Consider the following 67,746-nt stretch of genomic DNA (forward strand, 5'->3'; position numbering starts at 1 on the left):
CTGAATATTCACTGGAAGGACTGATGCTGAAGCTGCAGCTCCAATACTTTGGCCACCTGATGAAGCAAATAGCCGGCTCATTGGAAAAGACCCTGATGCTGGGAAAGATGGAAGGCAGGAGAAGAGGGAGACAGAGGATGAGATGGTTGGGTGGCATCACTGACTCAACGGACATGAGTTTGAGCAAACCCTGGGAGATAGTGAAGGACAGAGGAGCCTGGCGTGCTGCAGTCCGTGCGGTCACAAATAGCTGGACACGACTTGGCGACTGAACAACAATCACCTGGAGGAACTAGAGGAACTGGTGACCTGTCTGTGAGGATCTGCAGAGAGCAGGGGCAGAAGAGATAAGGTGGGGCCCAGTTAGGCCAGAAAGCAGTGGAATTTGAGGTTCTCCATCCAGGGGTCACCTGTTGGTCTCCCTCCTTTGGAGGCCCATTTTCTCTACCCATTTCCCTGGCATGTTAGATTCAGCCCCAATTCCTCCAGCTGGCCCTCAGACACTGTATAGCTGCCTCAGTCCTGAGCAGGGGAATACTCAATGCCTGAGAAGGGGATGGAGGTTTCATCCCTCCCTTGCCGCATCTGAGAAAAGGCCAGATCCCAAGAGAGGGCTCAGGATGGGAGAGGCCGAGAACGAGGCAAGCGTTAGGTGCCTCCACCGGCTGTTTGCTGCACGCCAGGTTCTCTGTGAAACACACAAACACTTCCTGTGTACTATTGGGTTTAATCCTCCAGCCACTAGAAGAGGAGGTATGTGGTCTGCTATCATCATCATCATCAACAAAAACATCCCCATTTGATAAAGGCATTGAACCTCGGAGAGGTTAGGGAACCTGCCAAGATCGCATAGCCAGAATTCAGCAGAGCCAAAATTTCAACCAACTCCACCTGATAAAAGACTGCAGCCTCCCCAGGAGGAGTTAATGTGTGTCTTTCTTGGCCCACGGCGCTGGCATCAAGAGGGCACCCCTCCTGGCATTTGAGTCAAGGAAATAGGAGGCCCACAGGGAGATGGATCATTTACAGAGCTCATCCATGACTCGGCCTGGGCCTCCAGGCCTGTTCCATCTTTGGGGATCTCTGCCGGGTGTTGGAGACAAGGGCAGGCCTGACAATGGTGTGCACTGGGAGGTTGCTGCTGATGCTTGTGTGTGTGTGTGTGTGTGTGTGTGTGTGCGCGCGCACACGCTGCCCACATACACACAGACACACGCAGACATAGCAGCCTGCCCCCAACCTTGGCCCAGGAGCAGACAGGGAAGGGATGTGCGTCTGGCAGGTGAGTGGGAAGGTCTAGGTGGCTCCACTCTCATCTCCCTCCCAGTTCTGGGGAGATGCTCTGATATTTTCCTGAAGAACTGGCTCTGGGCCTAGAGGCTTTTGCTTTCCGTAAAGTCAAAAAGAAAGGACCCTGGGAAATTCCTTCTCCAAAATCAGTTCAGACTTGACCAGCCTCTCTGAGCCTCCAAGCCAGACGGTGGCTGATGCCCTTGTCGACTCACACTGAGTGAGAACAGGCTGCCTCAGAAACCTAATCTTCCCATCCCATTGCCTCCTGGAAATCAACCTCCAAATGACCCCAAGCCTTGCTCTAGGCCCTGAGTCATACTGAATGGCTGCCTCCTAACTGCACCATGACATGGCCTGATGTGACTGCAGGAGCATGAGCATTGGGGTCGTCGGAGTCTCAGGCTGGACTGATAGGAGCTGGGAGACCTGGGGCAAGTGACCCAACCCTTCTGAGCCTCAGTTTCCTCTTCTGTAAAATGGACATAATAACTACCCATAGAAGGTCGGGTAAATGTGAATGCTCCTGCCTCTTCCCTTTTCTCCCCCCTCCTCCCCTTCCCCTCCCTCCTTCTGATCCTCCTTAACCTCCACTGACCATTTGACCACCTAGCTGCTGGCCTCTGCTTCCTGCATCCTCCCAGCTGGGGGCCAGCCTCCGAGCCTCTCAGGAGCCAGTGGTTTTGCCGCCCTTTGCTTGTGGGCTGCCGTGGGCCAGCTCCCCTGAGAGCAAAGGCCTCAGAGCTGGGCGACCGGGGCCCCACCCTCCTCATAAACACTGGTTGGGCACCAACTGACCTCAGGAGGGAAGTACTCGGCCGGGACCCTCTTCTTCAGCCCTGCCGGCCACTGTATGCTCCAGGGGAAGCTCCAGGCGGATCTGGCACCCTGGTACCCAGGCCACCTCCATCCTGGAAATAGGCACTTGGAACCAAACCCTTGGCCAAAGGTGGAAGGAAGTGAACAGGCCTGAATGCCTCCGTCCTATCCTCCCACGGCCCCACCCTGGCTGTCCCAGACAGGGCAAGTTCTCTCTAATTTAAATGTTTTTAGTGATCGTGATAGACATACATAAAGAGGACGTTACTGTTCCTCTTTGTTTCTTAAAAATAAAGACAGGAACTACGTATAACAAAATATTAATCATTTGAGCTCTGGGCAGTGGAGGGGTGTGTGTTTTACTGTTTTTTGGAACACCCCTTTCTGTATTGTTAAAATTTCTCTAAATAAAAACATTTTTAAATACATAAGCTTCTTACGGGTTTATGGGGGAAAAAATTTGAAAATGCCAAAAAGTAGAAAGAGAAAAATAAGAATCACCAAAATCTCTCCTTGGGAATCAGGCAATTTATATATTGGCTAATCTCCTCCTGGTTCTTTTTTCTAGTGTGTATTTATATAGTTTTAATCTTTTTCTAATGGAGATATAATTGGCATATAACATTGTGTTCCTTTTATATTCACTTTATTCTTTTTACCAAAAAACAAAACCCTAGAATTATACTAATAATCTTTTTCCCTCCCAACAATATATTTTAAACAGTTTCCCATGCCCTTGGAGATTAATATTTACTTTAGCACACTTCTTTTCAGCCTTTTTCCATGTAATCATGAATAAGGTATATATTTTATGATTAGAACCCATATGGATCATATATAGGGGTCATTTATACCTTTTATTATTTTTTCTTATTTAAAAAGAACTGCTTTTTAAATAAGTTTACAGGAAAGAACTTCTTTTTAAATAACTTCTGTTGTAAATCAATGGAAAATACGGATAAACAAAACTACATGTGAAAACCTTGTAGCCTCATCACTCTGAAATAACCTCTGCTGACATTTTAGTTTTTAACCTTCCCATCCACTTTTCTGCATACATATGTCAGTCAGCCAGTTCAGTCGCTCAGTTGTGTCTGACTCTGCGACCCCATGGACTGCAGCACACCAGGCTTCCCTGTCCATCACCAACTCCCGGAGTTTACTCAAACTCATGTCCATTGAGTCGGTGATGCCATCCAACCATCTCATCCTCTGTCGTCCCCTTCTCCTCCCACCTTCAATATTTCCCAGCATCAGGGTCTTTTCAAATGAGTCAGTTCTTCCCATCAGGTGGCCAGTTCTTCCCATCAGGTGGCCAAAGTATTGGAGTTTCAGCTTCAGCGTCAGTCCTTCCAATGAATATTCAGGACTGATTTCCTTTAGGATGGACTGGTTTGATCTCCTTGCAGTCCAAGCGACTCTCAAGAGTCTTCTCCAACACCTCAGTTCAAAAGCATCAATAGCATACATATGTAATATATGTAAACACACATTTGAAAATAAAATTGGAATCATACAATTCATATTATTTTGAACCTGCCTTATCTGTTTACTTAACCAAATATCTTACATTGATTATAATTGTTTCATGAGAAAACCCAAAGTTACAAGTTCATTACTCTCCCTAGGAAATGTCTGGAGGGAAGCAGCCCAGATTGGTACAAAGACTCTGTGACCATCAGAGACCCAGGCTCCTTCTAACTGGGGCTCCCCATCCTTAGCACGTGCTTCCCACTCACGACCTAAGACAGCTGCTCCAGGGGGAAGAAGCAAAGAAGGAGCCCCTTCTCCTCAAAGGACACTTCCTGGAATTCACACACATCACTTCCACTTACACCCTACAAGCCAGCACTCAGTCCCAAGGCCCCTGGGAAATAGGATCTTTTCCAAGGAGGGCTTCTATTACTATGGCAAAAGGGGAGAACAGATACTGGGAGACCACTGGCCTCTCTGCCACATTTCACAAACATCTTTCCAGTGCAGGTAACTTTGTATTCTGTCTTTTTTCTTATTTTTTGGGTGAAGATTTTACTACGTCATTAAATATTCTTCAATATTCTTACTTTTCAACCACTGCTTAATAGTCCCTAGTAGGCATATAGCATTGCTTATAGATCCAGGCCCTTGTTACTTGATGTTGGGTGGGTTGCTCTGATGAATAAGCCTCTCCTATGGTTAAAACTTGTCAGAGGAAGAGATCCCAAGCTTTCCTCTCTAACCTGTGGGTATCCACCCAAGACATTTGGCTGAGGAGTCAGGGTAGTATTTGCCTTGAAAGCTGGCTTATGTTTCTACACCCCCTGCCAGGGGAGCTTTATGGCAACAGATGTACCCTGCTGCTTCCACTGCAGGGGAAGTCACAGGAGTGAGCAGAGCCTAGGGGCAGTTCTGCTAGGGCAAGGGGTTGGGGTGAGGACATGGGGTGTGGGGGTGGTAGGGATTGGCTTAGGGGTCTCGACAGGCCCCATTTCATTTTCATTCAAATCCAACATATGCTTTCTGAGCCCTTGATCAAGGCCATGCCCTGAACATGCTCTGGGGATGTCTCAGTGAACACATGGTCCCTGCTCTCCAGGAGCTTAGTCAACTTTAAATTCCCCAGTGTTAGAGCTCAACATGGAGAGTTGCCCAAAACACAGAATCGTAGGCCCCACACCCAAAAATCTGATGCAATAGATGTTGTTGGGCCTAGAATCTGCATTTCCTTCAGTCTCTCCAGTTGACCCCGATGAGGGTGACTAGGAAACTTCCGGGGGATAAAATACTAGTCAAGGCTCTTGGAGAAAGTCTCTTATACCAGGCAAACCTGGAGCCTCTATCTGCTCAGTCTGTGAAAGTGAAAGTTGTGTCTGACTCTTTGCGACCCCATAGACTGTATAGTCCATGGAATTCTCTAGGCCAGAATACTGGAGTGGGTAGCCTTTCCCATCTCCAGGGGATCTTCCCAAACCAGGGATCAAACCCAGGTCTCCTGCATTGCAGGCAGATTCTTTACCAGCTGAGCCACCAGGGAAGCCCAGGGATACTGGAGTGGGTAGCCTATCCCTTCTCCAGGGGATCTTCCCATTGAATCAAACCAGGATCTCCTGCATTGCAGGCATATTCTTTACCAACCAAGCTATCAGGGAAGCCCACGCTCAGTATGTACTTTGTGCCTTTACCGAGTTTTAGGCAATACTAAAATAATGAGGACGCCTGCCAGATACGCCTAGCCCAAACCCTACTTCCATCCTTTGGTAGCTGAGTGATCTCAGACAAATTCTTTAACCTCGCTAAGCTTCAGTTTTCCCATCTGTAAAATGGGGATAATCACAGTGCTTCCCATGGGAAAATATACATTAGTGCTTAGCAGAGAGTCCAACACTCAATACATGCTAGATATTATTATTAAACTAATTAAAATAAATTTATTAAATAAAATTGCCTGTAGAAAATTAATTACAGCAAGGGAGACAAGGTATATAAAGCTTCCTATACAATGCCTGACTCATGGTGGTAGGCACTCGATAAATGGTTATTATTATTATTAACATCCTCACATTCGTTTTAATTCTAACTTTTATCATCTTTGAAGCTGTACCCACCACACAATTTTATCCTCCTGGTAGCAATGAGAAAACTGTTTTAAAATAGATAAACAGCTTTAAAATATGGGCTTCATGTCTGCCCCTAGGACCCCAGCATGAAAGAGACTTTCTCAGGTCCTTCTGGAAGTATGTCCAGGAGGCAGATAGGTAAGCATGAGTGGGAACCACAAGCCCCTACTTTCAGCTTTGAGGGGAGCCCAGGCCTGGGGCCATTCACGCAGCCCCAAGAGTCAGGGAGCGGTAGAAGCCCAGGGCTGCTGTGAGGTAGGAAGGAAGCCGCAGGTTGCTGTTGATAACTTCCTTTTCAAGTGCTCACGATGACATGGTTACCATGGTGATGCTGGTGACTCTGAGCAAGCTGTGGCCCTCTATTGAGTTGTGAGTCAGGTTCAGTTTTGTTTATTAAAAAAAGAAAACCAACACCCTGACCTGCAAAGGACAAAGCAGAGCTCCACATGGAGGCCGCAGCATTCACTACTGGGGGTGATTCAGCAGTGCTGCTCAGCGGCCACCGGTCTCCTGACATCAGCTGGCCTTACCGGCTACAGGGCCTGGAAGAGTTCACAGAGGTGAGTAGGGAGGCTTCTCACTCCGTGACCCAGGAGAGGCAGCACACGCAGAACCCACACTGCCACTGGAAAGCTCTTCCTGAGGAGCAGATTCCATTTTCTCAGCTCTGACCCAAGCGCCAGACTCCTTCAGGTGACTCTGCCTCACGCTGGTATGGGAAGCCACGGGCCCCAAGTGAAGGCCAGGGCCCGGTCCAGAGACGACCAGCGCTGGCTGAACCCCTGACCAGTGTGCACACACTGGCAGTGCCCTCCGTGAGGAGCAGGGTCTTAGGAGGACAGGTGAGCCTGCAGAAATGTCCTCCCGAGGCCTGAACTGGGAGTGGGGCCCCTTTCTCAGCACTCCTGCAGGAAAAGAGGGGAAGGCCGTGAGGAGTCGAGCCACAGCAGAGACGTCTGGTGGAGCCTGCCTCGAGTCGGCACGCCATGGGGAGGCCATGGGGAGAGCACCAGGGACACACTGGATTCTTCCTGAGCTTGGACACTGTCCCAGAATCCCAGCCCTATGACTTCAGGGTTCTTCAAACCTGCTCATGTGTTTGGGCTCACTGTTGATCCAATTGACGACCGTCCTGGAGGGCCCCCCCTCCTGTTCAGCTCTGGACTCCAAAACCTTGTCTCCACCCACTGTCCTCAGCACTGAGCAGAGTACTGAGTGCTGATGTCAGGGTCCATGGACTTACGCCTTCCTTCTGCCACTTAGCACAGAACCAAGCCTCTGTGCCTCCGTCTGTAATACGGGGATGATAACCATAGTAGCACTTACTCCCAGGGCAGCTATGAGGATGAAATGTGGTAATATTTGCAAGTATTTATCACAGAGCGTGGCTGGCACACAGTAAGCGCTGGAGAATGGTTGGCTGTTGTTAACTTTGCTCCGGATTTTATCACATCCCGCCCAGATAACAGCAGCAGCCTCATAACTCTACTTGCTGATCCTGCTCTCACTCACCTGCAATCTATTGTCCACACCACAGCAGGGTGCTGTATGGAAAAATGACAACCCCCATCATGCCGTTTTCCTCTGTAAAATCCGCCAGGAGTTCCCGTTTGCCTTCAGGATGGCTCGTAGAGTCCCTTAGGGGACCGAGATGTCCTGTAGGACTGAGCACTTGGCTACCCTCTCCAGCCCTGCCCCTCACCACGCTCTCACTGCTTCCGAAAACTTCAGCCGTACCCAACTGTTAGCAGTGCCCCAGAGGTGCCGGGCTCTGCTGTACCTCCAGTTTTTTGCCATGCTGTTCCTTGAGCCCAGAATGCTTTTTTCCCTTTTTTTCACCTGGCAAACACCTGCTCATGCTTCAAGACTCACATCAAGAACCCCTTGTACTGTGAGATGTTCCTGTCCTCCCTTCAAATGTAGGGCAGACCACTCCCTCTTCTGAGCCCCTTTGGTTCTCCTCGTAAAGACATTTTACCACTTTACACTGTAACTGCTGCAACTCCTGTCGGTGACACCTTTAAACTTCTTGAGGGCAGCACTGATTTTTTTTTTTAGCCTTTTCTTTTTTTCTATTTGCTGTGCTGGTTCTTTGTTGCAGCAGGCGGGCTCTTTGTGGTGGCAAACAGGTTTCTCTAATTGTGGTGCATGGGCTTAGTTGACCCGCTGCATGTGGGATCTTAGTTCCCCAACCAGAGATCAAACCCACGTACCCTGCACTGGAAGGCAGATTCTTAACCACTGGACCACCAGGGAAGCTCCAGCATCACTGATTCTGATGAATGTCTGTATCCCTAGAATATACCACGGTACCATAGCAGTCACAAGAGTTGATTGAATGAATGAATGCAGACAAAAACCCTGTTTATAGAAGAGAAAACTGAGGCCCACATAGGACCAGTGACTTGGCTAAAGGAGAGTCCAGAAGCCGTGTAACTCCAGGCCCTTCTGATGGCAGAGACTACGGACAATTCATTCATCCATCCATTACTACGAAGCATCCATCTCACACCAGACATTGTATCGCTTCCTGGGGTACAAAGAACAAGGTGTAGTCTCAGCTGACCCCCAGGAGCCCACAGGCAGGTGGGACAGAATGACAGGTGTACAGACAGTCCCCACACCTCTCACTGTGAGCTGGGACTGAGGCTACAGAAGGAGCTATGGGAACCCCAGGGGCCCCAGTATGGATGGGAGGAGGGAAGCCCCTGTTTCCAGGTCTTCCACACCCTCGCCCCAAAGTCTGGAGGTGAAGTTCTCATAGACCACCCGGCCAAGGCAGCAGCCCTCTAGTTTCTGTGACCACAAGTAACAGACTTGCACGCAGGCTCACACATCCCTAAGACAGGCGGCACAGGCGGGCCTTGCCCCGTGGGGCAGGACAGCGAGGAGGACACATTTGTGCCCTGAAGCAGTGACGTCAAGAGCTGTCCTGGGAGTGAGGACAGATGAAATCAGACGGCAGAACATTTCCTGATACTTGCCAGGGCACAAAGCCCGTCTGCATGCCAGGTCTCATTGGACGCCCACCAGGAGGGGTCCTACAGACAAGACAGGAGTTATCTTCTCCCCTGTTTCCAGATGGACAAGCTGACATTCAGAGAAATCTCAGTGACTTCCCCAACCTCATTGCCTGGCCAGGAGAAGTGCCACAACCGATTCCCAAGCTTTGCTGGGCCATCAGCTGTGCCAGGCCCTCTGCTGGGCACGGGGACACTGAGGCAAGTGGCACACAGTCCCTGCCCCTTGCAGGAGACAGCAGCATCCTGGGCCTCCTCAAGTCAGACAGAATCTGTGTTTAAATCTCCATGTCTAGTCATGCGAGTGGAGCCAGCTGCCAGCCCCTGCCACTTACGTTCTGAGTCCGGCTCATGCTCAACCCCAGTCGCTCCCATCACACTCAGAATAAGCTTCAAACTCCTCAGCAGACCCCATAAGACCAAGTTCCTGCTCCCTTACCCAGCGCACTTCCTATCACTGTCCACCTCTCATCCTATGGGCCTCCTGACTGTGCCAGAACAAAACAAGTACCTCCAACCTCTGACCTTTGCCCTTCGCTTCCTTAGTCACATGGCTAATTCCTTCCCTCCGCTCTGGTCTCTGTCTCTTCACAGAGGAGGACACTCTGAGTCCAAAATGGTTGCCCTATCACTCCAGCCAGTTCTCTTCTTCAAGGCTGTATCTTGAAGCTATATAACACGATACAATACGTATTTGACCATCTGTTAATGACCGGTCTCCCCGACTAGCGCAGTCGGGTAGCAAGGCGCCCGCTTTGCTCACTGGCACTTTCCCAGCACCTGGAACAGGGCACATGGTAGGAACCCAATACATTTTTATGAACGTGAATAACCCCCAGTTTCCACCCCTTTGAAATGATACCCACAGCACATAGTTGTAAGGATTAAATGGTGTTTGAAGATGCTTAGCCTTGTGCCTGGCACTTAGTTGGCATGCAAGAATACTGTTCTTCTCCTTCTTATTTTAATGTGCGCAGTCTCATGGGGGAGACTAGTGTAAAAATAAACTTACACAATGTGTTAACCAAGCTCTTACTTCCGAGCCCTCTCCTCCACTTTGGGGCCCAGGCAGCAGCCCCTCCATCTGCCTCAAGGTCAAGGCCCAAAGCCCTTGCCCTGTGTGCTCAGGTCAGCCTGGGGTCTGGCCCTGATGGTTGGGGGACCTCTGGGCCCCGCCTGGGCTGGGGGCAGTGGGCAGAATCCAGACCAGGCCTCAGAAACCCTTGATTCCTCCCCTGGGAGCAGGCCCCACATCAAAGCTAATCTCAGAGGGGCGAGTCCTCAAGATAAATGGAAGATTAAAGAAGGCGAGGTCTCCACAGGCCACAGGGAGAGGCGGCCGGCAGGCGACCACAGCAAGGAGGTCCCGACGCGGCCCTGGCAGCCGCCATCTTGGGGGGCAAGAGGCAGGAAGGGCTCTCAGGCCTGGGCAAGTGGACCCAGAGAGGGGGTACCTTAGCCCTGGCTGGCCCCCACCCCCACCCCCACCATTGCACCTGGGCAACCCCTGCCAGCGACTTCTTAACCCTTTCCCAGCCGGACAGCTGCAGTGATGTACTTTAGAGGAAACCCTGGGCCTCTCTTCGAGAGAGTTTGTTTGGCCATTGGGCTTGGTCATTGGGGTTTGTTCCCTCCAGCAAGTGAGCCTGTAATGAGGACCTCCTGGCCTTGGTCTTCCTCCCCAGGGAAGGTCTGTAATTAGTGCAGGAGGCGAGGCTGGGGAAGCTCAGACAATGTCATTTGAACCAGGATGAGACAGGGCTCAATTGCTAGTCTGTACTTTTTTTTTTCTGGTGCCATTTCATATACAAAACTCTGGCGAGCTTAACCCTTTCTTGGCTGGGCCCCGATGCTGGGGCCTGGCATACCATCCTTTCCTGTGTCTAATGGGCCATTCTCAACCCCCTGACATGCAGGTCTCAATTCAGGTGAGCCCTGGTTTCCAGCTGCGCTAACATCCAACAAGCCTTCACGAGTGTCACCAGATACGAAGCACCAAGCGGAGGGGGGCCCAGAGGAAAGTCTCCCATCTTGCCATCAAGAGATTACAATCCTCTGAGCAGCGGAGGCATGCGCACTAGAAACAGGCTGCAAGAAATGCACGGCAGGGTGCAGTGGATAAGAATCCGTCTGCAATTTGGGGGACACGGGTTCGATCCCTGGACCAGGAAGGGCCCACATGCTATGGAGCAGCTAAGCCCTTGCATCACCACGACTGAGCCTGTGCGCTGCAGCTACTTAAACCCGTGTGCCCTAGAGTCTGTGCACCGCAAGGAAGAGGAGCCCCCACTTTCTGCAACTAGAGAAAGCCTGCTCACCACAAAGATCCAACACAACCAAAAATAAAATAAATATACATAAATAGAAATGCACAGCAGGGTAGTGAGGACCACCACAGGGCAGGGAAGGAGGCTATGTGGGGGCGGGTCAGACAAAATAAGCTCAGAGAAGACTGAGCATTCTGTAAACAGGGACTGAGGGGGCCATCTTCCCGGAGCAGGGCATTTCCGCAGTCTGAGGGCTGGACCCACAGGGAGAAGGGAGGCAGGCAGAGCCTTGGCAACTCTGATCTAGCCCCGGGCGAATGCAGATGTCAGAGTCTATTGGGATATAGACAGTGCCTGTTGCTTCCTGCCACAGGCTCCTGAAGCACTCATTCTGAATCCCTGAACTATAGTTCATCTCCCACTGGACCACCATCTGTCTGATCACAGATGTGGTACCCTACCGCACTTCCAGCAACCTGAGAACTTTGTCTATTCACCCCTAGTTTCAGGCACCTAAGCACTGAGCCTAGCACTCAAAAGATACCCAGTGAAGGTTCCTTAAATCAATGGCTGGGCTTGGATGAGAGAGTGGAGGCATGTGGAAGAACGCACCTCCACAGCCTTTCCCAAAGGGGATGCCAACTGTGGCCCCACTGTCCCTGCAGATCATATCAAAATCTCCCTGACGTATAAAGAACTCCTAGGAATCAGTAAGACAAGACCAGCCACCAATTTTTTAAAAGCCAACGAATACAACCAGGATCTACAGAAAAGGCAGCATTAATTGTTTGAGGACATCTCAAGAGACTCTCAACCTCATTAATGATAAGAGAAATGCAAACTGGAAACCATGCAAAAGCTTGATAATGTCCATCATTTGCAAGGCTGCGGAGAGACCGACAATGTCATATACTGCTGGTGGCAGTGTAAATCGATATGAAATGTTTACCAATATCTGTGAACATTACCGGCTTCCCAGTGGCTCAGCGGTAGAGAATCCGCCTGCAATTCAGAAGTCACAGGAGATGAGGGTTCGATCCCTGGGTCAAGAAGATCCCCTGGAGGAGGGCATGGCAACCCACTCCAGTATTGTTTCCTGGAGAATCTCATGGACAGAGGAGCCTGGTGGGCTAGGGTCCATAGGGTCACACAGAGTCAGACACGACTGGAGCACGCACGCACATAGACATCACAAATGCACATTCTCTTTGACCCAGCAATCCCACTACCGAGATTTTATCCCACAAATATACAGTGCCTGAACAAGACTGTGATTATAGCATTATTTGTTACAGGAAAAAACTGGAAACAATCCAAGTGTTCATCAGTTGGGGACAGGTAAATAAATTATGGTACAGTCACACTGCTGCTGCTGAGTCACTTCAGTCGTGTCCAACTGTGCGACCCCAGAGATGGCAGCCCACCAGGCTCCCCCGTCCCTGGGATTCTCCAGGCAAGAGCACTGGAGTGGGTTGCCATTGCCTCCTCCGACAGTCACACAATGGATAGCTATGTAACTATTGAAAAAAAATGAGGAAGTTCTCTATGTACTAATGTGGAAGATTTCCAACACAGAGAAAGTGGTGGCGGGGTGTGGGGAGATATAGAACGGTGTATGCTCCTTTTCAGTTAAAAAAAAAGAGAGAGAGAGAGAAGATGTATATAAATACACACACGCGCCACCCACAGAAGATGTCCAAGAAAGTAATAAAATTAATCATATGTTGGTTGAAGGGTGGGAACTTAGTGGTTAGGACATCGGATACAGGGAAGAGAGGATTACTTTTCATTTTTTTTTTTTTTTTTTTACTTGTGATGTATTAGCTATTCAGCAAATTTAAAAAGACAAAACGAAAACCAAAAAACTCTTCTTCCTAGATATTGGGGGTTCTGGGTTCTCCCCAAGCTGATGGGTGGAGAGGATTTCACCTCAGCTGTCTGCTCCTCACTGTCCCTCCTGTCTCTGCCAGGGTTTCCTGAGGCCTTGGGTCCCCATAAACGGTGACTTTCCTCTGTACCTCAGCAACACAGACTGTGAAGTCAGACCAAGACCCCGCGTGACACTGGGCCAGTGTCTTCCCCTCTCTGAGCCTCAAGAAAACAGGGTAATCATGGTATCTGACTCCAAGGCTTGTGGGGAGGCTTAAATGAGAAGACACAGAGGCTGTGCTTAGCAGAGACCCTGGGACATGAGAAATGGTCATGTATAAATGCACCAGACTCACTGTTCACATGCTTTGTCAATATTTTTATTGGATTGTTGGTCTTTGTCTTATTGATTTATAGGAGCTCTTTATAGATTCAGAAGATTGAGATACGTGCTGCAAACTGGCAGAGCGTGGAGGGGCAATGCGCCCACAAGAAATGGCAGTTTGTGAAAATCATTATTTCTATGATTATTTCTCCTCCAGGCCATGCATGCTGGAGTCTGAAGGTGTCCCACATGGAGACTTCCAGGCTTATCTGGAAAGCCCTGAGCAAAGGCGTCTTTACTCACGGTCTCCATGTCGCTATCGGTGTGACAGTGTCCCCTGGGTTGTCCGACACGCATTCTCCACTGCGGCTTTCAGAATAACAGCATCCCTCCCCCCTAGATTTGGCTCAACCTTTGGGCCCTCCCCAGGGGTCCCCAGGTTTGTGGAGCACATGTGTGGTGCCGCCTCTGTAAGGAATGGATTCACTGGGATAGGTAAGTATAAGGTCTCCCCGGGGAATCCCAAAGTCTTCATCCAGGGGCTGCCCACAGGAGACACATCGCGGGTGGGCAGGTCCGAAGGGCTCTAGAGAGGGATCAGGATCCAGATGCAGAATATGCAGGCTTGGAGCTCCTTCCCCTGATCCTTGGGATGCTTGTTGCTTGCTTGTCATAAAGCTAAGAAAAAATGTGGCTCCCCTGGGCCCCCATCCTTTCCTTTTCTCCAGGGAATTGGTCCGTTCTTCAGCTCTGGAGGCTCCAGAAACATTCCTTGGAGCAACCGGAACGTACCTTTGCTTTCACTGGTGACTGCGACAGCCAGCTCTGCCGGTTTTCTGTTTGTTGTGTTTACTTATGAGGTCAGGGGCTGGTCCTTGCAGACAGGGGAATGCCCAGGATCCCCAGAGCCCCTTCTTTGACCTGGGACGGGAACCCCTACCTGAACCTGCTCCTGAAGGAGTGGAGACTGGACGAGGGCTGGTGAGAGTTAAAGGCTGAATCTGCAAAGACCTCAGGCTCCTCCCAACTCCCTGAAAGCCCCCTGATTGCTGTACAACTTCTCCAGTCCTAGAGTCTGGCTCAGTTAAAAGATTAAGTCTAACAGATCCAAGAGCAAATTCCCAACTCTCTAGCTTCATAGCTGTGTGACCTTGGACAAATAACATAACCTCTCTGAACCTCATCTTCTTCAGCTATACAAGTAAAAATATCTTTGTATTTACACCTTATCTCTCTTCAAGGTGTATTAAAGTTACCTGAGAAACCTGACAATGTAATTAAATGGCTTTTAATAGAGGGAGGAAAGATATGGAGAAAGGGGGATTCAAAAGTTAAGAGGAAGCCAGGGATGCAGTGAGCTTGTGAAGTACATCCCCATGAGAGCCTGCTGCAAGAGGCTGGCCCCAGCAAATTCCTCTCTGAGTTTCCTGACACCCCAAGTGGAAAAGGACATACAGTGAGTTACAAAGTCCAGAGTGTTCATTCGGTTAAAAATAGACCCACCTTTCAGAAGCAGCCAGTTTTTCTAGGCCCCAGACTCAAAGAAAAATATTCTCACCTGTATCCCCGAAAATGGCAAGTTGCAGAGGGGAGAGTTTGTGCGCAATGAAGGTGACGCTATTTCCTAGACCTTCGTGTGCTTGAAATGAAATAAAACGCCTGACGGTGACCCTTGGAGTGGCCAGCACTTGGCAGGTGCTTCAAACGTGCACACTTTCTTTCCTCCTACTCGGTTCTCCATCTTCTCCCAGGTAAGAGTATCTGTGAGATCTCTCATGCACACAAGCAGTCAGCTATTTAATCATTTGTGTCACGTTGAGTCTCTTTAGTCGTGTCTGACTCTTTGCGACCTGTAGCCCTCCAGGCTCCTCTATCCATGGGATTCTCCAGGCAAGCATACTGGAGTGGGTTGCCATTTCCTTCTCCAGGGGGATCTTCCTGACCCAGGGATCCAACTCACATATCTTATGTCTCCTGCACTGGCACGCAGGTTCTTTACCTCTCCTGCCCCTGGGAAGCCCCATTTAGTCATTCAGCCAGTATTTATTGAACACCTACTATGCTCCAGGCTCTGGAATAGGCAAAGATCGGAATCGCCTTAAACCTATTATCTTCCCAACTGTCCCCAGATCCTTGATCTCAGAACCTCTCTCCCTGCGCTGCCACCCACCCTGAAGGGTGTCAGAGCTCTACCTCCTCTCCAGTGTGCCTGTAAACCCCAGGGAACCCCTCTCCTGTGGCTTCTTCCTCATTCCCCACATAGCTTCAGGCTGCTCCCTCCGACCACCACATTCATGGAGCTCAGCCACGTGCAAAAGCACAATTAATATTCCACTCAGTCTCCCCGCACCGCCCACCCCAGCCCAGCTGCCTATTGGAAGATGAAAACCAGATTTGCAGCCGCATGCGCTGGCATGGACACGCACAGAGGGGTGGGCCCGCTCCTCCGTGTGAACGGCCGCTCTCTCCTCCGGAGGACCGTACATGCGCAGGGATGGCAGGAGCACCACGTGCAGGCCCACACCTCCAGACGCGGGATCACCCGCCCAGCGGCGCACACCACCGTGGGCGGCACACTCAGCCTCTCGCCAAATCGATGTCCGGAAAACACACGGGCTCCTCACTCACAAGGCCCATATTTCCTTTCTGGGCAGAAGGAGACAGAATCATAGCGGTTCAGAGCCGGTAGGATGGAATTTGAGAGACTATTCGGTCCAAAACCCTCCTCTGACTGGGAAGAATCTGAGGCCCTGGCTTAACCTGGACGGCGATCAGTCCCTGCTGAACTGAACCGTGCCTGGTGGCATTTTCGCAAAGCCTTTGGTTTAAACTCCCAGCGCTGCCTCTCCAGTTCCCCGTGACGAGCCATTCAGCCTCAGCAGGCTTGGAGGCTGGGACACCGAGGCTCTACACGGGGCGGAGTAGGGGTACTTGGCAAGGGCAGTATGTCATTGGCCAAGTCAAGCCTCTGGCTTTCCAGGCTTCTGCCCTTTCTCTGAGATCCACCGTCCCAGCTCTGTCAGCCCCCGGTGAAGCACGAGTGGCAGCGGAGCATCCCCGACGACACGATGGCTCCCTGAGGCCAAAGACTAGCCTTTCGATTTTTCTCCCTTGACTTTACACTTGGGAGAGCGAGCAGGATGCAGGACGATATGCCTGAGTGTACGTCCTGGGGGCTGGAGCCAGCAGCCTGGGTGACAGAGGCATCTGGAAGCCCAGTGGGTGCAGGTGATTCGAGGTAGAAGAAAGAAGGGGGAGATCAGAGCAGGACCCTAAGCAGAGCAGGAAGTGGGTGGAGCCGTTCCCCAGGCCGCGGGGCCGACGCTGGGCCAAGAAGGGGCGGGCCTGCCTGTCGTCGTGGGATGGGACAGCGGAGAGAAATTCAGGGAAAGACAAGCTAAAATAATTACCAGGAAAAGGAGCTGGAAGGGAGACAAGTGTTTTCTTAGTCCTTAAGGAACTTCAGTCTTCAGAGAATTTGGAGAGGGGGAAAAAATTCTATCTTTAAGGCCGTTCTCCAAGGTAGGGTGGCCGGTGACTCACTGGCCGCTGAGGAAGGCCCTCCCCTCCGCGCCTGCCTCTCCCTAGTGAGCAAACCCAGTTCATCTGGGGTGAGTGGAAAGGGCCCCGGGTGAGGAGCCCAGAGGCCCGGATTTCAGTCCTATCTCTGTCTCACTGAAGCTGGCTGACCTAAGGAAAGCCTCCGAGGCCTCGAGGGCTTGGTTTCCTGCAAAATAAAGGACTGGTTAAGTCCGGTGAACTCTCTGAGCCTCCTTTTCTCATCTGCAGACTGGGGATGATAATAATATCCTGTTTCATCGAATCTAAGATGTTATAATCCTACGATTTGCCATTTGTTTGGCACCGTACATTAAGAAGGAAAAAAAAAACACTGTCCATTCAAGCATAACATGCTCCCGATTGTAAGACACTTTCTGATTTCAGAGATGTTTAAATGTGTTTCTCAGAATCAGTGAATACGATATTCATCTCCCCAGCGTGTTCCAAGAATTAAACGAGATAATACAAGTCAAAGTATTTAGTGCCCGGCACAAAGCAAATTCTCAACACCAGTTAGGTATTTTACGGTTTCCGGTGGAGCCGGGAAGGAACCGCAGGCCAAGATGATGGAGAGCTGGGGGTCTGAGGCACACCTCCACCCTCCTGGCAGGGTGCCACCCCAGGGACTCCACTTCCACCCCAGCGGGAGGTACAGAGGGGGCAGTCATGTGGCCCCTATGAGGGAGCCACAAGAGAACAAAGGGCCCCCGTCTGTGCCCCGGAAGTCAGCCTAATCTCCAGGATGAATATGCTTTCATTTCTCAGAAGTTCCTGGTACAGTGTGCCAAAGCGTTTTTCCCTTTACAATCCAGGCAAACAAGGCAGGTTTACTTTGGGCAACCTTCTCACCACCACCCAGGGCCTGCCTGCCAAATGTAAACACCCAGCCTTGCACCCTCCTCGAGGCTCCAGGGCCAAAGCCTGGAAAATCAGAGCACTGGGCCTCCTAAGGAGGCAGGCCCTTCACCCCATCTCCCCCTACTCTCTACCATTCCTGGCCTGCTAAGGACACATCTGGAAAGTGCTTGGAGAAGACAGGACCCTAGGCATCAAGAATACCTCTCCCATTTGACAGATGTGAAAACTGAGACCCAGAGAAGGGCAGTGACTCTCTAAGGGTGTCAAAGTGTGGCAGTGCCCAGCCAGGCCCCCTACCCTCACACACTCGCATGCACACACACACACACATGCACATGCACATGGACACACACCTTTCCTGCTCACAGCTCAACCTGGCAGATAGCTCTCTCTCCACCTGACCTACAGTGTCTGGGACAGGCAGGAAGCTTATCTCTGAACCTCTCTCCTGTGCGTCACTGCCTGGGTTGGGGCATCTTTATGCATTACGCTTCACAGCTGGAGCTGCTGCAGACAACACCAACCGGATGTTGCTGAGCCCACAACCGGAGGGGCTATGGTCTGTGAGCTTTTCCTGACCTGGAGCATTTGGGGATGTTTGAAACACCAATCTGGGCCTCCTTTCCCCACCCCTTCAGATGTACAGAAGGGGCCTGAGATGTCTGGGTTGTGGGATCAGGCCTGGCCTCAGGACAGGCCTGGAGGAAGCAGACCCTCCCAGCTGGTCAGAGCCCAGACTGTAGACCCGGTGAGCTGTCTAGTCTTCTTTTCTGGAAAATCTTTAAGAGATATAGATAACGGGGTCTTCACTGGAGGCCTAGTGCTTAAGAATCTGTGCTTCCACTGCAGGAGTGCAGGTTCAATCCTTGGTTGAGGAACTAAGATCCCTCATGCCCTGCGGTATGGGAAAAAAAAGGAGAGAAAGGAGTAGATACAGAGGGGATGGCTGCTATAGAAGGCTTCAGGTGGGCCCTTGGATCTCAACAGGCATAGTTCTTTTTTACCACTTGAACAGTGTCAGTGTATATGTGCATATAGCCTCGGGATTTCACATTCATCTTCTCTCTCCTTTGTCACTGCCTGCCCCTCCCAGTCCTTCTCTTGCTTTCTCTTCTACTTGCTGTTCCCTCTATCTGGAATGCTTTTCCCTCCATTTTGCCCCAGAAATAACTTCAGTTCTCAGTTCACACATCACTTCTTCAAAAAAGCCTTCCTTACACTCCATCATACCACACTTATTTCCTTCATAGTCCTATCACTATCTGAAATGAACTATTTATTTATTTGTGTGCCCATTCCTTCCTCATTCACTCTAGAATATAAGTTCTGAATCACCACTGTACCCCAGGGCCAGGTCTAGGGACTGTTCACAGGTGCTCAATAACACCTGTAGGATGTGTGAAGAAACCCCCTGCCATCCTCACCTTGGCTGGGGACGTGCTAGGCTCTGCACCACCCATTCCTCTTCCCGCTCTTCTCTCCTCCCCCCAGAAATTCTCCTGGGAGCTCCCCGCTTCTCAGACTCCACAGGAGGTGCCAGAACCAGAGTGTCTCCCCAGGATTATTTTCAATGGTGTCCTGGGGTGTTCACCTGGGTAAGAATCAGGAAAGAGAGGACATTCTAATCTTATTTATCTAAAACTATATAATCTTCCCCATCACTTAAGTGGTGCCTGTGTCTCTAATTACAGAGCAGGCTGGGAGGAACACAGGCACAATTTCCAGCCAACCTCAGGCAGAGGGGCACTTTTGCTCCTCCTGGGAGCCTGCAGAGACTCCAGCTCAGGAGCCAGGACTCCAGACACCTGTAGTCACAAAATCGCCCACCATGGACTGGCTTGTCCACCTAGCCAGAGATCACAACCGTTGCCCCCCTCCCCACGAAGGGTCAGTCAAATTCTCAGTGTCTGACTGCTCCCCAGTTGGCCAGATGTGACACACCTAGGGAAAACACCCACAGTCTCAGCACCCTCCTTCTACTTGCCACTGTTTAGAGAGTGAACTGATTTCTTTCTGGCCCAGCCTAACTTTCAGAGGGCTTCCCTGTTGGCTCAGTGGTCAAGAATCTGCCTGCAATGCTGGAGATGTGGGTTCAACCTCTGGGTCAGGAAGATCCCCAGGAAGAGGGCATGGCAACCAACTCCAGTGCTCTTGCCTGGAGAATCCTGTGGACAGAGAAGCCTATACAGTCCACAGGGTCACAAAGAGTCAAACACAACAGAAGCAACTTAGCACATAGCACAGCTTCTCAGAGTTGCATTGCTGGTGAACTGGTCCCCAGAGCATGGGCTGTATTCCCAGTTTCTTAGGAACAAACTCTCCAGGAGGTCCAGGAGCTAATAGTCATATGACAATCTGGAGGGTCAGAACTTCATTCTCCAGAACTATGTCAACTGGATCAGGAGATGGGCAGAAAGCCACATGCCTCCCAGCCTACCCCAGGCAAGCAAACAGCTGCTATCTCAGCCTAGGTGTGCCCTTTCCCCACCTTGGCACTGAGAGAGCAATCTGGGTGACATCCCTGGCTTAACTGCAATGACATCTCCGCTTCTCAAAGGCCTTTTGGTTCCTGAGCTAATTAAAAGCTCCAAACAAGGAGGACACACTTAATCCTATTAATGACTTCTGGGCAGGAACCATGAGCCCAGCCCTCTGAGGGAGTGACTTTCTGGCCATATCCATTTGCTCAGGTGCCTGGTGATTGTTTATCAGCCCTTTCAAGAGATTAAGCTGTACTCTGGAGCGAGTCACTTAGATAATGGATCCAGGGGGCCTGGGAGTGTCCCGTGACCACGGAGCATGCAGCCAGCCCACATCTTGGCTCACACAGACTACATGGTCACTATTCTCCAACTTCTAGCTCTTCAGAACCATTAGGGGTACTTGATGAGAAGAGGGGTCCTTACCTCATCTCTCCTACCACCCCCCCACCCCCCCACTCCTCCCCCCCCCACTCCTCCCCCCCCCCCACTCCTCCCCACCCCCACCCCCAATAACTTTCACGCACAGGAAAGCCGGATACAGTCTTTGCCCTAGGGATCTGAGTCCAGAGGGGTCAGAGATACAGGAGCAAACAATGACTATCAAGGAGGTAAGCACACCATATCCTGTGAAGGTATAGCAATGGTAACTGCTTCAGTCTGGGGTCAGGGAAGGCTTCTTGGAGGAGGAGACCTGAAAATCCCCCCAATGAGAGGAGATTTGTGGAGGGCCTGTGAGATGGAATTCCCTGACTTTGGACTTGGTTCAGACTCCTGCATAAGCCTAGAGGAATAGAAATAACTCAGCTCCCTCGTGAACTTAATGGAGTGTGGTTGGCAAAGCCTTAAGAAGCTGAGGTTCAAAGAACATGGTTACTGGAGCTAGGAAATATTTGCTTCAAGCCCCTACCTCGAGCAACAGAGATTTGCAAGGCTAGCTCGCAGCTGTCTCTTTAAAGGAGTAGGGAAATGATTGCCTAGACCACACCCCCTCCTCATTAATATGAAATTATCGTGAATATTGATGTGGGAGGCGTGGCGCCTCGGCCAGCTGGGCTAACCAGCCCGGGGTTCCCGGCTTCGCAGAGAGGAAAAGTGACAGAAGCCGTGCAGAGGGAGACGCAGAGAGAGCGGAGCGCCCGGCAGCCACCCAGTCTCAGGGGGGAGCGCTCAGCTCCCCCGCCCCCGGCTCCCACCCTGTCCGGGGGGCTCCTCAAGCCCTCAGCCCCACTCCCGGGCTCCCCATGGAAGCCAGCTGTGCCCCGGCAGGAGCCAGCGGAGGAGGAGTCGGCTAGATGCCCACGGTGCGCCCGGGGCCCCTGAGCGCAGCCCGCTCTGCGCCGCTGCCCTAAAGGCCTCCGCGCCCCCCGCGCCCCCGACCCGGGGCCGCGCGGCCTCTGCCCGCCCCTCCCCCGGGGCTTCGCCCGGGACCTGCCCGCTCCCCCCTCCCACCCCGCCCGCTTGCCAACGCTCGGGCCGGAGCTCTGGGCCGGGCGCGCCGCCGCCCTGGAGTGAGGGGAAGCCCAGCCGTTGGGGGGGTCTCCGGAGCCGGCCGTGATGGACGCCGTCTTGGAGCCCTTCCCGGCCGACAGGCTGTTTCCCGGATCCAGCTTCCTGGACTTGGGGGATCTGAACGAGTCGGATTTCCTCAACAATGCGGTAAGATGAAGGGTCTGGGCTTCGCCTTCCTCCACTCCTTACGCCTCTTCGCGGTGCACCTGGGGCCTCCAGAAGAACGGGACTATATACATCACAGGGCAGAAGTGGGGGGGAGGGAGGCTCGGCGCTGGGTCCCCTTGAGAGACACGTACTTCGGGCTCTGAGATTCGGTGACCCGATCCCTCGACACTTCCCTGGAACCCCGAACCTGGACCGGAGCCTCCGAGCTTGCGCCAGTCCGCGCTCCTCCTGGGGGCTCGGGTCCGTGTGGATACACTGGCCTCGGCCTTCCAGGGGAAGGGAACTCGTCGAGGAGTCGGGGCCATCCGATCCCCGAATATGAGCTCAAGAGACACGGATTCTGCCCCTGCCCCAGTTCTCCTAGTCGTCCTCCAGCCCCGAGCCCGGGGTTCCGGGGCCAGATTGGACACAAAGTGGTGGCGCCCTTTCCTGCGCCCCCTTTAGGACCTCGGTGGCTCTGCCTCTGGCTCTCCGCTGGGGGGCGCACAGGGGAGTGTTCGAAGGGCCAGAGACCAGACGCCCATGGGGGCGGGGGGTGGGCCAGAGCCAGACCCCGATTTTGAGCCAGACTCGGAAATTCAGGGGTGCTGCCGTGCCTGCCCCCCAGGAAATCAGGCCAGAGATTTCCCCCAGGGAAGGACCTGACCCTCAACTGGTCGGGGGCAGCACAGGGTGATCGCTCAGGAGGAGGGAGGTTTTTCTCTGGGTCTGTTTCTCAGCCCCTCGAGTCTCTCTCCTTGCGGCTTGTAACTATCCGTGTCTCCGGGCTTATGCTTCTCTTCTGTTCCCCGCGCCCACCCCCGGTAAAGAAACGTGGCTTCTTTCTTCTTCCCTCCCTCCTTCTCTCGGGCTCAGCCTTAAGGCGCTGGGATTGGGGGTGGGGTGGGAGATGGGCTCTGTAAGGGGAGAAAGCATTGGGGTTCAGAAGGGCCTGCAGAGTTGAAACGTGGACAGCTTGGGGGTTCTGAGGGGATCCCCACCCCAGGCAGTGAACTGCCTCTCTCTCTCATGCACTCAGTAATCATCTCAAGGGTCTCTATTTGCTGACCTCTAACTCCTGGGAGTACCATGAATTTGGCAGACAAGAGTCAAGTGCACACAGATTTAAGGGATTGGGCATCTTGGACTTCCACCTAAACTGTCCCATGCTGCTGATGGGTAAACAAGCCCAAAGACAGGAACGCGAGTCAGGGAGGCACGGAGTGAGAGGTCCCCTGGTCCTCCATTAGGCAGCAGATCCAGGTCACCCTGCTGTCTGAGGAAGGTCCCGGGTTCCAGCCAGAGAAAGCACACTTCTGCAGACAAGGAGGAGGGGAGAGAGCTTGACCTGGTAGCAGGGAGACCGGAGTTCTAGTCCCGCCTCTGCTTCTGCTTCTCCCTGGGAGCCTGGGCTGTGGTTTCCCGCCTGCGCCTGTTTCTTCGTTTACAATACAGGGAGAGGTTGGATCAGTCTTTCCAAGGATGCTGTGGCCCAGGGATCTGGGGTTCCACGCACTCCTCCTGAAGCTGGTGACAGACACTGGTCAGAGGGAGCGGGGCTTGCTGGAGCGCATGCCTTTGTTGCTGGAGCCCCCTGTGAGGTTCCCTGAGCCCGCAGCAGCTCCGATTTGGGCTTTCTTCTGAATGAACTCTGCTGCCTACAGCCTCCTGCTGCGGCTGCATTGAGCCTTGTGTCCCCCAGCTGCTCATCTGGGCCTTGGTCCAGCGCAGGAAAGGGTGCGTGATTGTGATCAGACAGTGATATCCAGTACTGGGCCTGGGGAGGAAAAACTCTGCTGAGGGAGCTCCTTATCTCAGGCCCAAGCAAAGCCAGGTGAGGCAGGGGGAGAGGAAAGAATTTCTAAGAGGAAAGAAAGCTCCTGGGATGGGAATCAGGAAACTGGGTTCTAGCTGTGCTTCTGCTGCCAGCCAGCTGGGCAGTTTAGACAAGTGACTTTTCCTCCTGTGGGCCTTGGATTCTTTATCTGAAACATGGAGCTATAGAGGGCTTTCCCGTAGTGTTATTATAGAGATTTAGTGAGAAAATTGAAGATTAATGTAGGATGATGCCTGCCAGGTAAGTTTCCATAGGTAGCATGCTCTGGAGATTAATGGAGATGAATGTAAGGACTACTCCGATAGGAGTTGCTGTGTGCCCCTGAGCAAGTTACCTTCCTTTTCTGGTGCCTCCCTTTAGATATCTAAGATCCCTCCCAGTTGGGAACCCATTCCAACCTCATCCCCAACTCCCTTTTCTTTCTGCATAAGGATAGGAAAGTGTTTCCAGGGTTAAAGATGGGAATGAGTGAGGTCTGTGTGCTTCTCAGTCTGGAAGATGGAGGGTAGGTTATTCACTATCCTTAAAAATCCAGATAAAGGCCATGAAGTCACAGTAGAAACCATATATGCTCTATTACTCTATTAAAAAGGCAAAACATCAAAAAGGATGTTCACCCTGAGCACATGTGTAAGAAATATGCATGCTCTTAGAGACAGGAGAATGAGTTTCATACTCTGCATAAGTCTTGTGTGCTTGGGGGTGGCCAGGGGTGCTGTATTTTTCCTTCTATGAGGACATCTTTATCCTGTGGCAATCTAGTCTATGTGATTCTCAGAGACATCCCTGGGAAGGAGCTCCCTTTCCTGCCCAGTGAGGGGGCTTCTCCTCCCATCCCCTCCCCACTCTCCCACAGTTCCTGATGTCTACCACTCCCCCCAACTACAGCCCTCTTCCCTGGGACCCCTCAACCCCTGGGCAGGTAGGAGAGAGGGCCTGGTGTTCAGAAAACTGGGATAAAGGACCAGAGGGAGAACAGGTCACGTCCCCAGAGAGAGATACCAGCTCCGTCCTCTGGCTCAGGGGAAAGGATGACTCTGGTTTCTCTAGAGGGAAATGGCTCTGGATCCTAGAGAAGCCCCACAGCTGGGAGGGTGTGGGGAGGAGGGGAAGGCGGAAGAAGAGTTCTGTTGTCTCCGAGGGGCGCAGCAGGAAGCTGCAAGGATGTTTGCCCAGCACACTCATTCACCTCCCTGCAGCTGGGGAGGCCAGGTGTGGGAATGACTGGGACCAGGGACCAGGCCTGGAGAAGAGGGGTGTGAGAGCTAAGGCTGATCATTGTCCCCAGGCCCCCTAGCCTGGCTTCTCCTGTGCTAAGCAGGGCCGCTACCATCACCACCCCAGCCTTTGGGGGATTTAGGGAGATTAGAGAAGTATGTGCATTTGGGTGTTTCTTTGTCTGTGTGTGGGCCTTTAACAGCCCTTAAAAGAGGAGGGGTGTGTGTGTGTGTTTCTCTTTAAATTTTCACCAACAGGAAAGAGGATCCAAGGAGGAAAGAACTCTAGTCTCCAAATAGAATCTACTAGAAAAAAACTAATAGAGAAAAACTAATGGAGGAGCCCAAATCTCAGAACCCCCATTCAGGAAGGGAGATCACTCCAGACACCTCCTCTTCTTCCAAAATGCTGAGTTTGTTGTGGGCAGCTTTGTATTTTGTTTTCGCTCCCCCTCCGCCCAGCTAGGATGTGAGCTCCTTGAGGGCAGGTGTTTATCTGTCTTGTTCATTGCTGTATCCCCCCAGTGCCTAGGGCAGTGCTTGGCACAAAGGAGGTTTCAACCAACCACTGCTGATGAATGAAAGGGAACCCAGGCCAGGCCGCACGTTCTTTAGGGAAGAGTAAAAAGGATGCTCATCTCCTCCAGCCATCAGGGTCCTGTGGCCCATGCTGTCTCTGAAATTCAGGAAGATTTCCAATAAATTATCATTGCCTTGAATCATCCCTACCCTCGGTGCAGAGTGCCATAGCCCCTGGTCTAGGATGGTCTCCAGCTGACTGATCCACAGCATATTTGAACTTGTGGCTTAGGCCTCACCCTTGAGCATGGGTTAGCTCCAAGGCTTCCATCTTCCCCCGTTTCCCATTGTTCAGGTTGCTCTGGGACACCTGGATCCACACTCACCCAGCTTAAAACTAAATCTTTTCTAGTCCTGCCCTAGGGCCTATGTACGTGCTATTCCTGACCTCTAGAATGCTTGCTCCATCTCATCTTCCTCAGTTCAGACGTCACCTTGTTAGAGAAGCCTTTCCAACCACCTTAAGTGACTCCCTCCATCATTTTGTTTCAGTTCTTTGTGGCTATTGTTGGCCATATTGCATGGCTTGCAGGATCTCACTTCTCTGACCAGGGATTGAACCCATGGCCCCTGCAGCGGAAGTGTGGAGTCAGCCACTGGACCACCAGGGAAGTCCTTGTTTCAGCCCTTTGATTTCTTCATAGCCTATATCCCAGCTTACAGTTATCAGCTTATTGTCCATTTCCTCTGTGAGTAAGCAAGTTCCCTGAGAACAGAGACCATGTCAGTTGTGTTCATCGCCATAAACCTAGCACAGTACCATGAAACCAAATAGGCACTTAATACAGTAAAACTCTGCCGTGAGACAATAAACCGAGTGCAGGAATTTTCAATCATGTAAAATGTGGAGTTATGTTATTGTGAGATCAATGAAAAGTAGTACTTTTCAGATGGTCTGTACTATCACAAAAAAACACAAAAGTAAAGATGTGAAACCTCAGTACATGCAGCAGACCAAACTAAGGACATTCTAAAGGAGCACAAGGCAGCCACTTCTTTACCTGCCCACAAAGATAAGAGTTTTGCCCACCTTTATTTGAGGTGGGCCCCAGGTATAGGCCAGAAGCCAAGTCTGGGTCCTGTTGCAGTGTACTTTGCTCCATTTCAAGGGTTTACTGTATTTGTAGAGAAAATGACTGCAGATCAAGGCAGTCCTTGTAAGGGAAGGGGAGACAGTTTTCGTAAAGACAGGCCTGAGTGTTCAGGACGTGTACTGATAATTCCAGAGGGGGCCCCGGATTCTCGGGTCCTGGCCTGGCCAGCCCTGAGGGTAACGGGGATACTGGATCCCACGAAAATGCTGTCTATGCCCCGTTCTGCTGTGAGGGCCCTCCGGCTTCCCTGGCCTGGCCGGGAATTTGCTTGGTTATTCTTCAACACACACATCCCATCCTTTAACAACTGGGAACCAAATGAGCGCCAGTGCCGGTCACCGTGAAGAGTGACCTCCAGCCACTCACGACCGAGTGAGAGAGACAGACATGGATGTTGACAGAGTGGCACGGATGCCACGAGGGAGCAGGGCACCAAGGGAGCCGAGGAGGCGCCCCCAGCTGGGCTGCTGGTCTTGGAAGACTCAGAGGAGATGGCCTCCACTCCCTCCCTCTCCAATATCCCCATCCCCTGTTGGCAAAGGAGTTATCAGGAGGCATTTCAGCAGGGAGGACTGGGGCTGTGTCCATTTTACTGAGCCTGGTATACGGGCATTATTGTCCCTTGTGAAGATGAGAAAACCAACACTTACAGAGGAGAGGAGATCTAAATGCTGTTCTCAGGGCAGGGTCCCATGGGGTCAAGGGGGAGAAAGCCCTGTCTTCTCTACCATTCTTGTTCTGATTTGAACTTTGCCTTCTAGGGCAAGGAACGTTTGAGATTGCAGATAGCAGAGGGGCCTCGCCTTCACCCTCACCTACTCCCATCTTTAGGGCACTGTGGATGCCTAGAGCCTTAAGGGCAGAGCCAACACATTGCCTGGCCTGTGAGAGGAGAGACCCCACGTCCCTTCCCCTACGTTCTCTTCATCCTCACTCCCTGGCCTACCTGGGATCTTGGAGCTTTGCTCTCTGCAGCCTCCAGGACTCCCCAGGAGGGTCTGGCTGGCCACTGTACCAGGACAGGGAAGGATGAAGGGCACCCCACTTTGTGTATTCCCCTCCCCCATATGGTGTTTCTCCTGCAAGTCCTGGTCCCAAGTCCTCTCAGAGCATCCCTCTGTGGGACATGGCTTGCCCTTGAACCTCCCTCAAGAAACCAGCTCCAGAAGCCAGAGAACAGGCTGTTCTTCTGGCTGGCTCGGCACTCCAGGGGGCAGGATGGAGGAGGAAGGTCTGGGTGGAGTTAAGTCAAGACCACGAGCATTGCTCTGGCTAGAACACGATGTAATCCACTTCAGCAGGCAGAGTAGGTAGTAGAACCCTGGAGCAGGACTGGGGAGAAGGTAGGCTTGAGGATGTCTGGTTCAGGGGAAGCTGGGAGGGCGGGCAAGATACAGCCCAGATCTCTGACCGTGAGAGAAAACAGATCAAAGGGGATATCCCTGGAATGTCAAAGATCCCGAAACTTACAACCTGTACACAGCATGTCATCCGAGAGGCCAGCTTCATGGCTGGAGCAATACTGGGCTTCCCTGCTGCCGGGTTCAGTGTGCCTCGTCCCCCAGCTCTTGCAGGACAGAGCCCTTGCTGCAGCTGCCCTGACCCTTTGGTTCTGGGCCCAGGAGCCGCTTCACCCATCACAGAGCGGCTGACACATCTGGGCTGGGCTGTGTGGTCCGACCAAACAGCTGGACAGCAGCAGCAGCTGTCCCCCACTTCCCCCTTCCAAAAGAATAACAGAAATGAAAGCAACAGTGGAGAAAGGCAGGCTCTTCAGGCCCGCATGGAGAGCCAGGAGGCAGTTTGCTTTGCTTTTCCCTTTAATGCTCATTTACTTATTTTTGGCTGTGCTAGGTTTTCACTGAGGCGTGCAGGCTTACACTAGTTGGGGCGAGCAGGGACTCCTCTATTGTTGCAGAGCATCGGCTCTAGGAGGGCAGGTTCAGTAGTTGGGACGCAGGGGCTTAGTTGCCCCACAGTGTGTGGGATGCTCCCCTCCCAAGCCCGGGCCAGGGATTGAACGTTTGCCCTCCGCATTGACAGGTGGATTCTTACCCACCGGACCACCAGGGAAGCCCCTGGCAGGCAGTTTTAAAGCAGCAATTGAGGGGACTTGCCAGGGAGGCAGGCAGGGCTAAGCCTTCCCCGTGTGTTCCCCTCTGCGGAACGTCCCCCCTGCTCCTCACCTCATCGCCCCAGCTCACTGTGTGACCTCGGGCAAGTCCCTTCCCCTTTCCGGGCCTCAGTTTCCTTGTTGCTGAACTGGACTGAGAGTTCTTGAGGGGAGGGCAATTATTTTTGTCTACTCCCTAGTCATGGCCACAGTGATTGAGTGCTCAGGAGATGTTTATTTATTGAATAGATGGAAGGAAGAAGTGAGAAGGGGTGACGGATGAACAAGGGGGTGGGTGGGTAATGGAAGAAAGGGTACTTCCACACGTCCAGCTTTGATGGTACTTCAGGTGGCTTTTGTTTATTTATCAAGTAGTGAATCTTCACCTAAATCCCACATATGCCTTTTACTCTATCATGGACCTTTTCTTTCTGTTTTTTTCCAAGTTTCATTGACGTATACTTGATTTACAATGTTGTGTTAGTTTCGAGTTTATAGCCAAGTGAATCACTTACACATACATATATATATCCATTCTTTTTCAGATTCTTTTCCCATATGGGTTATTAGAGAATATTGAGTAGTAAAGTTCCCTATGCTACACAGTAGGTCCTTGTTAGATCTACTTGATATACAGTAGTGTGTGTATGAATCCCAATCTCCTAATTATGGTGGCCTTTTCTATATGAAATATGTCATGCACATAAGAGAATATATATATACGCATATATATGAATTACAAAGTGTAATAAAATGGACACCTAGGCACTCACTACTAGCTCAAGAAATTGACCCAGGTCTCAATATCCTGGGATCTCAAAGTTGCATGAGTTGGAAAAGTTGAGCTGCAGACTCTAAATCCACACTCCACTCTGGGCAGATCCTGGATAGGAACTCTCCTGAGACCTGGTGCCTATTCCCAGACCCCACCTAACCTGACAGCAAGTCCCAGGTCAGACGGCAGATACCTCAGAAGCCCTGGGAAGCCAAGCCATACCTGAGGTGGGTGGGGTGGCCACTAGTGGTCGATTTTAGCCCTGCCCAGACCTGGGAGCAAACTGTGGCTCTCACCGCTCATCATCTGGGTCAGTTTGGACAGCGCCTTAACCTCTCTGAGCTTATTTTCCTCATCCATAAAGGAAAGATGACTGTAGCACACAGGGTTCTTAAGAACTCAGTCAGATAACTCTTGCAGAGTCTAGCACAGCGCACGGCACATGGCAAGCCCCCTATAAACAAAACAGTAGTTGTTTCTGGTGTTTTTATCCTGATTGTCGTTGTCAGAAAGGCAGGTCCCCAGCACCGGACAGCCCTTGGAGGAATGTCCCAGCTTCATCCCTTTGCCGATCCCTAACCATGGGGGTTTTATTTGCCTGTCTGTTTGACCTCTCTGAAGCTGAAAAGCTGTCTTCTTTGGGTAAAAGCAGAAGACCCCAGGCCCTTTCTTAGGGCTCTGTCTTCCAGGACATCAGGAGAGGGATGGCCAGGGATGGGCAAACCCGGAAACCCGGGTGAAGACCCAGTGCATGGAATGGGGGCCCGTATTTTGTGTCTGGCCCTGTACTAGGTGGGACTGGGGCGGCAGAAAAATCCACCACTCCTTCTACACCCAGTGTTGTCACGTGTCCTTAAGAGCACAAACTCTGCAGCCAGAGCTTAGGTTCAAATCCTGGCTCAACCACTCGCTTACTCTCCCTTCTCTGTGCCTCAGTTTCCTCAACTGTTAAATGGCAGTACTGATAGCACTTACCTGGTCTTCTGAAATTTGAATCAGGTACTGCATGGAAGGAGCTAGAACAGCTGTTGTTCAGTCTCTAAGTTTATCCAACCCATTGCGACCCGACGAACTGCAGCATACCAGGCTTCCCTGTCCTTCCCTATCTCCCAGAGTTTGCTCAGACTCATGTCCGTTAAGTTGGTGATGCCATCCAACCATCTCATCCTCTGTCACCCCCTTCTCCTTTTGCCTTCCATCTTTCCCAGCATCAGGGTCTTTTCCAATGAGTTGGCTTTTCACATCAAGTGTCCAAAGTACTGGAGCTTCAGTACCTGGCATATAAATATCAACTATCATTATTATTATTAGGTATACTATATGCCAGGCCTATGTGAAGCCCTGCAGTGGGTTCAGGATAAAATCCATCCTGTATCTGACCTTCAAGGTGGTTAAAGTTTAGAAGGAGAGATGGGCCCCATTGTGGATAATTAGAGTTCAAGGCATGATATTAACCAGTGACCTAACTGTCTATGAGTGCTACAGTGAAGATGGATAGGATTCTTCCAGCTGGATGATCAAGGAAGGCTTCCTGGGGGAAGCAGCACCAAGTTGGACCTTAAAAGATGATAGGAGTTAGAATGAGGAGATAAAGGGTAAAGGCCTCCCAGGTACAGGGAATGATACAAGCAAAAAGCCCTGCAGCCATGGAGCTTCTAGCCTGTTTAAGGAGCCATCCAACTAGGCTGGAGGGAAAGGAAAGATGAGGCATTCCAGCTACAGTGGGAAGTTGAGATCAATCTGTAACAGACCTTGAATGCTGTGCTTAGGAACTGGGAGTGTTTTCAGCTGGCAGAAGGGGGCCAACGCAAGTTTTCAAACAGAGTTCTGAGCTGGACAGGGTGGTGGTCCCAGCTGTCCTGAACTGTCTCAGTGCTAGGAGGTCTAGCGTCCATTAGGATAACCCAGCTATCTGCCTGTCTGCATGAACAGGGCCTCTCCCACCAGACAGACAGCACCGTGGGCCCTCTCTGTGCCCAGAGCAGGCCGAGGCAGCAGCAGACCCCAGGGCCCTTCTCTCCTCTGATCTCTACCCCCTGCCCTGATGTGACTCGCACACTGGCCAAGAGCACCAGTTCCCTGCTGACTGCCTCATCCCCAGCACTCAGGGCCAGGCTGACCTGGGGAGGCCCAAGGCAGCTCCACCCTTGCAGAGATACAAGTTGTCCTAGCTCTGATCTGAACCATGTCCTGCCTCCTGGCCCAGCCCCAAGACCTTAAGGGGGTTCCCTTACCCCCACAGTACAATTCAAGACCCTCCACTATCAGACCAAGTGTGTCCTTATTGACCTTGAAGGAACCTAGAAGGATCTGAGCCCTCCCTCTGAGCCCAGCCCAGCTTGGCACCTCCTCTCCTTGGCCCTCCCACCAATCATCTGGGACAAGATACCCAAAGCCCCTTCCATCACCCTCCCAGAGAGGAGGATCAACCCTGCCCTCTACCACCCCAAAGCCTTCACCCCTCTCTCTCCCAGGGCTGCAAATCAGTTCCACATTTGGGATCTGGCAGGCATTATCTGCTCAGAACTTTCCCCTCCCAGTTAGCTCAGTCTTCCATCTCCCCACCATTGGTCATGGTCAGCCCATGGGGTGTGCGGAAGGGGAAGGGCTTTTTAAAAATTTTTTGGCCTTTGGCAACCCCTTCAGAGGCCTGAGAGGGAGCTGGACTGAGGCAAGGTACCAGAGGGACAGTGGACGCGAGGTTCTCCCGGGGAGAGATGAAAGAGGAAGGGCAGGGGTTGGGCAGAGGCAGAGCTTGAGCAAGCAGATGAGGGGCTGAGGGGCTGGGGGTAGTGAGGGAAGGACCGAGGTAGTTCCCAGCTCAGCACATTCCTGAGACATCTGGACGTGCTGGAAGGGCCCCAGCTGGCCTGATGGCTGTGGCTCCAGCTTCTCCACTCTGTGATGTCAGGACCCAGCGTTTCCCCCTCCTCTCAGAGTCCCACTGGCCTAGGGTCCACCTCGGGGCCGCGTGCTGGACCTCTCACCCCCAGGGAGCAAGAAAGAAATCCTTGGGGCAGTGGAGTCAGAGGAGGGCCTGGCCTGAGGCAGGAGGCAGACATTAAAGACCCAGGGCTTTGCCCAAGCAACTGACTCAAGGAGATTCCTCCTCTGGGCTGATGATGCCTGCCCCTCCCTTCTCCTTGGAGGGGAGATGGAGACAGGGTGGAGACTCTGGGAACAGCTTCGTACCTGGGGCGATGTGGTCCTGGGCAAGTCCATTCCCTTTCTGACTCTCCGTTTCCCTCTCCGTAATAATAACAATAATAATAACTACATTTGAAGGGAGCCTTCTCTGTATCCTGCACTGCACAAAGCACTTGGCAAGTGTGACCTCATTTGACCCTCACAGCAACCTCACCAGTGCTGGGGTAGGTATAAATACTCCTAGTTTATAGCTGAGACAGAGGCTCAAAGAGGTTAAGTAATTTGCCCAAGGCTACACAGCAGGCAGCAGAGCTGGGATTAGAACAGGGTCTGTCCGCTCATAACCATTAAACTCCATCGCCTCCACAAGGAAAAGGGGATGGACGTGATGATGCCAGAATTCCTTTCAACTCTTAAGATTGTAATGATTTCTTTTGGCTATCGTGGAGCTCTTCGAGAAGGGCAGGGGCAGGCATTAGTCACACACTGGGTGGGGGAAGGAGAGCAGAGGCCGCTGGCTTTGAAGCATCAGATGGGTCAGGCATCTTTGGAGGTTCCTCCTCCAGAGAAGTCCAACCCCCTCAGAGTCACAGCCCGATCCCCAGCCGAGCCCGGGGGTCCCACACCTTCCCTGAAGGAAGGGAGTAAATAAGGAGAGAGAGAATGCAACTTCTTCCAAAAATAAAACCTGAGGACAACTCAGACAGGCCGGGACCGCTGAGGAAGCCAGAGGCCAAATGCTGAGTGCACAGAGGAGAGGGAAGAGGCCAAGGGAATTCCAGCCAGAGCCCGGTGGCAGGCTCCGGCCCAAAAGGGCCTTCCAGCTGGCCAGGGGCCGGGAGAGCAGCCCAGCCGGCTGGCCACTGGGCTCCATTTATACTCTTGGGCCTGGCCTAAGTCTGGGGACAGTGCCTCCAGCGCTGAGTTGGGGGCTGTGTTCCCCGGGGACCTGGTCTGGCTGGGGCTTAAGAGAGCAAAGCCTTGGGAAGGAACAACCCGGAGAATGGGTACAATGGGCCCCACTAGGGAGGAGCTGAGGGAAGGTGTCCAGACACATGGAAACTCTGCCTGGAGCAGGAGCAAGCTGGCATTAGAGCGGAATTCAGGGCAGTTCATTCCTGGAGGCTCAGCTGCAGAAAAAAACGCCTCCGTCCCTTTGCTCCCTGGCTCTTTCCTTCATTCACCCACTCGCTCAGTCAGTCACTCGGCAAACAGCTGAGCACCTGTGATGTGCTGGGACTGGTGCTAGACTTTGGAGACACAGATGAGGATTGGACACAGCAAGACCCAGAGGTGACACGGCTGGATCATTTCAAGCGACACTAAGGAACTTCTCAACTAACCTAAGAGCCAAAGGGAGTCATTAGTGGACAGTGAGCAAGGAAGTCGCATCGTCATATTTATGTTAGAAGATCCCTCTTGATGCAAGGTGGAGACTGTTCGAGAGACAGAGCAGAGTTCAAGCCTTGAACCTACCTTCAGAAATGGGTGGTCACACTGCTAGTCAGGAAGCCTTCTGTGAACAGGAACTGGGCTTAGTTCATCTCTGTGTCCGCAGGGCTGGTGCACAGTAGGTCCTCAGTAAACCCTGAACAAATGCATAAATGATGAATAAGTGGCAGGCGGGAACACTCACCACTACACTAACGAAGATAAATGATGAATAGATGGATGGGATTAGACGCCCTGATTCTCCCGCAGTCTCCAGTGCCAGTCCTGGCACTTAGTCTCCAGTGTCCTGAGCTGTCCCGCAGGGATCCTCTGGCCATTGCCTGTGGACCAACATCTCCAGCAGCCAGACCATGGGCTTCTGTGCCCTCAGTGGTGCCAGTCACAGCTAATCCCAGCCCTGGGCGGCGGCACTAACTGCCATCGCTTCCTCCTGCCCAGACAGTACCTGGCACCCGCCCCAGGGTTGGGCCACAGAACATGGGCCGCCTGGTTAGGAGATGCCAGGGGCTGGCTGGGAACCTGCCGGCCAGCTCCCCACTTTCCTGAGGGCCCCGTGGCCTGGCCAGGGATGGGCTCACAAAGTCAGGAGGGGGAGTTGGAGAGCCTAACAGGACAGGGGGAGCTGGAGAGACCGTGGCCCATTCTCTGCACAGTGGCAGCCCGTGGTGGGTACCAGCTGCCCTTCCCTCTCCCCCCTTCCTTTCTCTAGCACACAGGCACAGAAAAGCTCGTTCCCCATGCGGCGCCCTCTCCCAGCCCCAGGCCAGCCCAGGAATCCCAAGGCTCCCTCACTGGGGGGTCACATGACTCAGGCGTGTGGCTTGGCACAGTCGGCATTCGGTTCTGTGGTGGTGTGAGATGTTGTATGTGTTCCTGTAAGAATGTGCATGAGCACGTCTGTGACCGTGACTGGGGTGACCACACGTGTGTGTGTGCGCGCATGGGAGTCTATGTCTGTCTGATCACATATGAGGAGTGTGTCCTTGTTGGTTCTTAGTGGCTGCCGGTGTCAGCCTGTGTGAGCCCAGAGAGGGTATGTGTATTGATCCAACAGCACCTGTGCCGTGCTGTATAGAGAGCAGTCTGAATGTGTCTACGGGTAGGGATCTCGGGCTGCGTGGTCAGGGAGGTGGGGTTTCCCTGTGTAAGAAGGAACCTCACAGCCCACATCTGTGTAGCATGTGCACACGCGTACACGCATGCGCGCGCGCGCATGCGCGCGCACACACACACACACACACACACACACACACACACACACACACGGAAGCGTTTCTGCTTATTTGGACTTGGGCTCTGTGGTGAAGAGTTCGTTCGGTAGGGGGAAAATATGAAACCTCAGCAGCTGCCTTCCTGGGGCCTGTGGGGAATGGGGGATGAGAGTGAGGTTGGAGCTTGGAACAATGTGCTTCCCTTCACCCCCCATACCCTGCCAGGAAGGCTCAGGGAGGGGCTGGCTCCAGGGATGAGGAAAACCAGCTCCATCCCTTCATGATCCCCAGAGAGGCCAGGGCAGAGGAAAGAGCCCACTTTCTGAGGACTAGTCCACTTCACCCTGTGCCTGCCATCCCTGCCTTAATAGGAACACAGGGGAAACAGGCCTGGACAGAAGGCACCACCTGCGCCTGCCCAGATCTCAGAGCACAGCTGGATCTTGAACTGGGGTCTCCTGAGTCTGAGTCCAGGGCAGCCTTCCAGTCTAGCTCTGGGAGGATGCCTGGGTCTCACCTGCAGCCCCCTCCCCTCAAATGACTGGATGAATGTGTGCTAGTCGCTCGGTCACCAGGCTCCTCTGTCCATGGAATTTCCCAGACAAGAATATTGGAGTGGGCTGTCATTTCCTCCTCCAAGGGGTCTTCACGAATCAGGGATCGAACCGGAGTCTCTTGCACAGCAAGCAGACTGGTTACTGTCTGAGCCATCAGGGAAGTCAAATGACTGGAGAGTGATGCTAAAAGGCTGGGAGGGCCTGTTTGATAACTGTGTACCCAGGGGCCCACCTCCCTTCCCCAAGCCCCTCCCTGTTCTCTCTTGACCCTACCCCCACCCCACCCCCACACAGGGCACAACAGTGACTCAGACTGGTGGCCCCTCAGCTTGAAATAGGGGCAATTTTCTAGTGACCACGAGGCAAGTAACCGTCCGGGAATGTATGAGGGGGGTAGCCTGCGGGGGAGGGGAAGGGCTCTCCTCCCGTCTTTCAGCAGAGCTCACTCTCTCGGAAGGAATGTCCGGGCTCGGCATTCCCCGCCGCCCCCCCCTCCCCCCAATCCTTATCCCACAGCTCAGCCTGGACCCACTCCGGTCTCCTCCCTCCTTTCCCCAAACAGACTGCATCAGCCTGGACCGGGGGAGGGGCAGAAGCCCGTGATGGGGGCGCAGCCACGCCGACGTTCTAGGGGGCCTGAGAGAAGGGGGCGCTCTGAGGCTGCGGCAGCTTGAGTGGGGGAGACTCCTTTCCCATACACATCCTCAGCGGACAGCCGCGCCCCCAGAGCTTTCCCCTCGCTCTGCATCGACTCTCTAGAAGGAATTCGAGCTGGGGAACCGAGAGGAACCTCAGACGGCGCTATTACCGCCCCAGGAGTGTCTCGCCTCCCACCTCTCCCAGGGAAAGAGACCCCGCTCCCATCAGTGAGCCCCAAGCTAGGATGACTCCAGGAGGGAAAGAAGGAGCTGGAAGAGCCGCGAAGGAAGTTAAGAGTTGGGATCCAGCCTCCCTTTTTCGAGCTGGAGATGTCCGAGGAGACCCCCTCCGTCTTCACTTCCCCGTGCGGGGCTGAGGCCAGGCCAACTGATAAGGGACTCGGCACCGTAGGACTGCCAGGCCCATGGGCAAGCTCAGATGGGCCGTCTCTGCCTCTGCCCCAGGTGCAGGCAGGGACGCAAGACCAGACCCAATCCATACACTCCGCCCTTATCATCCCCGCGCCAACCGCGGAGGCCGAGGACCCTCCCAGGCAAAAGGCCGGGTTCTCCTCCCACCTCCTTGCCGCCGCTCCAGCGGCAGGCCTCGCGCAGCCTCCTCCCATTGGCCCAGACCTCCGCAGATCCGGCCAATGAGCAGGCTGGATTCCGGCACGGGGCGGCCCCCCGCGCACCCGCGTTAACTTCCCTTGGGCCAACGCTTGGCAGGCAGGTCCTGGTCCTTCTTTAATCTTAAAGGGCCGGCTGCTGAGACCCGGTCTCGGGAGGAGATGCTGCCTACGGGGAGGGGTGTGCGGGACCTCGAGCCCCGAGAGCTCGGGACCTCGCCTCCAAGAGAGTGGAACCGGCGCCGGCTGCGCGTGGCCGCCGAGAGGGAGCTTATGTTGGCAAAACTCTTGGAAAAAGTCTTTTAACAAGGAGGGAAACAAATCATAATATTTCCTTCTCTGGCTTCCCACCCTGGTTGCTTGGAAAGGCACCCCCATAAGAACGCTCACCCCCAGTAGAACTCGGTACCCCTCAGAACAGTAGGTAGGATCCTGCCTCCCACCCCTGTCGTGTCTGAAACCCGAACTTTCTGTGTGTGAACTGGAGGACGAGCTGGTTGTAGTTTTTTGGGGGGGTAGGGAGGCGGGACAAGGAGTCTTGCTGGAGCTTAGGAGGCCTGAGATCTCCAGAGGGGGCCGTCTGGGGTTTGGGGTGGGGAAGGTGGTTACAGAGGAAGAGAAGAGGTCAAGAAGAAGTTGCTCCGCTATTCCTGTGCAGCCCCAGAGCTGTTGGTAACCCCTCCCTCAACATCACCGCCTCACTATGTGATGGTGATAGGTCCCTCTCTGGACCTTAGCTTCCTCATTAGCAAGTGGGAGAGGGGGCGTGGACCATGGGTTTTCTCAGGGCCCTTCTGCCTCTAAATTGATGGTGTAAACCACAACTGGCTGAGAGGCCAGGCATCAGATAGAAATAGGGGTGATGGGACATGCCCACCGTCGCCACCGGAGGTCCACCCAGCACACAGGGAAGTCCCGAGCAAGGAAGCCCTGGTTCTCTAAGTGTCCCCTGCCCCCTCCACTGCCTGACCCTTGGCCGCCCTCCCTTCCACTTGGCTCCCACCCTCTGGAAGCTCTGTCCGGCTGGGCCTTGGCTGCTGTCTCCAGCAGGTGGGTGGGGGCCACTCACAAAGTGGGGCCAACTGAGCTCCCTCAGCAGGTTCCCTATGGGCACCCCATAAGGGGTCTCTGAGAAGGACTGGCTTATCTGCATGGAGCTGAATCCTTGAGGGACCCTGGCCCAGACTGGAGGAAGCCTCTCTCCTCTCCCAGGCCCCGGAAATGGGCTTGGCAAACCCTTATCGCCTGAGACGCAGCTGCTGAAGAAATACCTTAGCAGCTGACTCACTGGGCTCCTCACAGCCCTCTCCCACTGGGCCCCACATCAGGCCTTTGAGAGACCCTGAGAGAAAGAGAAGGAAAGAGAGAGAGAGGGCGCCCCCAGCTGGGCTGGCCCAGACTCCGCCAGAGGTGCGGCCCACACCGTCCAGCCTGTGACTGTGTGTTTGGGGGGCCTGGTGGACGGCCTTCGGCTGGGATCGTTATTATTCTTAGAGACTTGTTCAGCCTCTGACCTCCAGGTACTACCTCACCCCAGGCATTGATGGATCATTGACACACTGGTGGTGTTGCCCTCTGGGGTACAAGGCCCTGTCCCTCCACCAAGAGTTGAGTGTCTGTCCTGGGCCAGGGGCTGGGACCCAGCAGGTGAACAAGTGCAGACCCTAGCTCAGGGAGTTCACAGTCCAGCAGACGAGCAATTCCTGACCAGGGGAAAGGCCGGTGCCACTGGGGAAGGACTGGGTGGTGGCGGGTTGTGGACCCTTCACTGCCTTCCTTGGCTCCCTGGGCCTCAGTTTCCCTATCTGCCAAATGTAGATATGCAACTTCCTTGTCTCTTTGGATAGTTGTGAGGATTATATAAGACGGTGCCTATGAAAGCACTTTGGAAAGTTAACATCACAAGACAAATGCAGGCTAGTGATCTTAAGTTCTGACAAGCTGGGGAGAGGTGAGAGTGCTTAAGTCAATGGATTTGTGAACTCATTTTATCCTGGATTCTCTGATTTGGGGGGGAGGACCAAACCACCTCCCTGCATTGGCTCCAGGCTCAGTTCACCTCAGGCCCAGGGTTAGGCTTTTCGTAAAACAGCAATTATTGAGCACCCACTGCATACGAGGCCCTGTTCTCAGTGTTATAGGTCTACTGTGCAGGTGTATTTGTATGTTATTTGGATACATGTGTTTCATGCATTTCCTCACTTTATCCTCATAATCCTATGAGGGTAGCATTAAGCACCTAATGCATATTTGATCCTCATAACAACACTATGAGGTTGGAACTATTATTTTCCCCATTACAGATGAGGAAACTGAGGCCTAGAAAAGTGAATTAACTTAGCAAGGAGTGAGCTAAAAGTCTTGACCCCCTGAATCTTATTCTTACACCAAGGGCTTTTCTGATCATCCCTTCCAGACTAGGACAAGTGCCAATTATTCCAGGCCAGAAAGCTTCTTACCCATTCACCAGCTGGGACCCCCAGGGTCAGAAGCAAAACCCCAGCAAATTCATTCAGTCAGTGAAAAACGAATGCACAGGAGGCTTCCCTGTGGTTAAGACTCTATGGCTGCCATTGCAGGTGGGGGCAGAGGGGTGGGTTCGATCCCTGACTGGGGAACTAAGATCCCACGTGCAGCCCAGAGCGGCCAAAAAAAGAAAAATGAAGAACACTAACGTGTCCTTACATATTTATAATTTGCTGCAGTCCATGGGGTCGCTAAGAGTCAGACATGACTGAGACATTCACTTTCACTTTTCACTTTCATACATTGGAGAAGGAAGTGGCAACCCATTCCAGTGTTCTCGCCTGGAGAATCCCAGGGACAGGGGAGCCTGGTGGGATGCCGTCCGTGGGGTCACACAGAGTCGGACACGACTGAAGTGACTTAGCAGCAGCAGCAGCAGAGAGAAAAAACAAGAACTTCCTATGTACCAGCTGCTGCTGGATGCTTTATTAATAAGAGGTTTGTTGAGTAATTACTATGTACCAGGAACTATTCTAAGTGCTTTACATATATTAACTTGTTTAATCCTCACAATAACCTTAGCAGATAAGAACTATTATCACCCCCACTGTACAAAGGAGGAAATGAAGCATAGAAACATTGATCAACTTTCCTAGGATCACGGAGACCAGTATTTTTCAGACTATTTTGTTTCTGAGAAATATATTTTACATCCTTCTCATGAACATACACACACCCATAACTGAGATAAAAATTTACCACGTATTTAACTTCCCTATGTGCAGCCACCCTGGTATTTTTCTAATCTATTTTGTTCTGTTTTCTTTTTCCTTAAATTCTGGTCATGACCTGCTTCACAACCCACTACTGAGTCACCCCCTGCAGTCTGAACGGCATTGAGTCATAGCGAGGTCAGGGCCAGGATTCAAACCAAGTTATACGGCCCTGGGGCCTGATCTCTTGGCAGAAAGAATGTCTGGGAAAACGGAAACACTGGAGGCATGAGGACAAGTGAGGACCCTACCGATGAGGGGAACAGCTGTTCAGTCACTCAGTTGTGTCCGACTCTGTGATCCCAAGGACTGCAGCTCACCAGGCTCCTCTGTCCTCCACTATCTCCCAGAGTTTGCTCAAACTCATATCCATTGAGGGGAGCAGAGTCCTCGATAATCTCCCCACCTTGCATTCCAGCAAAAGAGAATAGAATACAAAAGTCACTGATAACGCCTTCGGAATGCAAACTTGCTGGCGGAGGTAGAGTTATTCTTTAGTACTTAGTTCCTTAGTCTTCTTGTGACAGAAGTAGGGTGGGCTGAGAAGCAGGCTTGGGCAATCTAAGCGATTTGACCAAGGTCACAGGGCCAGAATTATAGCCGTGTGTCCTATCGCTTGGATTCTTTCACACCATCCAGGGCACAACCTTGAGGATACCGCCAGAGAGGTTGGGGACGTCAGTGGAGGTGGTGGTGACGGTAATGTGCTGATGCAGTAACAGTAGAGATAGAAAGGATGATAGTTGGGGGACTTACCTGGTAGTCCAGCGGCTAAGATTACCCCGAGCTCCCAATGCAGGGGGCCAGGTTCAATTCCTGGTCAGGGAATTAGATCCCTCATGCTGCAACTGTGGGATCCTGGCCACCTGGGTTCACGTCCCAGTCTGAGGTACACGCTTTCGGTGGGAAGAGTGATGGGGAGGTTGCAGGTGTCGACTAAAAAAGATGCACAACAGGAGAGTTGGGAGTTAAGTTTTATTTGGGGGCAAAATGAGGACTGTAGCCCAGGAGACAGCACCTCAGACAGTTCTGAGAAACTGCTCCAAAGAGGATGTGGGGGAAGATCAATGCATATGATTCTGGTGAAGGGGGCGTTCCATGCAATCCAGCACTTCACTTACAAAAGGTGTTCTGCTAGTCACGAGGAGCTGATGTCACCAATGAAGAGATTTAGTGCTTGTCTAGATATGAGGAGATGCAAGGACTGGGATCATGAAATCAGTTGCTGAAAATGTCTAACTCTCTAAAGACCTGTGTCACTCATTTTTCTGGAGCGTAGGGTGCCTGACTCTCCTCCCTGAACTCCCGTCAGGGCCTGTCAAAGGTCAACAGCTGCAGTAGCACAGCGTTCAATCTCCACAGATGGTGGTTTAGTTGCTCTAGTTGCTTTAGTTGCTTCAGTCATGTCCAAGTCTGTGTGACCCCATAGACGGCAGCCCACCAGGCTCCCCCATCCCTGGGATTCTCCAGGCAAGAACACTGGAGTGGGTTGCCATTTCCTTCTCCAATGCATGAAAGTGAAAAGTGAAAGGGAAGTCGCTCAGTCGTGTCCCACTCTTAGCGACCCCATGGACTACAGCCTACCAGGCTCCTCCGTCCATGGGATTTTCCAAGCAAGAGTACTGGAGTGGGGTGCCATTGCCTTCTCCATTACTTGCTCAGTCATGTCCAACTCTTGGCGACCCTATGGACTGCAGCCCACCAGGCTCCTCTGCCCATGGGATTTTCCAAGCGAGAATCCTGGAGTGGGTGGCCAGATGGCAAATAGCCTTGGTAAGCGCCCTTTTGTTGTTGACACAGGGACCACGGTGGATAAGCTGACCCCCTCTTCCCCCCTCTTCCTCCCCTAGCACTTCCCCGAGCACCTGGACCACTTTGCAGAGAACATGGAGGACTTCTCCAACGACCTGTTCAGCAGTTTCTTTGATGACCCTGTGCTGGACGAGAAGAGCCCTCTCCTGGACATGGAACTGGACTCCCCCACGCCGGGCATCCAGGCCGAGCACAGCTACTCCCTGAGCGGTGACTCGGCGCCTCAGAGCCCCGTCGTGCCCATCAAGATGGAAGACACCACCCAAGGTAAGAAGGGGTGGCAGGGCCCAGGACCCCAGACCCAGAAAAGCCACTCACAGCCACCTCTCAAGGGAGACCGTCCTCCATGTTTCGGCTCTTCCTCAGGTCCAACCCAGAAGGGCCCTTGTCAAGAGGCTCTTCCACTGACTTGATGTGCAAAGGGGCAGGTCCCAGACCAGCAGCATCACCTGGGAACTCGTTGGAAAGGCAGGTTCTTGGGTCCCACCCAAACCTGCCAGATCAGAAACCCTGTGGGGAGGGTCCAGGCTTCCAGGTGATACCGACTGATGCATAGGTCCGAGAACCAGTCTTAGATGAAGCAGCTGAGGGGCTGGGGTGGGGAGGATTAAACAGTACATATGAACAAGTTACCAAGACTCTAGAACCTTACCACCTCCTCCCACTGTGCAGTCCTCTGAGACGTTACCTGGGAGAGCCACCCGCACCCCACCTACTTCTACTCCGGAAGGCGGAGTTCCCTAAAGCTCTCCTCTGCCCACCTCTTCCCCTGTTATGCAAAGGACCCTTTGAGTCTTTCCTCTCAGGCGATCAACATTCAATTCGAGAACGCCAGCCTGCGTGCTCCCTAGAAATGGTCTCTTGGGGTGTTTCCTCAGATACAGGTGGTGCTGGCTCCTTCCTGTTTGGCTGGGTGATCCTGGACTCAGCCTTTATAAGCCTCAGTTTCTTCATCTCAAATGGGAATAACAGTAAATGTTTCGATAGCACTGTCCAGTCTACAAAGTGCCTTCCTGTTAATTATTTCGTTTATTTCTCACAACTCACAGGTGAGGTCAGAGTCACTTTAATCATACTCCCTATTTGTCTGGTAAGGGAAATGAGACTTCAGGAAAGCTGAGTTGTTTTGGTCACGCACATAGTAAAATGCAGAGCAGGGACCTGGGAGCAAGCAGGCCCCCTGGTTCTAAACCTCATACCCTTGCCACCACCACACTTGCCAGCCTTAAGGGGCAGTAAGGGGTACCGGCTTTGGTGTGCATCCCGGTGCCTCTACCAGCTACTGTGTGACCTTGAACAAGTTGCTTAACTTCTCTGAATCTCAATTATCAAAGGAAGACATAAATAGCTTGAGAATTCTGGCTCATATATATATATATGGAAGTGAAAGTGATAGTCACTCAGCCATGTTCCAGACTTTGTGGACTGTAGCCCGCCAGGCTCCTCTGTCATGGAATTCTCCAGGCAAGAATACTGGAGTGGGTTGCTGTTCCCTTCTCCTGGAGATCTTCTGGACCCAGAGATCGAACCCAGGTCTCTCGCGTCGCAGGTGAATTCTTTACTGTCTGAGCCACTAGGGATGTCCCTATATAGATATATTTATGTGTGTGTATCTATATATACATTTGTTGTTATTTAGTCTCTAAGTGTTTCTGACTCTTTGCAACCCCATGGACTGCAGCACACCAGGCTTCCCTGTCCTTCACTATCTCCGTATGAATAATTTGTGGCTATTTCATTGTGTATATAAAGTCCTATTAAGACGATAGTGGCTAGAACCATGAACAGGGTTCCCTTCCCTTCAGAGGACAATGGTCTTAAGTGGAGTTTTTAAATTTTCTCATCTATTAAGTGGACAGAAGAGCAGTGCTGGCCCCCAGAGTTCATGGCAGGAATACACAAATTCATACGCATCGAGAGCTGGGAATCAGTCCCAGTGCACGATGTGTGAGCTGCTTCTGAGGGTCTTTGAGATTCCCCAAGGGCAGAGACAGGCCCTTATACCCTGCCCCATCCCCCTGCTTGAGGGCAGGGACACCTGCTGGGGCTTTAAGAGGCTCCAGGGCTCGTGGCTGTGGAGGTTCCAGCAGTGTCCCTACATGCCCTGACCTCAGCCCTGCCATCTGGAAGTCACCTCAATGGGGCGGCGGACCCCAGCCTGGGGAAGGGCAGCATGTGGGGTGCACCGCTTCCCAGCCGGGCAACTCCTCGCCACCCCAAGCCTATTTTTAGAGCAATTTGTCTGTGGGTCCTTTGCAGGGGGCAGCTTCCCGGAGGCCGGCAGGCTGGCCCTGTAATTTGGGAAGATTGTGGGTGTTCCTGGAGCCCAGGGGCGGGGGCCCTCAGGCTCCCTGCAGGGTGGGGCCTGGCCTCAGAGGTGGGATCAGGCGGCTGCTGACCCTTCTCCCCACCCATAACAGGCCTCAGAGCCTCTGGTCCCTCTAGCCCCTCCGTGCTGGCTCCTCAGACCTCAGCCTCACCCGAGCCAGGTGCTGGGCCACCAGCAGCAGAGCTGACTTGGAGAGGAGGACTGTAGGCACCCCTCAGGAAAGGGGGTGACGCCCTGCAGCCCTGTGGTCCATGTGAGGCCAGGAGGCCCACGAGGTGGGCAGGAGGTGGGCGCTGCCCTGGGAAGCCTGAGCATCACCCACTGTCCCATCCAGGCACCAGACGGCCGTGGAGTCTTCCTTCTTATCTTGCCTCCAGTATATTCTTCTCCACCCCTGCTGCCACTGCCTAAGCACATGCCTCGTTTCCTCTCTCCAGAAACAGCCTCCTGAGGGTCTCACCGCCTCTATCTCGCCTGCGGTCAGTCCAGTCTGCACACTGAGGCAGAGTGATCTTTTTTAACCTCACAACCCTGAGTGTGCTTAAAATCCTTCAGTGTCTCCTCGTTACCTTTAGGACAAAGTCACAGCTCCGAGTCCAGCCTCCAAGGCCAACCCATCCCTGCTGGCCTCTCTGACTCCGTCTTTGTATTCTAACCGCGCTCAACTGCTCGTGACTCTCTCCAGACCCCCAGCACCTAGCATGGCACTCATTAGATGTTTGCTGAATAAATGTAATCGTATTCACAGTAGCTGCCGTTTGTTGAACATTTACTTCTTGACCAGTACTTTTACAGGTGAGGAAGCTAAGGCTCGGAGAGGTTAAGCACCTTGCCTAAGGTCACACAGCCAGGCGGGAGGGGTCTGTTGTCCAAGCCCACTCTGTAAACTGCTGAGTGAAGAAGAGGCCTCTATCTGTTCTGGGCCAGCCCACTCTGCCCTTCCACCTCAGCAGCGCCGCCCCCCATGCCCTTCCCTTCCTGCTTCCTCGTGTACCCTAACATCCCTCCACGGCCCTGTCCAGCAAGGGGCCAGGAGGGGGGCCGAGCCCTCTGCTCTGGGAGTCGCCTGAGCCTGGGTCCTGCCCCCTTCCCTAGATGTGGAACATGGAGCATGGGTGCTGGGGCACAAACTGTGCTCAGTCATGGTGAAGCAGGAACAGAGCCCGGAGCTGCCCGTGGACCCTCTGGCCGCCTCCTCGGCCATGGCCGCCGCCGCTGCCATGGCCACCACCCCGCTGCTGGGCCTCAGCCCCCTGACCAGGCTGCCCGTCCCCCACCAGGTGAGCCTGGGGTCTGTTTACAGGGGCTGAGGGCGGGAGGAGGGGGGGTGGATCTCTGCAGGAAGGGCCATCTGAAACCCTGGGCACCCCGGGGCTCTGAGCAGGGACCAGTGTGGCCCTGTCTCTGCCCCCACCTTGGGCCACCCTTTCACCAACCTAGAACAGACTCAGACCACGGGGGCCCTCACTGTGTGCGGAAGAAGACGAAGGGACCCAGGCAGGGCTGGGCATTGGGGACCCCACCCAGGGTCTCAGGGTAGGAGACAGCCCAGGCCACATAATTTTCTGTGTCCGGATTTTTAAAAACGAAGAAACACCTAAATGGAAATATAAAAATTATACCCTATTTCCATTGTTTATATTCATGAGATGAATATGTTTAACCTACACTCGCAGGCCGGCCCTCCCCCCATGAATGTCTAGATACCGTCGCTCAGCTATAGAACCAAAGCGGACCTCTGAAGACCCTTCTGGGGCCGTGAGGCCCAGACTCCCGGCGCCTGGGAGAGGCCCTGCCTGGTCCCAGCTCTGCTCCCACTTGTGCTGTGGGCACAGTGCCTTCCTTCTTCATTCCTCAGCTTCCTTCTCTGTAAAATGGGAGCTTGAACTATGGCTAACGGGCTCCTACTCTTGCGTCTAAAACACGAGTTGTTGTTTAGTTGCTACGTTGTGTCCGACTCTTTGTGACTAGCCCACCAGGCTCCTCTGTCCATGGGATTTCCCAGGCAAGAATACCGGAGTGGGTTGTCATTTCTTTCTCCAGGGGATCTTCCCCACCCAGGGATACGAACCCGCATCTCCTGCATTGGCAGGAGCATCCTTTACCACTGAGTCACCGGGAAGCTCTTGGAATCCCTTGAGTCGGGGCTTGGCTGGCACTGCCCCCTGCTGGCCACATGGCTCACCCGCTCAAAACGCACGTGACCCAAGGGTTTCCCAGGTGGCAGCAGCGGTAGAGCCTGCCTGACAGTGCCAGAGACGTAAGAGACACGGGTTTGATCCCTGAGTCGGGAAGATCCACCGGAGGAGGAAATGGCAACCCACTCCACTTCAGCATTCTTGCCTGGAGAATCCCATGGACGCGAGAGAGCCTGGGGTCGCAAAGAGTCAGACATGACTGAAGCGACTTAGCCTGCACACCGAGGCAAGAAAGGGCAATCCTTCCTCCTCCACCAGGGACTGGAGGGCTCAGGGCTGGCTGCAGACGGAGAGGATCTTTGGGGACCATCTTCAGGGCTGGCTCTGTGACTCCTGAGGCCTCCGCAGAGCAGGAAGGGAAGACAGGATGGCCGTGGAGCCAAGGTCATGGAAGTTAGGCGCTGGGCTCAGGGGAGCCACGTCCTCTCCCCAGGTCTTCTGGTCTGTGTCTCGCCACCGCACCTCTGACACAGGCTACACTCTGGACGCCCTCTGTGCGCACTGTTTCCGGATCTAGCCAGGCTCTGTCTGGGCGCTGTGCTTTCGCAGATGCTTTTTCCTCGACGTGGAGTGCCTTTCCCCTCACCCACATCCTGCCCCACCCTGTATCTGGAATACTGCTGTTTCTACTTCAGGACTCAGATTTCAGCTGCTTAGGGACGCTCGGGGACCTTTCTATAATGCCTCCTTCGTCGGCGTTGTGATTACCGTTCAGGGAATCTGGCAGTGTATCTGGCAGTGTAATCTGCCAGACATTACATTATGTGGGTCTCATGGCAACCCACATACCCAGGCCTGCATGGTGTTCACAGTCGGTGTAGGGTCACCCCCTCCGAAAAAGACAGTCCTGGCCTCAGAGGCCACAGGAAGCCCTTCTTCCCTGAACTCGGGAGCTAAACGATGTTCCTTGGCCACCACTCTCTTCCCTGAGGCCTGACTTGCCTTCTGCTTGAGGCATAAGAACCTGCCTCTGCTCCCTCTGGGATATGCCTGGAACCCTGAGCCCAGCTACTTTCTTAATGCTGTAGGGCAGACGCCCCCAGGCTCAGGGAGGGCGGGAAGTTGGTGGGGACAGGCCCCCGGAGCAGCTGACGGAGCCCTGCCTCTTCCTCAGGCCCCAGGAGAGATGACTCAGCTGCCAGTGATCAAAGCCGAGCCCCAGGAGGTGCACCAGTTCCTCAAAGTGACACCAGGTGGGTGTGTCTGGAGAGGGGCTCTTCGTCTCCAGTCTTGGACAGACCGCATTCCTTACCCCTCGGTTCAGCCCCTGTCTCCCTCGACACGTCCCTTTTCTCCCCATAACAGCCTCTCCTCCCTTTTGTGCCCGTTCCCTGCCTCTCCAGGCCCTTCCTGCTCATTCTACAGCTGTTGTCACTGTTATCACCAGCTTCTCATCCTGTTTTCCAGTTTCCCCTCCCATCATTCACTAACTGAGGTCCTCTCCATAGCCATCAGCTCATCCATCCATTCATCCATTTACTCATTTATCTGTCCATCTGTCCATTCTTCCAGCTATCCATTCATCCACCCATCCAACAAGAGTACATTGGGCCTCTCCTAGTTCCAGGAACTGGGGATGCACAGAGAGAAAACAGTCATTGTACCCAAGGAGCTCACACAGTAGTGAGGGTCACAGACAAACCACTAATTATACGGTTGTATTGTGGGTTAAAGATGACAGATCCCAGGAAACACCTCCCCAGACCTGACAGGAGAGGACAGAGGGAGCTTCTTGGGTTGAGCAGGAGAGAGGACTAACTTAATCTTTCCAGTCCCACCGCATTCATTCATCCAACACTGACTAAGCATCAACTGTGTATCAGGCCCTGGACGAACCACCACAAGGTTTAGGAAGGTGAATAAGGCCCAAGTTTCACCCTCAAGTTACTCACAACAGCCTCTGAGAGAAGACAGAATTAACTGGAGGTAGAAAGGGACCATCCCATGGATGGAGGACCCTGGTGGGCTGCAGTCCATGGGGTCACTAGGAGTTGGACATGACTGAGCGACTTCAATTTCACTTTTCACTTTCATGCATTGGAGAAGGAAATGGCAACCCACTCCAGTGTTCTTGCCTGGAGAATCCCAGGGACGGGGGAACCTGGTGGGCTGCCGTCTATGGGGTCGCACAGAGTTGGACACGACTGAAGCGACTTAGCAGCAGCAGCAGCAGCAGAAAGGGACCAGTGTGAAAACACCTTACATCATAAAGCATGGTCGCATCCATTAGCCCATTGCATCCTCCCAGCTCCATACAGGGAGTCATTTCATCCCCAGTTCAACAGGGAAGTGAGGCTGGGAGACGTTAAGTAAACATGAATATAGGTCACACTGTTGTGGGGTACAACAGTCAGGACTTGAACTCGGGTCTGACTCCAAGTTCAGTGGTCTTTACAGTACGGCATCCACGAGAGGCAGATGAGAGCCAAAGAAGACAGAGGGGACTCCTGTAGAGGCAGTGGGGGGCAGAGCCCAGAAGCACGCAGTGGTTCCTCCTCCCAATCTCAGCCCAGCTCTGCGGTGCAGTGAGCTCCAGATTCCCGCATGTGCATGCGAGTGTGCTCAGCTGTGTCTGACTCTGTGCAACCCCAGGGACTGCAGCCTTCCAGGCTCTTGGTCCTCTGGGCTCAGCGCAGGCTTCTTCCTGATGCTGCGGCCAAGAGAGGCAGCAGGGAGGGCGTGCTGGGGAGAGCAGTGCTCTTGGCGCGTCTGCTGAAAGCTCAGTGCCTGCTGCCCTGTTACCCTGAGGTGGGAAATGGACACCCTGGTGTTAAATGGAAAGAAAGGGACAGAGGCTGTCATTTGCCCTGTCTGATCCCCATGGGTATCGCTGTGGGCAGACTCCAGACATCTCCTGGGGTTGCCAAGTTGGAGGCTCACAGACCCTGAGCCCTATGAAGTCAGGGTTTAGTCACTAAGCTGTGTCTGACTCTTGCAACCCCAGGGACTGTAGCCCACTAGGCTCCTCTGTCCGTGGGATTTCCCAGGCAAGAATAGTGGAGTGGGTTGCCATTTCCTTTTCCAGGGGATCTTCCCGACCCAGGGATCAAACCTGGATCTCCTTCATCGCTGGCAGTCTCCTGCATTGCAGGTGGATTCTTTACTGTCTGAGCCACCAGGGAGAGGAGCCCCGAGAATCCAGCCTCTGTGTTATCCCTGCCAAGTGTTAGTGTTAGTCGCTCAGTCATTTCCAACTCTGCGACCCCATCCATGGACTATACCAGGCTCCTCTGTCCGTGGAATTCTCCAGTAAAGAACACTGGAGTGGGTAGCCATTCCCTTCTCCAAGGGATCTTCCCAACCCAAGGATGGAACCCAGGTCTCCTGCATTGTAGGGGGATTCCCACCAAGAATCGGGTTTAAAGGAGCTGGGCTTGGTGGAGTCAGAGAGGGCATGGCCCTCAGATACTGTCTTCTGGGATGTCAACTCTACTTTCTGACATACTAGGGTCCGGGGGGAGGGGTGTCCTGACATTATAGGGGTCAAGGCCCGAGCAGTCTGCCCAGATGCCTTCGGACTGACTTAGGCCCGCGCTGTGCCGAACTCTGTCTGCCCGGAGCTGGGGCGCCCGGCTAACCTGGTTTCTCCTGCTCCCCACAGAGGACCTGCTGCAGATGCCTCCGACGCCCCCCAGCAGCCACGGCAGCGACAGCGACGGCTCCCAGAGTCCCCGCTCTCTGCCCCCTTCCAGCCCAATCCGGCCCATGGCCCGCTCCTCCACGGCCATCTCCACCTCTCCGCTCCTCACCGCCCCTCATGTAAGTAAGCAGCTGGGGCCAGAGGAACCCAGTGTCTGGGGGGAGCCCTAAGCCTGATCCCCACCCGCATCAGAACACAGGAGGCGCCTGCCCCGCAGATGGGAGTGAAGATTTTTTAATTGTGCTTGGGGATGAATAGGAAACGGGAAGAGTCCAAGAGGCCTGCTGAGCCCGCTGGCAGCCAAGCTGGGCCTACAACTTGACATTCCTGACCTCCAGGGGGATAGCTCAGGCTGCCTCCAGGGAGCACTGTTTGCAGAGCAAAGTTCAGGAGGCCCAGAAGCCCTGGGATGGGTGGGGGACCCCTCAGGTCTAGAGGTGGTAGGTGTCCGAGGTGGGTGCTGTTCAGGGGGCCCTGGACAAGTAAGCTCTGAGGCTGTGGATTCCACAATGGGATCTAGGGACCAGCCCTTCCCAACACTATATTGAGGGCCTAACATGCCAGGCTGCCAACAACATCCTCAGCACTTGTGACATGTTACTGGATTTAATTCAGATCCGCCCCTTTTTCAGATGAGGAAACTGAGGTTCAGTGAGCTGGGTGCCTTGCCCAGGTCGTGCTGAGGGTAAATGGCCGAGCTCAGATTTGAATGCAGGGCTGTCTGGTTCCTAACTAGTATGTCCCCCTTGCCGCAGAAATTACAGGGGACGTCGGGGCCGCTGCTCCTGACGGAGGAGGAGAAGCGCACCCTGGTTGCTGAGGGCTATCCCATTCCCACCAAACTCCCCCTCACCAAAGCCGAGGAGAAGGCCTTGAAGAGGGTCCGGAGGAAGATCAAGAACAAGGTAAATCTCGAGGCAGACCCTGGCCCTGCCCTGGGACTTCCTGGGGGGTGGGGGCGGGGCTCTGCTTCCCTGGCCGTGCCAGTCCTGAAACTGGGGAGCCCAGGAACTGGATACGTGGCTTGGTAATTCCGTGAGGGACAGGGAAGCCTGGCCTACTGCGGTCCACGGCGTCACGGAGAGTCGGACACAGCATGGTGACTGAACAATAACAACTCCCGTTTGGGGGCTTTCCCCTCTAGATCTCGGCCCAGGAGAGCCGCCGTAAGAAGAAGGAATACGTGGAGTGTCTAGAAAAGAAGTAAGAGGCCTGGGGCGGGAGGACAGTCCGGGTGGCCTGGGCTCCGCTCCCCAACCTGGCTTCCTCTCCCACCCTCTCGGGGGCGGTGGGGGAGTGGCATGGGGAGTAGGATGCTGGTGGGCAGGGCAAAGCGGGCAGCAGAGAGACTTCCTTGGTGGTCTAGTGGTTACGACTCTGTGCTCCCAGTGCAAGGGGCACAGGTTCAAATCCTGGTCGGGGACTAAGATTCAGCATGCCACACCCCATGTGACCCCAAAGTGGGGGGGAAGCCAGGTCTGGGGGCTGGCGCTGAGCCTGTGCCTGCTTGGCCCCCCCAGGGTGGAGACATTTACATCTGAGAACAACGAACTGTGGAAGAAGGTGGAAACGCTGGAGAATGCCAACAGGTGGGTGGTGCCGCCTGCGTGCCCCCTGGCCCCTGCCCTTCTGCAGCCAGTGGCTGGCTCTGGCATAGCTCTGGGAAGCAGGAGGGAGGAGAGGCCACTGAGCTCAGAGTAATGCAAATCCCAGAAGCAGGGGCCCTGCAGCCTGGGACCCTCAGTTTCCCTTCCTCCTTTATCCACTCAGAACTCTAGATACTGGACACGGCTGGCGAGATGCTTAAGTGAGGTAATACAAACCAGCAGCAGCCCCTGGGCACTTGTTAGAAATGCTTCGTGCTCGGGCCTCCTGCCAGCCCTGTTGAATCTGGGGAAGGTTCCACAACCTATGTGTTAACAAGCCCTCCTAAGGTGATTCTGAGGCACCCTGAAGTCAGACCACTGGTGTACATGGTGTGCATGCTTACTACTCAGAGTGAGTTTCTCGGACCAGCACGTCAACATCAGCTAGGGGCTTGCAGAAGTGCAGAATCTCGGGCCTCTCCCCACACTTAACTTGAATCAGAATCTGCATTTCAGCAACACACTTAAGTCATTCACGTGCATGACTAAGTTTGAGAAACAGTCTGGAGCCCACACAGGGCCTGGCATGCGGTGGCCACAGAAAGTCACAACTCCGGGTGCTGTCTTTGTGATCCTGGGAAAACTGTCATGCATCTCTGGGCCCCAGTTTCTCTGTCAACATGGAGACGATGGAAGTGGTATCTCCCCGGATTCATGTGACGATGCGATAAGACCTAGCAAGAAAAGGGCCAGCACTCTCCTTGGCGTTTGAGAATGCTCCCTTCGTGTTAACTTTCCTTCTTTTTTTTCTTGCTCTTATTCTGAATTCTTGTTAGTGACCAGTCATGAGCCCACAGTAGGTCTTTAATAATTGTTCGCTGGGAGTAATTAAAACAGCACCCTGTTCTGTTGAGCAGGTGCTCAACAGAAGGCTCTTTCCTTCTTTCCTTCCTTCTCCCCCAGCTTCTCCAGCGGGATCCAGCCACTCCCCTGACTGACCTGGAGAATGCCCCTCTGACTCAGGAAAGAGGGGAGGGAGCCTTCGCCCCTCACCCGCTTCCTCTGGCCCAGATTCCTCTCTGGTCCCAAATAGGGCCAGGCCCTTGGAGCTATTTCGCCACCTGCTGTACATTCTGGGAACTGCAACCCCATGGACCAGCTGGGCGGGAGGGAAGAGATGGTTCAACATTTGTTCACCAAGGGTGGGCGGAGTCCTTGCTGGGGAGGACCCAGTCCCTGCCCTCAGGGAGCCCCCACAGTTAGCGAAAGAGACTGACGTCGTTGTTCAGTCGCTCATTCGTGTCTGACTCTTTGCGACCCCGTGGTATGACATACAGATTTGTAAATGAACGAAGTGTTACACGTGCTGTGACAAAATTAACAAAAATGGTAGCTTCCCCCCTCCTCCCCGCCGCCCGCACGCTCACTCCTCACCATGTACCAGGCCGCTGCCAGACACGTCCTTCTTAGCAGCTCAGGGTAGAAGGAGGGAAGGTCGGTTTAGCTGCGGCTGCTGCGGGGTTAAAGAAAAAGGTGACCTCAGCCCAGGTGGGCTAGGCCCGCCTCCAGTCTCCGCTTTGGCCAGAAGAAGCCTCACGGGGCTCCTCTGAGCTCCCACAGGGTGACCCAGCTATTCACCGTGAAGCGGGCGCCAGGTGCCCTGGCCACGCCACAGAGGAGCCAAGCAGGAAGTGACCTTTTCTGCCTTGAGTGAAGCGGGCACCTGGTGTGGGAGCCAAGTCTAGAGCCAGCCCAGGTGCCCCCACCCGCACCCGCACCCAGGGAGAGCTCCAGGAGGCAGAGATACCTGCCTGCTGGGTCAGAGCCACTGGGTGACCGCTGTGCCCCCCTCAGGACTCTGCTCCAGCAGCTGCAGAAACTCCAGACTCTGGTCACCAGCAAGATCTCCAGACCTTACAAGATGGCAGCCACCCAGACCGGGACCTGCCTCATGGTAGGTCACTGTTCCTTCCCCACAGATCCGCAAGAGGCCCGCTCTGCCCCCAGGCCGGCTTTCCGGGGCCTGGGGGGTGGTGTGCAGAGCATTCAGTGCACTGGCTCCAGCAGACCCCCGCCTCTCTCCCCAAAGCCCATGGAACCTTCCAAAACATGACCTTCCCTGACCAGTTCTGACACGGTGTGGATGGTAGTGACTCACACGAACCCTGCTAGGGGATGACAGGCCAAGCGCAGTGAGGAGGCAGCCTCTGAGGATCCAGTGAGGGGATGGGCCTGGGGTGATGCGGGGAAATATGGACCTGTCTCTCTCTACACGCCTGGTGGGATGTCCAGGCTGTGGCCACAGCCTCTGCTTGCTCCTTTTCCACGTCCCCTGTAGCTGTACAGCCTGTGGCCTCTGGGTTAATCACTGTCCCCGGGCCCTCTAAGATCCTCAAGCTGTCAGGATCAGGTGGCAAAGCCGGAGTAGAGGCAGGTGTTAGTTTGGGCTCTGTGACTCTTAGCTCCCGGTGCTGGCCAGTCTTCCTGGGAATCCTGCTGGGAATCTAGTGTGAAGATATGTCCCCGTCCCTTGCCCCAGCCTCAGTCTCCTCCAGCACCTACCCCTTCCTTCCTTTCCTGATTCCTTTCCACCCCAGAGGTGATAGCCACACTGGCCAACTCCCTCTCTTTTCTAGTGCTGCCTGGGGTGGCCCCTCTCCAATGGGCTGAGATGGCCTGACAGCCTCCACCTTCTCCTCCCGCACATGGCTCTGGGAGCAGATTTCCTGAAAAAATGATGAGCCTTTGGCCCCCAGTGGCTCATGGAGGGGGGAGGGGGGAGGGGCTTGGGGGTGGCCAGGGCTGCCGCCATCCCCTGGCCCAGCTCTGCCCACCACACTCTCTCCACTGCCAGGTGGCAGCCTTGTGCTTTGTCCTGGTGCTGGGCTCCCTCGTGCCCTGCCTCCCTGAGTTCTCCTCTGGCTCCCAGACTGTGAAGGAAGACCCGATGGCCACTGACAGCGTCTACGCCGCCAGTCAGAGTGAGTGCCCCAAGCAGGGCTGACCTCCCCCTACACCAGCCCCAACTTCTGGGCAGAAGACAGACGCAAGTGAGGAGCCAGGTCTGGGGCTGACACCGTCTCATTCTACCTTCCCATTTTGCAGATGGGGAAACTGAGGCCTCTCCCAAGGGTCTATGATTTGTTTGATGTTAGTTCTAGAATTAGAACTACAAGGCAGAGCCCCTGATTCCCAACCCACCCAGGAGTGGCTTGGCCAGGGGAGGAGGTTTAGGGAATAACAGGAATGTTCCCACCCTAGCCCCATGTATTATGGCGCCGGTTGGTAGGGCGCATCTGCTAAGCCACCATCAATATTTTACAACCGGGATAGCGAGTGAGTTTCAGCTCCAGGGCCATTTTCCATAAGATGTTAGTGGCTGCATGAAGCACTGCTAAGAAGGACTCTGAGGCCCCATTCAGGATCAACAGGAAGGTGTGGCAAGATCCACTGGTAATGTCTGTCCCGGGCAGAAGCGTGGGAGTGGTGGTGTGGACTCAGCTAGTTACCACCCCCTGGGGCTTGTGAGGACTGTTAGGAACATGGAGTTTCCCAGTCAGTCATATCTGCCACTCGCTAAGTGCGTGACCTCGGGCATGTGTCTGAAGCATGCTAAATTTTAATCTCTTATCTCGAAAATGGGAGTTACCAGTTCCATGCTTATTGAGCATGTTTGCTGTGAAGACGAAATGACATGGTGCATGAAGGCTCTCGGTACAGTTCCTAGTACATTGCAGGCTCTACTAAACGAGAGCAGCAGTCGCTCCCTTTTGATGCGCTCACAAGAGGAGAGAAAAGACACAACACGAAGTGGCAAGGGGAGAACCGGCCCCGGGGGCAGCGAAGAATAGGGTGGATTTCCGGAGGCAGAGGATACTTCAGACAGACCTCCAGAGGAACTTCCAGACGGTCCCTCATGGCCTCCTGGAGCGTGTCATCCAGCAGGGCAGGAGGAGGAAAAGGAAACAGATGGGAGGTCGGAGGGAGCGAGGAGCTGGGGGGAGTGAGTTTCACGAAGGAGGGATGCTGCAGGGAAAATGAGTTGGGCCTGCAGGCCCTTGAGGGGAGGGAGCGGCCGTGGGGAGGGTTAGGGGAAGAGGAAGCAGAGGTGGGGAGTGAAAACCCCTCCCTGGACCAGAGCAGCCAGAGAAGCAGAGAAGAGGCAGTCGCTAAGGGAGGTGGGTGGCAGGGATGTAAGATCCTGAGAGGCACATGTCCGTTTTCTCAAGGCCAGAGGGGTCTGTGTGATGGGAGGCACAGGGGACTCCGGAGAGGAAGGAATGGAAGTTGGGGGAGTGGGATTAGGGGGCGGGGGAGGCATGTTGATGGACAAAAGCAGAGTCAGAGGAGCCAGGGGAGTGCAGGAATGAGTGAGCCCCTCGGAGTGAACGCAGTGGGTTTCAGGCTCAGGGTCCCCGCAGGGCGCAGGGTGAAGGGCGAAGAGGAGGAAGTGACCCCTGGAGCAGGCTGGCCCATGGAGCTGGGGCAGCGCAGAGGTGCAGGGGCCCTGCTCAGGCAGACCCTGAGGTCAGGGCCCTGAGAGTGAGGAGGGTGCCGGCGGCTCCTGGAGTCAGGCGGGCCAGGGTCTGCAGCTCAGCTACAGTGCATCGTCCTTAGACTGGGACAAGGTCCCTGACAACCTGGAGCCTCAATGGACTGTTTTGTGAAATAGACCTAAAAATATCTCATTCTAAGAGTTTCTGTTAATGATTTGATATAGGTTAAAGGATGCCGACAGTGTCTGATAGGCATAGTAGATATCCAACAAATGTGTTTTCTCTTTTCCTCATCTCCCTGAGGGGTAAACTGGGGCCTCAAATGGGGAAAAGGTTTATTCAAGGTCTCACAGGAAGGGAGTGGTTCAGTAGGATGAAAACCCAGCTCTCAGATGCCCCAGCCCAGTGCCCTCTGCTTAGGGAGCACTAACTTGCTCTGAGTGCTGTTTCAATCACTCTGTTATCTCATTTAAACCTCGCATCGACAGGAGGTTGGCCCCTAGTATCCTGTTTTACAGATGAGCAAGCTCAGAAAGGTGAAAGCAATGGCATGGCTTGCTGCAGTCACACAGCTGGGCATCATTTGAGCTGGATTCAGATCCAGGCCTGAAAGAGTCCAGGGCCCAGGTCCTTGACCACTGGGCCCTGAATGCGGCCTAGATGGGGAGGGAGCCTTGGCACCATGGCTCACCCTGAGCTCCTTCTCCAGTGCCCTCCCGGAGCCTCCTGTTCTACGACGAGGGAGCAGGCTCGTGGGAGGATGGCCGCAGTGCCCTGCTGCCTGTGGAGCCCCCCGATGGCTGGGAGATCAAGCCCGGGGGGCCGGTGGAGCAGCGACCCCAGGACCACCTGCAACATGACCACCTGGACAGCACCCACGAGACCAGCAAGTACCTGAGTGAGGCCTGGCCAAAGGACGTCGGTGGGAACAGCACGGGTCCTGACTTCTCCCACCCTAAGGAGTGGTTCCATGAGAGGTGGGTGGGTGGCCCCTTCCCTTCCTGGGGCCCCAGGCTCTGCCCAGCCCTGGTCTCCATGCTATCAGCCACACCCTCCCACGGCCCCATCCCTCCCAAGTCCAAACCCAGCTTGCAGACGGGCGAGAGGGTCCTTCCCGGACAGAGTCATCCCTAACTTCTCTTCTCTCTCCAGGGATCTGGGTCCCAACACCACCGTCAAGCTCTCCTAGGCCGTGCCAAGACCCAGGACACAGGGCGTACCCTCTGGTACTCAGAAGAGGGGTCGTCCTGCTCACCAACCCGGATCCGGCTCGTACCCCTGCCCCCTGGGGTCCCCTCCCAGGAGAAAGGGTTCCACTCCCCATCCCCCACCAGCCCCTCTTTGCCCCAGATCTTGACTGGGGCCCCCCCTCCCCCCACATTTGGACTGTTCCCTTGGGCCAACCACTCTGTTCTCACCCCCTCCCTCCCACAACCATCCGTCCTTCTCAGATAAACCACTCACTGGGTTACCCACCTCCTTTCTCATAATGACCAAGAGGACCACTGCCTCCCTGCCCCACCCCGACCACATACACACACAGACACATCAACAGACCGACCCACTAAGCCCCGCCCCGCCCCCCCTCACTGTACAGAGACCAAGAACAGAAATTGTTTGTAAATAATGAGCCTTATTTTTTATTATTGCCAGTCCCTAAGATATTGTATTTTACAAGTCTCCCTCCTACCTTCAACCCTCCCTAGTTTTGTATTTTATGAAGTTAGTGCGGGCTTTGCTGCTCCCTGGCCCAGGAGAGAGGGTCCGCCCCAACCCCTCACCTGGCCTCCCCCTCTGCCGCTGCCCAAGCCGCTGGGCCTTTTTAATTGCCAAACTGCTTCACCCATCAGCTCAGCACATGCTTTAAGAAGGCAAAAGTAAAAAAAAAAAAATGATGCAGCATCAATCCCTGACTTTGTGCTTTTCTTCACGGTAGGGGTCGTGGTCGGGGCGGGGGGGCGGGGGGGTGGCACTGAAGATGAAGGAATAAGAAGGTAAGTTTATCTGGGGGCTTCCCAGGTGGCGCTAGTGTGAAGAACCCACCTGCCAACGCAGGAGACATAAGAGATGCCGGTTCGACCCCTGGATCGGGAAGATTCCCTGGAGGATGGATGGCTACTCACTCCAGTGTTCATGCCTAGAGAATCCCATGGATAGAGGAGCCTGGTGGGCTATGGTCCATAGGGCTGCAAAAAGTCAGACAGGCCTGAAGGGGCTTAGCACACACGCAAGTTTATATTCTGATCAGTAGTGATCGTGGGTGAGGGGTTTGAGAAGGCATTTGTACTGGGTTCCCTGCTCCAGCCAGACACAGAATTCAAATCTGATGGCCAAAGAATTCTGCTGCAATCCCCATACCCCAAGGCTCCTCCCAGCTCCTCCCACTGCTGTGTGTGGAAGCAGAGAGGCATACAGGCCACCGGGTCGGCCTTTAAGGGTGGGATCTGTGAGCACTCGTGTCCAGGGTGGCCAGACGCTGCCGCAGGCACTGTACACACAGTACCCAGGCTGCTGCTCCTCTTCCCTGCCCACTTCTTAGTTTCTTGTATCTTGGCCTCATCTGCATTAGAGGAGCACACTTCAGAGGAAAAAGAGCTGCCTTTGGCGACTGGAACCGCCACTTGCTAGCCATGTGCAGTGGGCAGAATTCCAACATGGGCTCCAGGCATCCTGCACCCTGGGGTGCACACCCAGGGTCATCCCTTCCCCTAGGGTCTGGGGCGGGGGGTGGGGGGGGACCTGTGCATGTCAGGGATGCCACTCCCATAGTTAGGTGACCTTTCAAGGAAAAAGTAAAGGGATTTTGCAGGTGTAATGAAGGTCCCAAATCAGTTAATTCTGAATTAATTCAAAAGGAGGGACTTCCCTGGTGGTCCAGCGACTAAGACTCCGTGCCCCCAATGCAGGGGGCCCTAGTTTCGACCCCTGGACAGGGAACTAGATCTCGCATGCCACAGATAGGATGTGAGGTGGCCAAGCAAAGAAATAATAAATAAAAAAAAATTTTTAAGGGAGACCACCCTGGGTGGGCCTGACTTAATCGGGTGAAAGACATTCAAAGAGGGACTGCTGCTGCTGCTGCTGCTGCTAAGTCGCTTCAGTGGTGTCCGACTCTGTTTGACCCCATAGACGGCACCCACCAGGCTCCCACGTCCCCAGGATTCTCCAGGCAAGAATACTGGAGTGGGTTGCCATTTCCTTCTCCAATGCATGAAAATGAAAAGTGAAAGTGAAGTCGTTCAGTCGTGTCTGACTCTTAGCGAACCATGCACTGCAGCCTACCAGGCTCCTCCGTCCATGGGATTCTCCAGGCAAGAGTACTGGAGTAGGGTGCCATTGCCTTCTCTGAAAAGAGGGACTGAGCCCTTCCCAAAGAGAAAGAGAGTCTCCTGCTGGCCTTAAAGAAGCAAACAGCCGTGTTTCGTACCACATGGAGAGGGCAGCCTCTAGGCTCTGAGGGCCTCACACTCCGGAGGCAAGGCACTGGATTCTGCCAACCACCTGAGCAGCTTAGAAGAGGACCCCCAGCTCCAGATGAGGCCCCCGCCCAGCCAACACCTGGGCAGCCACCTGGGGAGGGCCTGAGCACAGGACCCAGCTGAACTGTGCCCTGAGCCACAGACACGGAGGTCACACCTGTGTTGTTTTAAGCCTCCGTGTTTGTTATAATTCGTTATGCAGTGTCGGAAACTAAGACGCCACGTAACCTGAACCTCCCTGAGCCTCCAGTGCCCCACCTGTAAGAAAAGAATATAAATAACATTCAGTGCACGAGGTTACGGGAATTCAGTGAGCTGTTTAGAACAGGACCCAGTGCACACTGACTCTGAGAAAGATTAACTGTGCCTTTAAAATATGTGTGTGTGTGAGTCGCTGCTCAGTCAGGTCTGACTCTGTGACCCCATGGTCTGTCTATGGAGTTCTCCAGGCAAGAATACTGGAGTGGGTTGCCATTCCCTTCTCCAGGGGATCTTCCCAACCCAGGGATCAAACCCAGGTCTCCTACATTGCAGGCAGATTCTTTACCATCTGAGCTACCAGGGAAGCCCCTTTGAAATTACATATATATATATATATGGAGAGGGCAATGGCACCCCACTCCAGTACTTTTGCCTAGAAAATCCCATGGACGGAGGAGCCTGGTAGGCTGCAGTCCATGGGGTCGCTAAGAGTCGGACACAACTGAGCGACTTCACTTTCACTTTTCACTTTCATGCATTGGAGAAGGAAATGGCAACACACTCCAGTATTCTTGCCTGGAGAATCCCAGGGACGGGGGAGCCTGGTGGGCTGCCGTCTATGGGGTCGCACAGAGTCAGACACGACTGAGCGACTTAGCAGCAGTAGCAGTATATATATATAAACTAATTTATCTACTTATTTGTTTGTACTGGGTCTTGTGTGGCATGTGGCATGTAGACTCTTAGTTTCAGTATGTGGGATCTAGTTCCCTGACCAGGGATCGAACCCTGGCCCCCCGCATTGGGAGCACAGAGTCAGCATGAGGAAGTCCCTAGCTGTGCCTTTAGAGACAGTATTCATACAATGGGCTAAGGGCCAAGCTAGGGGTGCTGTTACAGCACAGAAGAGGGTGCCTCCCCCAGACTAGCGGCAAGGGCTTCCCGGAGTAGGTGACACGAAAGACCATTGGAAGTAGGCAGGAGAGACAAAGGGGCGTCCCAGAAAGAAATGGTGTGGGCAAAGCCCTCAAAGGTGGGAGAGAGAGCTGGAAAACTTCAAGAAAATCTCAAATAGTTCAGAATAGCCGGAAGGTAGACAGCAAGAATGCTGAGAACTGAGGCTGGATAGTGATCAGGGGCCAGAGCCAGAGGGCCTCAAATGCCTGGATGTCGACGCTTATCTCACAAGCGTGATGCTTTCATACTCGGAAGCAGGGACTGTGGTGGGATGCCACCTGGGCCAGCTGCCCACCAGAAGCGAAGATGGACAAGACCGGACAGAACTCTAGAGCTTTGGAACTGGCCTTCAAGGCCCATCCTCTCTCCCCATTCTCCCACAGCCTCATCTTGACCACTTGATGGGGACCTCGGTGCCTGCTGCAGGGCATCAGTTTTAACTGCTAAGATATGCAAGCCTTTTAAAGCAAAGGCATTAAAGTCTGGGCTCTGGGCCAAAGCTGTGATTATTATTAACAAGAACTTTTAGCTCAACCCCCTTTCCTGATTGACTCATCCATTCCCTCTATTGGTCACTCAACAAACTGCTTTCAAAGGTCCCCCAGGATTGTGGAGGCAGCTGGGAAGTGAACCAGTCATCAGGCCCAGCGTGAGGGAGGGGTGCTAAGAAATACAGAAGAGTGTCATGTAGTTCAGATTCCACGGATCAGGGAGGGCAACTTAGAGGAGGCGACCTTTGACTGAGTCTTTTTTTTTTTTTTAATATGTATGTATGTGTGCATTGGGCTGCATCAGGCCTTAATTGCAGCACTCAGGATCTTTGTTGCGACATGCAGGATATTTCGTCGAGGTGCACGGGCTCTCTAGTTGTGGTGCACTGGCTTAGCTGTTCCGCGGCATGTGAGATCTTAGTTCCCTGACCAAGTATCAAACTCACATCCCTGCATTGCAGGGTGGGTTCTTAACCACTGGACCACCAGGAAAGTCCCTTGACTGCGTCTTATAGCGTGGGTAGGAGTCGGAGAGGTACAGAAGGGCTTAGAGCGTTTGGGGTGCAGAGAATGTCATGCAGACATGTAGCCATGAAGAGCTGAGCTAGGACTGGGATGAGGCAAAGGGTGGTTAGGGTGCAAACTTAAGGAGGCCCTTGTACAGCCCTGGGAATGAGTACCTCCTTAAACGTGGCACTCTAAAGTGTCACACTTGCCTCAGCCTCCTCCTGGCCCTGATGGAAAGTATGGCCCTTGCAGGGATCTAAAGAGAAAAAATATTTTATCCTGAAGGTGATAGAGAGTTACTGAATGTTTTTAAACCAGACAGTGAGATAATCAGATTTGCCTGTCCTGGGGCTCTACAGGGCATAGAGTGAAGATGAGACAGATTCCAGAGATAATTAGAAGGAATTATCAACAGGCTTTGACATCAAATTGGCTGTGGGGTGCAAGAGTGAGGCTGGAGCCTGGCATGACATTTAGATGTCTGACTTCGAGGCCATGGTGGTAGATAAGACCATTTGCTGAGACAGGGAATGCCGGAGGAGGAGCAGGTTTGGAGAGAAAAAGAATTCCTTTTAGCACATCTTGCATTTGAGCTGCCTGTAGAGTGTTCACATTAGCATGCAAGTCTAGGACTTGGCGGAGAGGGATCCCAGGCGGAGATTAGGAAATTGTCAGCGTCCAGGTGGTATGTTAAAATCTTGGATCTGCGTAAAGGGAAAAGAGACTTAGGGGCAGAACTACGGGGAAGGTGGACTTTAAGAGACAGTGGAAGAAGAGGAGTAAACAGGAAGGCTGTGCAGGAACGCACAGAGAGGGGAGAAAAACTGGGAGAGGTGAGTATCTCGGAAGTGGATGGAGAGAGCTTCTAGGAGCAGAGCTCACAGCTGTCAGATGCCGTCTGAGAGGCTGGGAAAGATCAGAAGACAAGGTGTCCATTCGCTTTGATAATGAGGTCACCAGTGGCTGTGTCTGGAGCTGTGTAGGGGAGAACTGAGCCAGAAGGGAGACTTGGGTGGAGATGAGAACAGGTGGGATGGATGTGAAGACTGAAGCAGACGGGGGTGCAGTGAACACATGTCACTGAGGGTGGCATCAAGAGGCGGGTGTAGGGGCAATCAAGAGCACTTTGGGACTGCTCTTTCAGACAAGGGAGAGATGACCACGGTTATTTCTAGAAAAACATCTTCTGCTTCATTGACTACGCTAAAGCCTTTGACCGCGTGGACCACAACAAACTGTGGAAATTTCTTAAAGAGATGGGAATACCAGACCACCTTACCTGCCTCCTGAGAAACCTGTATGCAGGTCAAGAGGCAACAGTTGGAACCGGACATGGAACCACAGACTGGTTCAAAATTGGGAAAGGAGTACGTCAAGGCTGTGTATTGTCGCCCTGCTTATTTAACTTCTATGCCAAGTATATCATGTGAAATGCCAGGCTGGATGAGTCACAAGCTGGAATCAAGGTTGCCAGGGAGAAATATCAGCAACCTAGATATGCAGATGATAATACAGATAACACAGATATGCAGATGATAATGCAGAAATTGAAGAGGAACTAAAGAGCCTCTTGATGGAAGGTGAAAGAGGACAGTGAAAAAGCGGACTTAAACTCAACATTCAAAAAAAGAAGATCATGGCATCCAGTCCCATCACTTCAGGCAAATAGGTGGGGAAAAAATGGAAACAATGACAGACTTTTTTGGGGCTTCAAAATCACTGTAAACGGTGACTGTAGCCATCAAATTAAAAAAAAACACTTGCTCCTTGGAAGAAAAGCTATGACGAATCTAGACAGGTATTAAAAAGCAGAGACATCTCTTTGCCAGCAAAAGTCCGTTAGTCAAAGTTATGGTTTTTCCAGTAGTCATGTCTGGATGTGAGAGCTGGACCATAAAGAAGGCTGAGTGCCAAAGAATTGATGCTTTCAAACTGGTGCTGGAGAAGACTCTTTAGAGTCCCTTGGACAGCAAGGAGATCCAACCAGTCCATCCTAAAGGAAATCAACCCTGAATGTTCATTGGAAGGACTGATGCTGAAGCTGAAGCTCTAATGGTTTGGCCACATGATGCAAAGAGCCAAATCATTGGAAGAGACCCTGATACTGGAAAAGATTGAGAGCAGGAGGAGAAGGGGGCCACAGAGGATGGGATGGTTGGATGGCATCATCGACTCAATGGACATGAGTTTGAGCAAACTCTGGGAGACGGTGAAGGACAGGGGAGCCTGGCGTGCTTCAGCCGATGGAGTCACAAAGAGAAGGAGACGACTGAGCAACCGAACAACAACAATAATGTCTAGAAGACAAGGAGTCAACAGAGAGGGAAGGTGATGGCTGACGGGAGTGGGAGTGGAGGAAGGGAAGGGATCCAGGGAGCAGGTGGAAAGATCCACTTTGGCCTGGAGAAGCCTAGATAGAAATGGAGGGCACCATGTGACTGAAGACCATGGGGAGACAGGAAACTGAGGGAGACGCCCTGTGACTGTGAAGTTTGAGGACAAGACAACGGGGAGGGTGAGCATGGGGGTTGCACTGAGGGGTGAGGGGCAAAGTTTGAAATAGTCGCTCAGAGGAATGGGACCCACAAATATTTATAGGGTATCTCTTACATGCACGGAACCATGATGACCTTGGAGCACAAACAAGACCCAGTTCCTGATGGCAAAGGGCTTGAAATCTAGCATCCTCTCATTATTGATTTGTGACCATCTGCCAGGCATTGGACTGAGAACTTTACAAGTCCCAGTTAGGGTGAGCATTTTTACAACTGAAGAACGTGGGGTTCAGAGAGGTGAAATGACTTGACCAAGGTCATACAGCAAGTAAGTGGCAAAGTGGATATTTGAAGACAGGTTTGGGGCTTTCCTGCTGGCTCAGCAGGAAAGAATCCACCTGCCAAGGCAGAAGACACAGGTTGGATCCCTGACCTGGGAAGATCCCACATGCAGAGGAGCAACTGAGCCTGTGAGCTGCAATTACTGAGCCCACACGCCCTTGAGCCTGTCCTCTGCAATATGAAGAGCTGCTGCAGTGAGAAGCCAGCACACCTCAAGTAGAGAGTAGCCCGCCACAACTAGGGAAAAGCCTTCGCAGCAATGAAGACCCAGAACAGCCAAATATAAACAAAGAAGGAAAACTGCAAAAAGAAGACAGGTCTGTTTGGCTTCAGAGCTCATGTTGCCCCTCCGGCTCTCCAGCTCGCACCCCAGCACCCTTCCACCTTCCTTCCCCCTAACCCAGCTCTTAATCTGGCACAAGATCCAAGCACACTGGGGGGCTTCCTGGAGCCCAGGGTTTGGCAAGCGGGTCAAGGCGTGGTCATCTGCAGTCATTATGCCCATCCAGCCCAGACAGTCCTCCCCTCCTGTGCTGGGAAGCAGGGTTACCTCCCTCATGCAAGCCACCTGTTGACTTCCGCCTCCTCAGCACTGCGTCACTGTCCCTGAGGGGGCCCCTCCCCAGGATGTCCCCAGTGATGGAGCTGCAGCCTTTGCACTGTATTGTCAGCCCTGGCAGCTGGCACTGCCACACACACACACACACACACACGTGGTGGCTTTCATGAGGTCAGTCACCCTGCTCAGATTGCCACAACAAACCCTTTGTTACACCTGGAAACCAAAGCTCTGTCAGCACGGAGAGCGGCTGTGAGTGATGCCCTGGAGCTGGGATGGGCTGGGGCAAGGCTCCAATTCCAGAGACTGGACCACCCCAGAAGCCATCTGACCAAATGGGGCACCTATTTGACGAGGGTAACAGGTGCCCGTTGGGGCACTGGGAGGGAGGAGACAGGCTGGGAACTCACCTCCAAGGAAGCCTGAGTCTCTTGGTCATTAGAGTGACAGTTAAGAGCATGCGTCCGACGTTCCTGCTTCACATCTGTGCGTGACCTTGGCAAATGACCAAACCTCTCAAAGCCTCAGCATCCTTGTCTGTAAAATGGTACCCACCCTCATAAAACTGCTGTGAGGGATAACTGAAAGCTTGCCCACGAAGTTCTTAGCACAAGGTCAGTTAGGCAGTAAACACTCGAAAGGCATTAGCTATTATTTTCTGAGTGCAGAGGCGAGCAAGGAGCCAGCTGCAGCTGGGAGAGGCTGCAGAAGGTGGTCAGGCTGGTGGTGGGGGAGGGGAGCTTTCATTCTTCCCTTGGATTCTTGGGAAGAGGGCAGAGCCACGCAGCTAAAAAAATAACGCAGCAGCTGGTCCTACGTGGGGGAGGTGTGAGGACAGAGGGGAGAAGCTCTCATTTAAAAAGGATTGAGAGGGGCAAGCTCGGCAAAGAGTCGACCAAAAAAAATGACCTGGAACTCAGCAGCTAAGCAGCTGTGAGGGAATGTCAAATCCAGCAGAACGACCATAATTCTCAGTATAGGAGGCTACCCCGGGCCTGGCAGTTTGGAAAATTAGCAATCCTGGAGGCCATCTCAGGGGCAAAGATGTGGGGGCAGGGAGGAGCTCTCAAGGGCCTAACCCCCTCACTCCCTTCTACCCGCCTCCCGCATCCCCCTACGCAGCAATAGGACTTCTTTAGAACTTGGCTTTCCATTGCAAGCTCCCCAGTGGTCAAGATGCTTAATGCAATTCCATTTATTCCATTCATCCAAGGTGGAATTGATAGACCAGAAGAGAGGGGGAAGGCGGAATGGAGGCAGCTGCCTTTGGGGCATTTAAAGATGAGGGAAGCAGGCCAACGTGAGGCTGCTACTGTGTGGCAGGCAGCCCGTGGGGAGTGGGAAAAGGCATGAGTTCTGGGGCCAAAAGACCTAGATTTAAACCCTGGCTCGCCACTCACTCACCTCACCTGAGCCATCTTGGAGCAAATAAATCACTTGAATGACATCTCAGGGTCCTCATCTGTAACACGGAGGAAGCGATAGCATCTACCACCCGGGCTTGTGGTAAGAATCAAATGAGATGTTAGTTATTGTTAGAGGGTGAAGGGGAATGCCCGAAGAGGGGCCCAGGAAGCAGTTATAGGGCTGTAGGAGGGAGACAACGTCTGTAGTGGAGTGTCGGGGAGGGCCTTATGGGGCATGTGGCATCGGAGAATGGCCTTGACAGATGGGCAGGATTTCAGAAAAAGGGACATCCTACCGGCAATGGGAACAACATGAGCAAAGGCACAGAGCAGGACAGCCACTGCAGGGCTGGTGAGAGCCAGAGGGGCCTCGAGCAGTACAGCTCTGCCCCTCTGTAATCCGTTCTTTACCTCTGAGAGTCTGGTCCCTCCCACCTTCCGGGGCTCACAGACAGTGGGGAAAGATAAGACAAACTAGACTAGACACTGGGTGCAGAGGACAAGGGGGCCTGGGAAGAAAAAAGAGTGCCTTTCAGCTGGAGCCATCCGGGGAGACTTCCTAGAGGTGGAGGCATTTCAGCGGATCGAATTTGAAGTACAGCAACAGATTTCAGATGAACGATGGTATACAAGGCTGATGCCAATTCCCAGAATACGGAACACAGATGAGTGGAAGGAAATGGATGGAGCTGGAGGATAGGATGTGGGGAGGTGAAGGCAGGCCTTGAATGCCAGGCTAAGTAAGGGTAAGGTTGGGGGGGCACTAAATACTGCAGAGGGAGAGTAAATGCTGTGGTCAGAGTGAGGCGGGAGGTAGATCAGGTCCCCTACTCTCCCAGGGTAAAGCGATTGGAGATTCATTCCCTGTGGGCCGAAACTCCAAGAGGAGAATAGCAGGACAATTAAGAGAGGCAGCTAAGCCCTGCCCAGACCACATATTTCTCATTCTCAAGTCAGGAGACCTCTTAGACTGCACAGGTGCAGAAAAGGCTCCTTGGAGGTCAAAGGGTGAGTTA

At 53.3% G+C, this 67,746-nt stretch overlaps 1 protein-coding gene and 2 long non-coding RNA genes across 3 annotated transcripts; 2 read left to right on the forward strand and 1 right to left on the reverse strand.

Annotated features, from left to right (window-relative positions):
* The first annotated feature begins 6,113 nt into the window (after positions 1–6,113).
* Positions 6,114–14,415, forward strand: LOC139187375 (uncharacterized). The gene is made up of 3 exons (XR_011570949.1): positions 6,114–6,265; positions 13,404–13,681; positions 13,915–14,415. It is a non-coding gene; the product is annotated as an uncharacterized lncRNA (long non-coding RNA).
* A 6,731-nt stretch (positions 14,416–21,146) lies between these two features.
* CREB3L1 (cAMP responsive element binding protein 3 like 1) lies at positions 21,147–58,199 on the forward strand. Its single transcript, XM_019975630.2, has 12 exons — positions 21,147–21,744; positions 42,083–42,311; positions 45,469–45,653; positions 47,686–47,764; positions 50,173–50,330; positions 50,967–51,116; positions 51,356–51,414; positions 51,732–51,800; positions 53,652–53,751; positions 54,652–54,778; positions 57,003–57,270; positions 57,446–58,199. The coding sequence occupies exons 1-12, from the start codon at positions 21,643–21,645 to the stop codon at positions 57,480–57,482; spliced, it is 1,563 nt and encodes a 520-aa protein (XP_019831189.1). The 5' UTR covers positions 21,147–21,642; the 3' UTR covers positions 57,483–58,199.
* Positions 22,787–35,520, reverse strand: LOC139187376 (uncharacterized). The gene is made up of 2 exons (XR_011570950.1): positions 33,983–35,520; positions 22,787–23,521 (listed from the first exon to the last, which is right to left on the reverse strand). It is a non-coding gene; the product is annotated as an uncharacterized lncRNA (long non-coding RNA).
* Positions 58,200–67,746: the final 9,547 nt, after the last annotated feature.

Source organism: Bos indicus, chromosome 15, assembly GCF_029378745.1.
Source record: "Bos indicus isolate NIAB-ARS_2022 breed Sahiwal x Tharparkar chromosome 15, NIAB-ARS_B.indTharparkar_mat_pri_1.0, whole genome shotgun sequence".
NCBI classification, from domain to species: Eukaryota; Metazoa; Chordata; class Mammalia; order Artiodactyla; family Bovidae; genus Bos; species Bos indicus.

Coding starts and splice junctions, on each gene's coding strand:
- CREB3L1 (XM_019975630.2), top strand. CDS start 21,643: ATGGACGCCGTCTTGGAGCCCTTCCCGGCCGACAGGCTGTTTCCCGGA. Junction 50,331..50,966: donor CGCTCCTCACCGCCCCTCAT/GTAAGTAAGCAG, acceptor CCCTTGCCGCAG/AAATTACAGGGGACGTCGGG. Junction 51,117..51,355: donor GGAGGAAGATCAAGAACAAG/GTAAATCTCGAG, acceptor TTTCCCCTCTAG/ATCTCGGCCCAGGAGAGCCG.